General features: G+C 34.5%; 8 protein-coding genes across 14 annotated transcripts; 3 read left to right on the top strand and 5 right to left on the bottom strand.

The window, feature by feature from the left end:
- The first annotated feature begins 23,532 nt into the window (after positions 1-23,532).
- LOC140871275 (agamous-like MADS-box protein MADS4) lies at positions 23,533-28,050 on the top strand. 4 transcript variants are annotated; one of them, XM_073273705.1, is made up of 8 exons: positions 23,533-23,766; positions 25,516-25,597; positions 26,778-26,845; positions 26,986-27,085; positions 27,202-27,243; positions 27,340-27,381; positions 27,538-27,671; positions 27,762-28,050. In XM_073273705.1, exons 1-8 carry the CDS (start codon positions 23,582-23,584, stop codon positions 27,829-27,831), a joined length of 723 nt encoding a protein of 240 aa, XP_073129806.1. In that variant the 5' UTR covers positions 23,533-23,581; the 3' UTR covers positions 27,832-28,050. The 4 variants fall into 4 exon arrangements, with proteins under 4 accessions (XP_073129806.1, XP_073129807.1, XP_073129810.1 ...); XM_073273706.1 differs by having other exon boundaries at positions 23,536-23,766; positions 25,519-25,597; XM_073273709.1 differs by having other exon boundaries at positions 23,563-23,631; positions 25,519-25,597.
- A 4,011-nt stretch (positions 28,051-32,061) lies between these two features.
- Positions 32,062-34,128, top strand: LOC140871865 (uncharacterized). Its single transcript, XM_073274608.1, has 2 exons — positions 32,062-32,773; positions 33,781-34,128. The coding sequence occupies exons 1-2, from the start codon at positions 32,386-32,388 to the stop codon at positions 33,795-33,797; spliced, it is 405 nt and encodes a 134-aa protein (XP_073130709.1). The 5' UTR covers positions 32,062-32,385; the 3' UTR covers positions 33,798-34,128.
- Positions 34,129-35,948: 1,820 nt separating this feature from the next.
- Positions 35,949-36,343, bottom strand: LOC140872270 (uncharacterized). The gene has a single exon (XM_073275089.1). It carries the CDS (start codon positions 36,248-36,250, stop codon positions 36,041-36,043), a length of 210 nt encoding a protein of 69 aa, XP_073131190.1. The 5' UTR covers positions 36,251-36,343; the 3' UTR covers positions 35,949-36,040.
- Positions 36,344-38,185: 1,842 nt separating this feature from the next.
- On the bottom strand, positions 38,186-38,395 carry LOC140871255 (uncharacterized). Its single transcript, XM_073273678.1, has one exon. The coding sequence runs from the start codon at positions 38,393-38,395 to the stop codon at positions 38,186-38,188; it is 210 nt and encodes a 69-aa protein (XP_073129779.1).
- A 10,300-nt stretch (positions 38,396-48,695) lies between these two features.
- Positions 48,696-55,455, top strand: LOC140871382 (calmodulin-binding transcription activator 4). Its single transcript, XM_073273869.1, has 12 exons — positions 48,696-49,024; positions 49,680-49,805; positions 49,919-50,034; positions 50,397-50,485; positions 50,744-50,789; positions 51,136-51,571; positions 51,689-51,820; positions 51,904-52,115; positions 52,784-53,463; positions 53,621-54,203; positions 54,491-54,781; positions 55,085-55,455. The coding sequence occupies exons 1-12, from the start codon at positions 48,994-48,996 to the stop codon at positions 55,178-55,180; spliced, it is 2,838 nt and encodes a 945-aa protein (XP_073129970.1). The 5' UTR covers positions 48,696-48,993; the 3' UTR covers positions 55,181-55,455.
- A 461-nt stretch (positions 55,456-55,916) lies between these two features.
- LOC140871648 (nuclear transport factor 2B-like) lies at positions 55,917-57,494 on the bottom strand. The gene is made up of 2 exons (XM_073274256.1): positions 57,111-57,494; positions 55,917-56,284 (listed from the first exon to the last, which is right to left on the bottom strand). The coding sequence occupies exons 1-2, from the start codon at positions 57,405-57,407 to the stop codon at positions 56,207-56,209; spliced, it is 375 nt and encodes a 124-aa protein (XP_073130357.1). The 5' UTR covers positions 57,408-57,494; the 3' UTR covers positions 55,917-56,206.
- A 4,180-nt stretch (positions 57,495-61,674) lies between these two features.
- LOC140871720 (nuclear transport factor 2B) lies at positions 61,675-63,446 on the bottom strand. Its single transcript, XM_073274386.1, has 2 exons — positions 63,063-63,446; positions 61,675-62,093 (listed from the first exon to the last, which is right to left on the bottom strand). The coding sequence occupies exons 1-2, from the start codon at positions 63,357-63,359 to the stop codon at positions 62,019-62,021; spliced, it is 372 nt and encodes a 123-aa protein (XP_073130487.1). The 5' UTR covers positions 63,360-63,446; the 3' UTR covers positions 61,675-62,018.
- A 1,337-nt stretch (positions 63,447-64,783) lies between these two features.
- Positions 64,784-71,552, bottom strand: LOC140871337 (histidine kinase 3). Of its 4 annotated transcripts, XR_012147677.1 has the most exons (12): positions 70,406-71,550; positions 69,956-70,295; positions 69,212-69,493; positions 68,795-68,964; positions 68,462-68,674; positions 67,946-68,132; positions 67,802-67,853; positions 67,486-67,712; positions 67,283-67,381; positions 66,075-67,198; positions 65,323-65,684; positions 64,784-65,220 (listed from the first exon to the last, which is right to left on the bottom strand). XR_012147677.1 is itself a non-coding variant. In XM_073273804.1 (10 exons), the coding sequence occupies exons 1-10, from the start codon at positions 70,439-70,441 to the stop codon at positions 65,420-65,422; spliced, it is 3,105 nt and encodes a 1,034-aa protein (XP_073129905.1). In that variant the 5' UTR covers positions 70,442-71,552; the 3' UTR covers positions 64,784-65,419. The 4 variants fall into 4 exon arrangements, 1 of the variants encoding a protein (XP_073129905.1); XR_012147676.1 differs by having other exon boundaries at positions 64,784-65,184; positions 69,956-71,552; XR_012147675.1 differs by having other exon boundaries at positions 69,956-71,551.
- Between the last annotated feature and the right edge of the window lie 537 nt (positions 71,553-72,089).

The following is a 72,089-nucleotide window of genomic DNA, read 5'->3' as shown; positions in this document are numbered from 1 at the left end:
TGCATACTTTCCAACATAAAGGAACAACAATAAAATAACTACAAATATTGCAGAAAACATCACACAATAACATTAACAAATCAAATAAATAAGATTAATAGGAACCCGATTCCTCTGTGCGTATTGTTGATTCGGGTTTCAGGGTTGAAATCTCGGGTTTACTCCAGCATTATAATTCATTCCACCTCCTCTGCCACCGCCCATTCCCGGTGGCAGATATCTCGCTCTCGAACTCATCACAAAACACCCGAATAGAAATACAAGACCAAAATTCAAACAAAAAAACAAACAACACCGTTTCTATGTGAACAAGTATAACCTAACTAAGGAAAAGTAACCTCGAAGTCGCAGATCGACTCCGCCAATGATTTTTGAAACCGATATTGTAGGGATAAACGAGAGGAAATAAATTGAAGACCTTTAAATTGGAAAAGTACTCGATGAATTTTGAGATTCTTGACAGAGATTCCAACGCCGTGGGGTTGACGAAGAGGAGATGGAATCATAGCTTACAGAAAACTTCCCAACAAATGTGTTCTCGAAGATTGGTTCCACAAATCTCAAAGTGGAAGTGAACAGATCTCAAAGTGGAATTGATGGCAGCAGGAAGAAGTGAAGATCGAGAATGGAGATCAGAGAAAGCCCTAAGGAGAGAATGAAGATACAGAGAGAATGGGGTTCTCGATTGAGCGAGAGTGAAATCGATTTATTACTTCACCGATTAGAAATTAAATACTTAATTTTGTCCTCTTTTACTTCATTAAATACGTGAACCGAAGTAAAATGTGACTTAAAAATTAAAGTGAAGCCCGTGTTTTTTAATTGATGAAGTCTAAACTTCATTTTACTTCATTAATTTTATTATCGCAGTAAATAGATATGTATTACTTCGGCAATATTGATTGCCGAAGTAAAAACTGGCGAAGTATATTGTAACTTTTCTACTAGTGTGCTGCCTTTTTGGTGGGTGATTCGTGACGTTCTTTTGAGATGAGTTATTGAAGTAACTATCTCGATTATTTTCATATCCACGACCACGACCACGACCGCGATCATTTTTACGTCTACGTCCACGTCCATGCCCACGTCCTCGACCTCGTCCACGACCAAAATTTGGTCTATGCCTTTGATTTTGATTTTTATTTTTCATTACAACATTTGCTTCAGGAAATGTCGTTGATCCAGTGGGTCGGGATTGATGATTTCTTATTAACAATTCGTTGTTCTTTTCCGCCACAAGAAGACATGCAATGAGTTCAAAATATCTCGTAAAACCACGCATTCTATACTGTTGCTGTAGAGTTATATTTGATGCATGAAAAGTGAAAAATGTTTTCTCAAGCATTTCCATCTCTGTGACTTCAAGTCCACATAATTTTAATTGCGAGACTATTCGATACATCGCAGAATTATAATCACTGACTTTTTTAAAGTCTTGGAATCTCAACGTATTCCATTCATCACGGGCGGTCGGGAGTATCACTTCCCTTATATGCTCAAATCTTTCTTTCAACCCTTTCCATAAAATCATTGAGTCTTTTTCTGTGAGATACTCATATTTCAACCCTTCATCAAGATGTCGGCGTAAGAAAATCATTGCCTTTACTTTATCTTGTGAGGTTGATATATTAATTTCTTTGATGGTATCACTTAGACCCAATGACTCAAGATGCATCTCAACATCAAGAGTTCATGGCATATAATTTTTTCCAGTGATATCGAGTGCAACGGATTCAAGCTTTGCCAAGTTTGACATGGTGTTACTAGAAAAATAACAATGCATTTTATTAGTTAATTTCCATTAATATGAAAATACAAAATAATGGAAAAATGAAAATTACAAGTGCGTATACAAATAGATAAAAAGTATGTGGTGGAAAATCGCTGGTGAGTACAAGACTCGTGAGCATGATGATCATAATCGTTATGAAAAATAGCCTTATAAATGCCATCATCTCCATCTTCGAAAAATCGAGTAAAAATATTTTGAGAGAAAGAGTGAATTTTGGTGTGATTGAAAATAAGTTTGAGTGAACATATTTATAGGCCAAAAACTAGCCGTTTGTGACCGTTGAGGGTAAAGAAAAAATCGAGTATATGTTGAATAAAAATTCGTGATAATGATGCAATGCATATAATGATAATCATAATTAAATAATTATGTATATCATATCACATTATTATAAGGTCAGTGTCGTAGACAGCTTTTTATATAATATTATGAAATTATACCAATATAGTTAGTATAAAGTCAGGTATAGTATATCATATCACATTATTATAAGATCGGTGTCATAGACAACCTTTTATATAATAACATGAAATTATACAAATATGATTATATTGTTTACGAACCTTAGAGTCTTTTATACTTGTCGTATCCCTTACCGGAAGTGTGAGATGTCGTCTTAACATTCTCCAAGGATTTATAACAAGTTTTGAAAAAAACTTGTTTTTTTTTATAACATGATATTATATATTAATATGTACACAATAAAAATATATAAACAGTAAAATAAAAATTCTTACTTGTTGAATATTTTTGACTTCTTCTTGTATTTTGGAGCGTTGGAAATTATAGAGAACCTTCGAGCGATCGTGCTGATAACGTGTTGTGAAAAAGTAAAAATTTATGGTAAAAAGTAAAAACTCCAAAACTCAAAATATATCAAACTCTACACTTTATAATATTTTTCTCTCAACTCAATTGTATTTTTCATCACAAATGAAGACCTATTTATAGATCCACATTTGAGATTAGTCTAAAAATTAATACATCATCATCTACATCATCACACACTAATTTTCCATATTTTACAACTCAATATTCAACATTCAATATTCAATATTCAAAATAATAATAATAATAATAATAATAATAATAATAATATATTTTTCAACACAAACGACATTAAATGATTATTGACTGGATATATTATAAATTTGTATAAAGGTCTATTAAAGCATTATTATTTTATCAATTTAGCAAGTTGTACCTAGTGAAGACTGATTAAAAAAAAGATCTTAGAGATGTTATTAATTTCTTGAATATTAAGTTACAAAATTACTTTTAGTGTTATTAGTGTACGTATTAAATCGGTGATTGTTAATTTTACTTGTTAAAATTGAAAAACCTTAAAGAATTAATTTTCGGAAATAATTCAGAGGGCAAGATGATGGATGTATTTACCAAATAGTTCAGTTCATTGGAGACAAGAAGAATATGAGATGGGAGATGTTTTCCTCTATTATTATTCCATGCATTTAATATTAGGGTTTGCACCTCAACTACATCTATCCCAACATTTGGCAGTTGGCACTCCATAAATGATCGTGCCATGTTTCTACTCTAAATAATTGAGAATAAATATCAGATAATTATTTGTTTCTGAGTTCATGAGTACTTATTGGAAAAATAAATATATAACTCCTTCATTCATCTTATTTATTGATCAAAACTTAAGGAAAATATATAATCTGTTTTAAATTTATTTGTTGAGACTCACACCTTGCTTAATCCGAAATTAAATGGTAATAAAAGTTCACATGGTTCACTCAATTAGAGAATTAATGACCTTTTATTTGGCTGAATACGAAAGATATAATTTAGTGGCAGTACTTTTTCTATATATGGGATTTGAAAATTGTAAATGAGAAAATCTAATGGGGAAATAGAAAGCAAAAATTGCTTAATTAGTTTGGTGGATGTATGGTCACAATAATTTCCATGTCTTTTATTTTACTTTAATTTTACAGGACAAAAACATCCTCCTCTTTTTAATTAAGCAGTAATTTGATAGAGACCGATACATTAAGACAGTGGCTTACCATACTATATTCGTCATGGATGATATATATTTATCTACTGCTGTAACTTTGGACCACTCTATTTATTACCCTCGACCTAAGCCTCAATGAATTGTACCTTGCACCACTTTATACCCAAAAAAAAAAAAAGTTAATTATATGCAAGTAATTAATTAAAGTTATTTTCATTATTCGTGATTAATTAAAAATGTAATCACATTAAATTCGTTTCTGAATATTTGACTCGATATTTTAATTTGTGAAGAATCATTCTTTGCTACTTTTATGCCCGAAATATTTTCCGAGTATTAATCATTAATATAAAAGAAAAAGGAATGTTGAGATTATAATCTTTTGGGCATTTTTCCATAAAGCATGCTATGCCTTGTGGTCAGCTCATGCAACTTTTATATGTTATGTTAATAGTTGGTATAGTACTATATATATCTCCTCCGTGGCTACCGTACGTAATAGAAGTTGCATTTTATAAGTATTATTTCCGAGTAGGGCTTCATCAGAGCAAACACTCATGTTACGATCAATCGATCGGAAGATATTATAGAGATCGGTACTTTTCGAGTGGCCGAAATCCTAGAACGTTGTAGAGGTACGTCTAAACCAGCAAATTAATTAACTGATCTAACACATAATGTATCATAATTGAGTTTGTATTTCATTTTTTTTTTTAAGAATTATTGAAATTTTTGTTTATAAAGCTAGCAATTTATGAAGTGACTGATGAATGATGAGGAGTCACTCGGATTCAAAGTGGGAGAAAGAGAGAGGGCTGTAGCTTTTGGGTAATGTGTGTGTGTATGTATGTTTCACTAACCCCACAGATAAATAAATGACATTTCCTTGTGACAACTCAGGCCACTTCCGCGTTTATGACCACTTTAATTTCGAATTGTGCTAGCTAGGCACCCCCCACATAATTAATTAATATGTTATAATTTATTCTATAAAAATAATTTTTAGATTCATCATCTAATTTTTAGTGTATATTATATGGTTTTTTTTTTTTTAAAAAAAGATTTGATATAATTGATGTTTTGGAAATAAGTGAATAAAAAGATAAATCTAGCTACAATATTAATTTTGTTATGATGCATTTGATCAGATAGCAGAGAATGCATGTGGACGAATAGAAAGGAAGACAATTGGATGTGAGTTGAATAAAAAGTTAAATTTCCAGAAATGGAGTAAGGTCCACGTGTCATAATTGTTGAGGTCGAAAGTGTCTGGTTTTTTAAGGTTAATTTTCTGACAGAATTTGTTCCTACCAGTCCCACACATACTATCATTCATCACTTACCCATACCAATTTAAACCTCTGTTCAATTATTTTTTTCTTGGTCCCTCCCATTTTATTTATTGAATATGTACCAACTTTCTATGGACTCCTATATTTAAATACTACAAACACAATTTCACAGCATGAAATATATGTATAGTAGGTGTTTCTTCAAAATAACAAAAGACTAAATCAAGCGATACATTTTTCCTTATGAAAATATTATAAGATGGAGGTTACGATTGCAAATAAGCTCGTCCGTGACGAGTTTTTTGCTTTAGGATTGACGGAAAAAAGAAGAAGAAGAAGTAATAAGAACAAGATTTGTATAGGTGTAAGCTGATGGTATTTTCTTTTTTGGTGACTTTCTAAAATTACTGCAGAGCCAAAGTATAAATCCAAGTGCAGCAATGGACAACAGCAGAGTCTTTGAGCTTTAACTTCAAATGGAGAGGCCCCATGTGCCTTTTCCTTACTGTCCCAATCTATTTATCAATTAATCTCTCATTACACATGAGTTCATTCCATGTATGGTTTATGTAGGTTATCTACATTTTTCCAGTGTACAACATTAGACAATTAAATTAAATTATCCAAATCATCCTACAAAGTTTATATCCATATATATATATGTGTGTTTTGGTTTTTCTTTTTCCTTTTTCCCCACTTTAAATCGTTAAAGTTTTCATGTTAGTGGAATAATTAAATTACCTTTTTTCTAACCTTAAATGTGGCCAATATTGATGTCATAATGCATATATGTAGCCGACGTGATGCCAGAAAGGGCTGAAAATTAAAAAAAAAAAAAAAAACTATATATATTGCATTATGACAAATTTTGACAATTCGTAGGAACAAAAATGAGGAAAAACCAATTTTCTAGCTTTAATCAGTCATGGTTTAGATCCATTTTGAAGTCAACCAACCGAAATAATTGGTTCGGTTCAAAGTTAAGATTTTTTTAAAAAAGAAAATCCAAACCAGATCGATTATTTTGTAAACATATATAAAAATTATAAAACCACTTATGATTAAAACTTAATTTATTATAAATTTCCAATTATAGAAACTCAATTTGAGTATGTGTAGTGACCCTTACCTGGATCACCTACTAAACAGAACTTAGGCATGCAATTAACTTAATTAAACGGATATCAGAATAAAACTGCAGAAACAATAAACAATATACAATCCCAAGGCAAGAAATCTGTAAATACCCAAATAATATACAACCAGATCGAACAGCTGTATCAATCCAAATAACAACAGAATAAAACCTAGGCGAGGCTCCAGCTGGCCAACCACTGCCTAGCCCCTCTTGGATCCACCCGCCTCGTCGCAAACCTGCCCCATGGAATAGGGTGTCCAGAAACACAGAGTACGAGACGTGAGCATAAAATGTTCAATACAAGAGTATGAGTATATATGCATGCAAAGTGAACTCCCTATAACTCGAGGTCAAGGATCAGATACAAAGACAGACCGGGCCCTGATATGTAGCACGCTGTGTCGTCGCTTTAGGAGGTGGCTCCCATACCATAATACCAGTGGATTTACCGGACCCAAAGCCATGGAAGTCCATCCACTAACAGGATAGGGTACAACCCTACTAATAGACATCCCGAAGGAGATAGCTCAGTATGCAAATGAATGCAGCATAAATCAATGACATATAAACCATGCAGTCACATAATACATGCATACTCAGTCAGGATATCTCGAACAGTACTTTCGTACCTCAAATCATGCAAGCTCTACCAATTCTAGGTTCACGCCTATAGTCTGCTCTACACTGCCAAATGATACTACTATCATTAAAGTGCTCTAAAAGCCTTAACTAAGCCATTGCATACTTCTAAATATTTTTAGAAAGCAAAAGTTATACCTTCGTCCGTCGTTAGCCCTTTGATGTCGATGCCTCCAGAACTTGGGCACAACTCCGCTAAGACTCCCGAATGCCTCGCCGACTTCCAGGCCAAGCTTAAGAAGACTCGAACAACTCGAAAATGTCTAAAAGGAGAGGGAATTCTCGGAATTGGCAAATCAAAATGAAGCCTCGGCCTTCTATTTATAGATCACGATCGAAACCTTCGATCCTCGATCGGAATGTTCGATCCTGCCATCGGAGCTTTCGAACATCGTTATCTGTCACGTGTCAAAATATTACTGGTTGACTTAGGATAGGGGTGAACGGAGCATCCGATCCTATCACACATCATGCCTGACGTTTCGATCGGAGCTTCCGATCGCTCATCGGAGCTTCTGATCTTTCCGATACCCAATTTGTTTAATTAGCGTTGATTAATCCCTTAATCACTGATTTCGGGTACGGGCTACTACATTCTCCCCCACTTAAGATGTTTCGTCCTCAAAATCAGATCTTAAGTACCAAATGTAATACAGAAATCAGAAACATTCTTTATTCAAATCAAACGTTTACAGAGTTTGCAACTAAATACAATTTAAGAATGAAATCAAAACAACTCAGGATGGTCTTCACGCATCTTGTCCTCAAGCTCCAAAGTAGCTTCTTCAGTGCCTCGGCGCTGCCACTGAACTAAAACCAAATGAATGATTTTGTTCCGCAAAACCTTATCCTTTTGATCCAGGATACGAATAGGTTTCTCAACATAGGTCAAATCCTTGCTCACCTGAACCTCAGACCACTGCAGAATATGAGACTCATCCACCACATACCGTCGCAACAGAGATACGTGGAACACGTCGTGAATACTGGAAAGATGCGGTGGCAAAGCTAGTCGATAAGCCAAATCGCCAATGCTCTCCAAGATCTCAAACGGACCGATAAACCTGGGAGACAACTTGCCCTTAAGGCCAAATCTGAGAATCCTGCGAAAAGGTGACACTCTCAAAAACACCCTCTCCCCGACATCTAACTGCAAAGGCCTACGCTTAGTGTTAGCATAGCTGGCCTGACGATCCTGTGCAATTTTAATCCATTTCTTGATCTGATCAACAATGTCTGTAGCTTGCTGGATTAACTCTGGCCCCTCAGCCTGTCTCTCCCCCACTTCTTCGCATAAAAGTGGAGTACGACAATGTCGTCCGTACAACGCCTCAAAAGGTGTCATCCCAATGCTAGTATGATAGTTGTTGATGTACGCGAACTCGATCAATGACAAATGATCCTGCCAGGCTGAACCAAAATCCATGACGCACGCTCTAAGCATATCCTCCAAAATACGGATAGTGCGCTCTGACTGACCATCAGTCTCCGGATGATAGGCAGTACTCAAACTAAGAGTAGTACCCATCGCACGCTGAACACTCCCCCAAAATCTAAAAGTAAACCTGGGGTCCCGATTGCTGACAATGCTCACAGGCACTCCATGAAGTCGAACGATCTCCTGAATGTACAACCGAGCCATACGATCCACATTGTACTCCAGGCTATAGGTAATGAAATGCGCTGACTTGGTGAGTCGGTCCACCATAACCCAGTTAGCATCACAGTTCCTCGGGGATACCCGCAAATGGGTCACAAAGTCCATTATGATAAACTCCCATTTCCATTTAGAAATAGGCAGACTGTGAAGCAATCATCCAAGTCGTCGGTGCTCTGCCTTGACCTGTTGACACACCAAACATCTCGAAACAAACTGATAAACACTGCGTTTCATTCCCTTCCACCAGAAACGAGTACGTAGATCCTTGTACATCTTGTTGCTCCCAGGATGAATACTCAACTTAGTGCGATGCGCCTGAGACAAAATCTCCTCTCGCAACTCTACATCCTGCGGAATCACAAGCCTACCAGACAAACACAGAAAAGTCATCTGACTAATAATGAAATCCAGACGAGCTACCCTCGTTAGCTAGACGAGCTAAACGTTGGGTCTTCAAATCAGATATCTGAGCATCTCGAATCCGCGAATACAAAGCTGGCTCAGATAATATCGCAAACATCTGGATACTCTGCATACCTTTCTTATGCTTGAAAGTATATCCTGAAGTACAACAGTCATTGATCGCACTAGACATCGAACAAGTCTGAAGTGCGGATAGTCGCACCTTGCGACTCAATGCATCAGCGTTGAGATTAGCAGCTCTCGGATGGTACTTAATCTCGCAATCATAGTCCTTAAGCAAGTCCATCCAACGTCTCTGCCTCATGTTCAACTCTGCCTGAGTGAACAAATACTTGAGAGTCTTATGGTCGGTGAAGATCTCAAATTTCTCGCCATACAGATAATGACGTCAGATCTTCAAAGCGAACACAATGGCTGCTAATTCCAAATCATGGACTGGGTAGTTGTCCTCGTGAAGCTTCAGCTGTCTAGAAGCGTATGCGATCACATTCCCATTCTGAGTCAGGACACAACCTAACCCCTGAAGAGAAGCATCAGTGTACACCACATACCCTCCAGATCCTGACGGTAATGCCAACACTGGCGCAGAAGTCAACCGCCGTCGAAGCTCACATAAATTCTCCTCATACTCGAAGGACCACTCGAAATCAACACCCTTGCGGGTAAGTTGCGTCAAAGGTCGAGCTAGCTGAGAGAAATTCAAAATGAAGCGACGATAATATCCTGCTAGACCCAGAAAGCTACGGATCTCAGCAACCATCGTCGGTCGCGACCAATTAAGCACCGCCTCAATCTTGCTTGGATCAACAGAAATACCCTCCCGGGATATGATATGGCCAAGAAAGACCACTCGATCCATCCAGAACTCACACTTACTCAGCTTGGCGTATAACTGCTCATCTCGAAGAGTCTGCAGTACCAACCGCAAGTGAGAAACATGCTCTTTCGTATTATGCGAATACACCAAGATGTCGTCAATGAAGACCACGACAAACTTGTCCAAATACTCCCTGAAGACACGGTTCATCAGGTCCATGAATATAGCCGGCGCATTAGTCAAACTAAATGGCATCACTAGAAACTCGTAATGCCCATAGCGAGTACGGAATGCAGTCTTGGCTACGTCTTGATCTCGGACTCTCAACTAATGATACCCAGATCTCAAGTCAATCTTGGAGTAAACTGAAGTGCCCCGCAGCTGATCAAATAAGTCATCAATACTAGGCAAAGGATACTTGTTCTTCACAGTAACTCGGTTCAACTGACGATAGTCAATGCATAGCCGCATAGACCCATCCTTCTTCTTTACAAAAAGAACAGAAGCTCCCTAAGGAGATACACTAGGACGAATGTACCCCTTGTCCAAAAGATTCTGTAGCTGATTCTTCAACTCACGCATCTCTGACGGAGCCAGACGATACGGTGCTCGAGAAATAGGCGAAGTACCCGGCATCAACTCTATGCCAAACTCGACTTCCCTAACAGGAGGAAAACCCGAAATCTCATCAGGAAATATATTTTGAATTCATCCACGATCGAAATGCTCTCTATCCCAACGCTCTCAGCGGACAAATCAACTGCATAGATAAGGTAACCTTTCCCGCCAGACTCTAGAGCTCGATAGGCTCTCAAAGCAGATACCAGTGGCATCGGGGGTCGCGCTCCCTTACCATAGAAAAACCAGCTCTCACTCCCTTCCGGATGAAAGCGTACTAATCTCTGATAGCAGTCCACTGAAGCTCGATAGGTAGTCAGCATGTCTATCCCCAGAATACAATCGAAGTCATCCATCGCAAGAACCATGAGATTCGCTAACAGAATGTTCCCCTCGAACTCTAAAGGGCAACCCATCACTAGACGCTTAGCCAAAGCATATTGGCCCGTCGGAGTAGAAACAGACATCACTACGTTTAGTGCAACGCATGGTAACTTATGCCTCTTAACAAAACGTGCAGAAATAAAGGAATGAGATGCATCAGTGTCAATAAGTACAAGAGCAGGTATACCATAAAGCAGAAATGTACCTGCGATGATTTTCTCATTCTCCTCCACTGCCTGATCATGTCTCAGGGCAAATACCTGGCCAGAATCTCGTGGTCTCAAATGAGAACTCCCAGCAGGCTGTCCCTGCAACCTCTGCTGAACGGTGGCCTGAGAACCAGATCCTGAACCGCCTCCCCCAGATAGTGGACAATCCCTCCAGATATGACTCACCTCACCGCAACGAAAACAAGCTCCAGAAGCTTTACGGCACTTGTATCATGGACTGGTTCTTCCCACAGTGATCACACTTGTCCTTCTTTCCGAAACGGACAACACCAGTAGAGCCAGAGGAAGAAGAAGTAGATCCAGACTTTTTGAAAGATTGGGTACGGGGACCCAAAGAACTAGCAGGTCTTGACTGATAGAAAGACCTGTTCCGTCGAATGCTGTCCTCCGCCTGGTGACAACGGCTCACCAAACCCTCTTAGGACATGTCGTCACCAACCGCCACACGGTCATGAATCTAAGGGTTAAGGCCGTGAAGGAATAGATTATACTTCATCTTGGAGCTGTCGGCAATCTCCGGGCAATAGGCTAACAGATCAAAGAACTTTTGCTGGTACTCATCAATAGACAAAGCTCCCTGCCGCAAGCTCAGAAGCTCACCTGTCTTCGTCTGTCGGAGTGCAGGAAGAAAATATAGCTTGTGGAAAGCTGTGCGGAATTCGGCCCAGGTGGCCACTCCTCTCGCCGCAACAAAAGGTGCAGAAGTAAACCTCTACCACCTACGCGCACGTCCATCCAGAAGATAACTCAGTGTCTCCATCTTCTGGTCCTTGGTGCATTGAAACGTTCGGAAAGTCGTCTCCATGCGGTCTAACCAGTTCTCCGCCTCTTCCGGAGACTCGCCTCCGCCCAAGGTCTTAGGCCCCATCTGCAAGAATCGACGTACACTGAAACAGTCTTATCTCGATGACGATGGCAGCATTCCAGACGAGGCTCCCGGTCGGCATCACCCCAACGCCCACCAATACTGTCATGAGAACTCTGGTCATCACGATCTGCCATCTACAAAATTAACCTAACATAAATGTAGAATAAAAATCCCAAGAATACTTTGCATGCTCTGATACTATAAATGTAGTGACCCTTAACTGGATCACCTATTAAACAGAACTTAGGCATGCAATTAACTTAATTAAACGGATATCAGAATAAAACTGTGGAAACCATAAACAATATACAATCCCAAGGCAAGGAATCTGTAAATACCCAAATAATATACAACCAGATCGAACAACTGTATCAATCCAAATAACAACAGAATAAAACCTAGGCGAGGCTCCAGCTGGCCAACCACTGCCTAGCCCCGCTTGGATCCACCCGCCTCGTCCAATCGCAAACCTGCCCCATGGAATAGGGTGTCCAAAAACACAGAGTACGAGACGTGAGCATAAAACGCTCAGTACGAGAGTATGAGTATACATGCATGCAAAGTTAACTCCCTATAACTCGAGGTCAAGGATCAGATGCAAAGACAGACCGGGCCCTGGTATGTAGCACATTGTGCCGTCGCTTCAGGAGGTGACTCCCATACCATAATACCAGTGGATTTACCGGACCCAAAGCCATGGAAGTTCATCCACTAACAGGATAGGGTACAACCCTACTAATAGACATCTCGAAAGAAATAGCTCAGTATGCAAATAAATGCAGCATAAATCAATGACATATAAACCATGCAGTCACATAATACATGCATACTCAGTCAGGATATCTCGAACAGTACTTTCGTACCTCAAATCAGTGCAAGCTCTACCAATTCTAGGTCCGCGCATATAGTCTTCTCTACACTGCCAAATGATACTACTATTATTAAAGTGCTTTAAAAGCCTTAACTAAGTTATTGCATAATTCTAAATATTTTTAGGAAACAAAAGCTATACCTTCGTCCTTCGTTAGCCCTTTGATGTCGATGCCTCCAGAACTTGGGCACAACTCCGCTAAGACTCCCGAATGCCTCGTCGACCTTCGGGCCAAGCCTAAGAAGACTAGAACAACTCGAAAACGTCTAAAAAGAGAGGAAATTCTCGGAATTGGCAAATCAAAATGAAGCCTCGGCCTTCTATTTATAGACCACGTTCGGAACCTCCGATCCTCGATCGGAACGTCCGATCCTGCCATCAAAGCTTCCGAACATCGTTATCTGTCACGTGTCAAAATATCACTGGTTGACTTCGGATCGGGGTGATTGGAGCTTCCGATCCTGATCGGAGCTTCCGATCCTATCACACGTCATGCCTGACGTAATTCGATCGGAGCTTTCGATCGCTCATCGGAGCTTCCGATCTATCCGATATCCAATTTGTTTAATTAGCGTTGATTAATCCCGTAATCACTGATTTCGGGTACGAGCTACTACAGTATGTGTCTTTTGCAACGAGCTCATAGATATATATTTATAGATCAATGAGAAGGGTGGGCTCGATCCATACCTACAGTGAAACTAATATTTTTTATATAAAAATGATATTTTGAATAATTCGACGTCTAGTACACAATATATATATATATATATATATATATTTGACATTAAAAGCAATATTTTTTTTGCCCATGCAAATTAATCAACATATGTTACACAAAATTTTTTCATAACATAACTAGCGAAAAAAAATGATATTTTTATCGTGAAAATATTACTTTGAACATAAAAAAAAAATAATTTTCACGAGTCGGTCATTTTGGAGATTCGTCTGAACAAAATTGACTAGACGATCTCACATCATGAGTTTTTATGATTTTGTTTTTGGTCACTGATTTTACTTACTTCTTATGTCTTTGATAATTTCATTTACTATTTTTAAAGAGCTATATGTTGTGGACATGATAGGGTTGTAACGGATGATTGTAAGTTTCGTCTGAAACTAAGGTAACTCATTTGAAGATTTATATTTTTCATGTTAAATTATTGTCATATTATTTTTTAATATGTTGATGCTTTCATTATTTCATATATGTACATATTGATACTTCTTTATATCCATAATAGCTAGTTTAAAAACTTTAACCACCAAAATTTAAAATTCATATCAATCAGTTTTAATCGATTTTTAATTATTAATTATTTGATTTGATTTGCAAAGGTACCGTTTAATATAATAGATGAAAATGGGATGAACCAAAGTTTTTCACTCATTCCATGTTTGTCTAATTTTTTGGTTAACTTAATTTCATCTCATGAAACGTGATGTCATTGCATATGGTTTCGATGAGATGTCGCTCTTAACCCATGTGATGAGGGCATGATAGCATATTAGCATTGATATAGATAGGGGTGATATACCGTATTGTACTGAAATTTCAATATTCCGATATATATCAAAATTTTTAAATTTTACATTGTTATCGTGCCGAAAAATTCGATATTTTTACTGTAGTGTACCGAAATCTTCGATATTGTTAACATAAAAAATTCCGGTATATCGAAAATTTGGTAAATTCAGTATTTTTCGTTACGGTAACCTCGCTATACTGAAAATTTGATATTTTTTCATACTCCTAGTCCTAGATATAGGTGAAATTTTACGTATATAGTCTTTTCCCCTCACTTGTTTGCAATTGAAAGGACATTTAAGACAATATATAATAGTAAACATTATAATCATTCAAAATTAAAAATATAATAAACAACACGTCATTCATCCCATGGGCTTGGAGTGATAGTTCATCCAAATATATGCAATGACATCACATGTCATGAGATGAAATTAAATATGAGATGAAATTAAATTAATCAAAAAATGAGACAAACACGAGATGAGTAAAAAATTGTGGTTCATCCAATTTTTATCTACTTTATCAAAGGTATGTTTATCATACTCATACACATCCTTCATTCATCCCATCAATAACATCAAACAATATCTAGTGAAAATGATAAACTTGATTGTTCGATTTTTTTTAATCGAAAGTCAAACCAAACTCGATTTGATCATCTACATGTGTGTGTGCGCGTGTGTGTAATTTGAGTCGTTAAAATGGACGGGCCGGCGTCCCCCGCCAAATAGGAGGATCGAATTGATAATTTCTCAATCTGTCTCATCCCACAAAGTGATGCGTTATGGGTCAACCTGCCCCAGCCGGCTTAATTAATATAACTAAAAAATTATAATGTCCATCGGGTTTCCACGCCTCGCCCTACGAAATAGGTGAGTGGGATAGAAAATTCCCAATCCACCCAAATAGGCCCCCGTCCTGCTAAATAGTTGGTTGCGGGTCGGTCCGTCAGGCCGACCTGTTTTTACCTAATGCAAATAAAATATTTGAAACATCGAACATTTGAAGCACGTAAGCTTTTGCTTTCCAAATTAATTGCAATTTTTTTAAAAAAGTAGCCAATTAATTTCAAACTATTCACAAATTATAAGAACCTTCAACTCGTGTTTTTCAAAAGAATGGTGCATATTACGCACATGACACACCTAGCTAGTCAAATTCCGTCTAAAAAGAACCGTAGATAAGTTGCTTAATTTTTCTGCTATATGTTACATTTATATACGGTTATTTTGGTGAGTTCGATAATATTTAGTCGAAAAGTAAAATGTTGGACCACAAAGTGCTTGCGTGTTCATAAGCAAAATATATACAAAGGAGGAAAGAAAAAAGGGACACCCATGAATAATTTTATGGAGAGCAATACTAGTTTTCAATAATTAGTAACTTAAAACTTGAGTGTCAGTATCTCTATATGTCCCTAATTCAATACCAATGAAAGGAGCTTCTTTGGGGGTCCAGATCCAACAAATTAATAAGTTACAAACTTTATTATGTTATATATATGTAACATTTCAAAAAGAAAGAGTCGATGTCTTATTGTCAATAATAAGATACCAAAGTTCAAAGCTTGAAGTGAGATCTTAAGTTCGAGATTTAATAATAATAATAAAAAGATATAGTTAATTTATAATATCAAGGGCGGGCAGCCTTGCGATTTTGGATCATTAGTCGTGGTTGATTATGTTTAAAGCATTTTTATAAAGACTTGTCTACTTCCAAAACCCTCCAACTACCACATTAAGCCTTGTACAACTTGCCTAATTAGAGAATATATATGAAAACATTAATTGTACTCTATGAGGGAAAATTTTGGTCAAAAAATTGATCTCCTCACCTTTTTCAATATTCATATTGTGCTTAGATTTATAAGTTAGTTAGATTTCATCAAGTTTAAATATTATCTACGCTTGGAATCATGTTTTGATTTTATTATAATTTTTTACAATGTTTAAATAAAAATAATAAAAATCAAACAAGATGAACGATCAAAAAAGATTTGACCAGAATCAAACATTTGTATGACCTCAGTCCCTATTGGAGGTTGAAAACTAGTTAACCAAACGAAAATTTTGTACCATATCTACTTTTTATTAACATTAATAAGGACTCAGAATTTTTGTTCTTTTTTGTAATTTAAAAATCAGTGCTTGATTAAACTCGGTAGCAAAGGTTGAAAATCGACACGTGTCCGAACAGTATTGGCTATTTTGATCAAGTAATCATGAGATGAGAGTAATGTTAATTGGGGAAAATATTTGTGTAAGTTCCATCAAAATTTTTGCTCAATGATGTTTTACCCTTTTAAATAGGAACACAACGTTAAAATATTGACAAGACAATATATATTATGGGTATATATATATATATATATATATATATATATAGTATGTACTACCTGTATAAGTAAAATAAAAGTAAATTTCCGTTAATAAAAATAATAAAAGTTAGTCAATTATATAAATTTCTTGACAACCTCATAAGTAAGGATGACATACCGTACCAAAAAATGTATACCGTATATCGTTTCGAAAATTACGGTACAAAATTTTTTATATCGATACCGTACCGAAAATTTTGGTATACCGAAAAACGGTATACCAAAAATTTCGGTACATAAAACTAGCATATCGATTATACCGAAATTTTACGGTATACCGAGATTTCGGTACGGTATCGGTATATATCGTTTTATACCGAAAAAGGTCTTATATTTTTTTATAATTTATAATTTATTGTTTAAAAATAATTAATATTTTAAATTTTTATATAATATTTCGATATATCGGTATACCAAAATTTTCAAATTTCATACGGTTACCGTACCAAAAAAGTCGGTATCGTTATCATACGGTACCAAAAATTTCGGTAAATTCGATATATTTTTTTTGGTACGATAACCTCGATATACCGAAAATTCGATATTTTTTTCCACTCCTGCTCATAAGTCACAACAATAAACTTGTTGTTCGTAAATGACACTTGGTAACATATTATTCATCTCTTCCAGTCCACCACCAATTCGGGTTACAAATCGATTAAAAAAAATATGTGTATGCATGTGTAAATGCAATAAATAATTCACAAAAAACTCTGATGACGTCTCATAGGAGATCTACCCTAAATAATTTGGGATTTTTTTTTCTTAATAAGGTTCTTCATATTTCCGTGATGTCTCCTTCTCTTTGTAGCATGAGATGACAACTCCAAACATCACTTTTAATTTTTACCATAAAAAAATATTTTAAAAAATTTTAAAAAAATTTGAAATTTATTAAGGGAGAGACAAGAAATGACCTTAACGGATTTCCAAATTAAGTTTGCAAAATACTTCCTTACGCTAACAAAATCATTTTCATTAAACATGGGAAACATTTGGGCATGTGCAATTCCCATAAAATGCTAATTCAGAGGAATTGTCCTTTTGTGCTATTCTTGTTTAGTATGTTTTAAGTAAAGAACATCTTATGATTATCAATGAACTACGCTATATTTTCCAATTTTCAAACTCATGAGTCGGTTTGCTGTCTACTTGATGTGTCCTTTACAAATTATCTTATAACATCTTAACGCTGAATTTATATTTTTAGTCTTATTACTTTGTATTTTTGGTCATTTTTTGTCTAAGTCCGTATATCATGTTTACTGTAAATTGATTGTGTGTTCCGAAAATCCACGTTCACCACATAAGCACAAATTTTCGATACCCGAGATGGATTTTGGTCAAACAAAGGACCAACAGATTTAAAATGCAAATGCAGTGCTAAGAAGACTAAAACTTTTTTTTTTTTTTTTTTAAATCCAAACTAAAGGACCCAAAATATAATTAACCTTTTAACTAATTATGCGACGCACAGCTACCCATATGAAGCCTGCAACCTCTCCGATGATATAGAATTTTTTAAAAAAATAAAAAAATCGAAAATATTAATTTAAAAAAATGAACAGACTGTTTTACACTTTTATTAGCCATTTTATGTCATCGTTGGTATCATTACATTTGAAATATGTTTAGGGAATTTTGTGATTTGTTTTAAATATTAGTAAAATCGAGAACAAAAGATATAAACATGATGCAAATATAAATCACGTAAAATATAGAAATAAAAAATATATTGGATCGATAGGAAGCCAAGTCACATAACATTATCTTAAAGCTATGATTTTGAAAGGGTTGATCCCGAAAAGAACATCTTAAAGCTATGATTGTCTCCATACATGCTGGTTCTAGCGGTTGATCACGGTTCCAAGATAAAACATCATTGCTCGCAGCAACGTTTCTTGATTACCATGTGCACGTACACAGAGAGATTAGGACCTTAGTCACGTTCCCAAAAACAAGTATCTTGGGAATTATTTTAAAGGAAATATAAACTTATCACAAGATATTCATATCAAAATCAACACCCCTATGTGTCGAAAAAATAAAGACCCCTATGGCCCCTGAAATAAGTAGAGAAATTGTCTCATCCCGTAACTGGGCGCGTAGTTGACATCGACGTTATTTAATATTTTCACATTAAATAACAAGCCTCGGAGTACAGATTTCAAAAATTACGGTCTTTTCATTCATAACCTGAAATTACATTGTCCTTTATCAAACTGATCAATTTACATGAATCTTTATAATATGCTTGAACGAATAATAAACTAAACTGAAAATCAAAGTCTACTGCAGCGGCTCCTAATAAAACTGAATAAAAGAAATTTTTGTTCACTCTTCACCAGCCCCAAAAATGGTTTTGCTCGCCATCTTCCACTTCTTCCTCAATTTTATCTATGATGGTTTTGGGTATGTGAGTGATATGAGTGTCACTCAATAAATGAGAGAAAGCTCTAAGCATTTGTTTAAAATCATTTTAACATAGTTTATCACATACATATTTTCATAACAACATAGAACTGAAACAGAGACATGCTTTTCCAGAAAATCAAAAAATTCGGATAATGTACCAAGTTACTTGCAAATTTTGTTGCTAACTGATATCAGTCTCTTATATGAAATTGATATAAAAAGTGAGGCCAAAAATTCAAAATTCAGAGAGTCATAATATATATTAAAGAAAAGGAAATTTTAAAGTTCATCTTTAACAACTCCCCAACAGAATACTTGAAAATTCCGAAATCAAGACGTGAATAAAATAAGGTGGCAACTAATACCAGGCTTCAACCTACAGGCATTGTTTGGTTTGATGTATTATTAATCTATGTATATTTTATCCCAATCAATTTTGCCTTATTTTTGTCATATTATTTATCTATTTATTAATTATTAATTTTATATCAAATAAATTATAATATATCCATCAAATCAAATAATGTATTAACTATTTTTTCTTATTTATTTTTAAATTACATTATATTGCTTATCTATGAATTACTTATTTTATCATTCAAACTAAACGGTGCCACAATAATTAGTGTTGACAATTTCCAATTGACGGAGCTGTGATGGACTTTGCCTTGTACCGGGTACCTTGGCCAAAGTTCATAGGCTTCTTTAGGTTGCACTTGGAATAACTCATTTGAAGAAAGGATTTGAAATGACTCTTCAATCAGGACGAGATTGAAATCCATCCAAATGGCTAAAAAACGTAACTAGCTATAGTTGAGATTTGAAATTCATTGTCATGAATTGGATTTTCTCCAACACTAATTGGCCTGTTGTTTATTTGTTAACTATTGTTGTTATGAATTTGAACTCTCTCCAAATGCAACCTTAACTTATCTAGATTTTCTATTGTGACCAATAGATCCTAAATCTTATAAGATGTCTTAGAATGTTATAAAATTTTAGGTCTTATTTTAAAAATTAATTGTTAAAGTATTTGGATAAACTTGTGTAGTGACCCAACCCGGATCCACTACCTAATCAGAGTTATAGTAAAAGTGCACGCAATAAAAGCTTAAAGCGTAAAGTGCGGATAATTAAAATACAACAAATCCAATCGACAGAATACAATCGACGCTATCACAAGTATATAAATACTGTTATACAACCAAATCGAAGGTTCAGGGTAAACAAATCCCTACCCTCTACAACCTCACACTCTCCAAAGCTCAATCTTGGTGAGAGCCGTCTGGACCGTCCAGCCTCAAACCTGCCCCGCCACAAGGTACACAATACCCAAACACAGGGGCGTGAGCTAGAACGCTCAATACGAAGCAATGATATAAATACAAATATGCGCACACAGATGATTTAAAACTCAAGTGAAAACACTTGCTCATGGCACCGAGAATATACAGTACCGGCTAGAAAGCTACTCCGCGGGGTACTCGTATACTCCATATCAGGGCTGAGCCAACCCCATCCTGACCCGAATCCAAAACAGGATACAAGTCCCATATGGAAACTGTCATACCTGACTCGAGTCCAAAATGAGATCACAATTCCCTATGGAGACTGTCAATGACTCATATCTCTCCGGATGCAGTCACACGTAAAATCATGTATGTGCTAAGACGGTAAAACACGCTAAAACATGATAAAGCATATAGCACATACTCATGCAACATACAAGCAAATATATCATGCCGGCTATCTCGGTCAGTACTTACGTACCTCTAACACTGCTGGTCAAACCTAGCTCCACTGACCTAGACTCCAAGCCTACTAGTCCAGTCTACTGCTACTACAATGCAAATATCCATGCATCAATAATTAAGCTCTAAAAGCCTTAATTAAGTTATTGCATACTCCTAAATATTTTTAGGATTCCAAAGCTATACCTTCGTCCATCGTTAGCCCTTTGCTGTAGATAGCCTCAAAACTAGGCCGTAGCTCCGCGACGATGTCTAGATCACTAATCCACTTTCGGATTTCCCGTAGGATGCCTAGATCTCCCTAGATCTGAGTTAGAAGGCTTAGGAATTGAGAGAAAAGAGAGGAGATGAGCGAGTCACAAATGAACATCGGCTCCTCTATTTATAGACAACGTTCGGGACGTCCGAACTCGGCTTCGGACCCTCCGAACTGATTCGGATCCTCCGATCATGACTTCGGATCGTCCGAACACGATCGGACCGTCCGATCCTTACTTCGGGTCTTCCGAAGTCACATCAGTGATGCCATCCATGACGTCACCTTGCTGACGTAGTTGATGACGTAAGCTCTAACCCTGTTCGGATCCTCCGATCCCACCGACGGAGCCTCCGATCCTCTTCGGATCCTTCGAACTCCAGTTCGGAGCGTCCGAACCTCCCAAGCCATGCCCACCATGTTGGAGTATCCTGGATCTGTTTCTGAAGTCCGTTATCCCAACAGGAACTTACTTAATCATGTTTTACTTAATCTAAACATGATCACGTGATTAATTACTCATTAATCACTAATTAGAAATGCGGGTTACTACAACTTGTTTTAAACAACTTAAAATTTGATGTGTTTGATATTATAAAATCTTTTTATTAACAAAATTACCAAAAATGATATAATACTATTTAATGTAATGTGAATAGTTATATATATATAATTAAAACTATTTTATATTTAAATTTAGAAAAGTTGTAAAAAAATTAAAATTTTAATGATATCATTAATATTTCAAATAAACATTGTAGTCAAATACTAATCAATAATGCGCCGAGAAGGGAAGAAGACAGAGTGGGCTGGGAAAAGAAGTCGGCGTAGAGAGAGACTTGTTAGGTTTGTAAAATTATGTGGAGGATAAAACATGAATTAATGACAATATAGGAGGATATTTTGGAGAAGATAATTATTAAAATAAGATCTTTTTTGATAAAAAAAAAAATAGGATCCCTTTAATTTTTTAAAAACTATTTATTTTGATATATTATAATAAGTTGTTTGAAAAAAAATTTGTCAAACAGATTTGTGGAGCTTATAAGCTCTGTCAAACACATTCTTACTGTTGTAATTAGAAATGTTCCGACAGTTTCTTAATAAAAATAATAATTTATATGTTTTGTTTTTCTATGATTGATTTTTTTCTCCATAAAAACCAATTCATTAGCATGTCATAAGCCATGATCATTAGCTACATCTTTTTCCATAAACACATGAATCACAACCAAAAACATTAAACTTCGACCAATATGATCGAGTTGATCTTACATGGTCGATATGTTGCTTAGAAAATATGGATTTAAAATTCACATACCACATGAAATTTACATGAGATGAACTTCCAAATTTTACTGGTATAATTTTAACAAATGGAGGATGAAAATATCTTAAGAGCCTTAAAATTATCTGTTAAAAACTTAATATATCTATATATCTATATATATATATAATGTTAAAATAAAAGTAGCATATATATAGCTTCCTTAGGGTTTGATGACATCCAAAGAATATTAGCCTCCGGACCACTTAAACGTTGACGCGTGGCACATAGCATTGGTAATAAACCATCAGTTTTAAGGTTGCACTGTCAACCCTCCTCGAAATTGCAATTCAATGCCATTATTTATTTATATTTATTTTTACCGTCATTCTTCAACATCACATCGTGAATGATTTCTGACCCTCGGATCCGATCGGGGCGTATCGAGGCCAAATTCTTTAATAATGTGTTGGCGTAATCAAGTTTGCGTAACGAAATAATTTAATTATTACCTAATTTTATTACCTTGAAATATTTCTTGAATGAAAAGTGTGTGTGGCGATTATGTTTCACGTTCATTTAATTTATTTTATTTTGTATAATAATGTAAACATGCCTATTTTTTTAAGCTGATTACTTTTGAATCGAATCAAATATTATGTCTATTCACGTGAGACCGTGTGATATGAGTTGTTTTTCTGTTTTTCTAGACGAATAACATACATACATACACACGATTTTAACAATAGTTTGCGCATCAACCTAGCTAATTTTTCTCATCATTAATTGTTAACATAATTATGGGTATTCTACTGCATACACGATATACTTTCCTCACATATTAGGCTTATAACACTATGGGCAATCAATTAAATTGATGTGATAATTTTTAGTTTCCTAGAACAGGGAAATAATCAAAAAATAAAAATAAAAACTTGAGCCAATATAAAACCTAATATGAGAAGAGATTGATTTTATAGAAGTGGAGACTGCCCAGCCTTAATGAAAACCATCGGATAATCCCTTTAACCTCAAAATCAAGATTCTCATAGTAAAAAAAGAAAAAAAGAAAAAAATCAACTAATTACAAGTTCGCAAATTAATCTTGAACTCGATGGGAATCAGCCTCATACCACTAATACTACACCACTGTTTTCTTCTGACTTTTACATGGTATGTATACATACGTACATATATACATATATATATGAGAGAGGGTAGAAATTGTTATAATCAGAAAAAAAGAAAAGTGAAAGAAAGAAATGGGAAGAGGGAGAGTTGAGCTGAAGAGAATAGAGAACAAGATCAACAGGCAAGTGACTTTTGCGAAACGAAGGAATGGGCTTTTGAAGAAAGCTTATGAGCTTTCTGTTCTTTGTGATGCTGAGGTTGCACTCATCATCTTCTCCAATAGAGGAAAGCTGTACGAGTTTTGCAGTAGCTCTAGGTATAAATTAAACTAAACAAAACAAACAATAAACCTTACAGTTTCTGCAATTGCAACACCTATATTTATGTATAAATAATATATATGGTATTAGCTGGGGGGTCCTTTTTTTATTTTTTTTATTTTTCACCTTTCTTTCCTTGAACTTGTAAGATTCTTTTCGAATTATTTTGTTGTTTGGGATTGTTTGAGATCTGGGCTTGTCTCAAAGTCCAATCTTTTTTATGTTTTATTTCAAGGGAGTGATTAGGGGAAGAAATGCAATTTTTTTCCTATCTTTTTTGGTGTTGTGAGAGATTGTTTTTCCATTCTTGTGATTGTTTTGAGTCGTATAGGACTCTGTGCTTGCGAGTTTTGTTAGATCTGCCAGAGGAAACCACGAAAAGAAATATGTTTCTATATTTATGTTGAGTTTCTGCAGTCTTAGCTGTGAGATTTAATTTGCTTCAGCCCTGCAAGTCTACTGCGCCTTTTGTGCTATTTTCTTTCTCCTCTTCTTCTTCTTTTTGGTTCAATTTTGAGTTAAATATGCTCCGATCTAGTGTTTTTTTTTCTATTACCCTTTAAAAGGCAACATGGAGCAAAATTCAAGCTTTCTTTAGTATATATTAAAGAAGCATTTTACACTAATATGATACCAATAAATTTTTCTGAATCTGATTTCGGCAACCCTTATCTCCTCTCGGGATTTTTTTTCCTTTTCTTAAACAGATTTCTTGTACATAATTGGATTCTGGATGTAAGGGTTGGAGATGGATACCACAAGATATCTTTGTGTTGTGTTTTTTGCCAAGATCCAAGCTTTTTAGGGTTTTCTGTTAATCCTTTCCTTTTTCTTCATTTCTTCATGGAGAAAAGTGAAAATTTCACTATGAGCTTATCTTAACCTAATTTTCTTTTCATTTCAATATGTTTCGACAGCCCCCCCCCCCCCCCCCCCCCCCCCCCCCCCCCCCCCCCCCCCCCCCCCCCCCCCCCCCCCAAACGGCGAAGACCCAAACCCACCCCCCCCCCCCCCACCCCCCCCCCCCCCCCCCCCCCCGCCCCCCCCCCCCCCCCCCCCCCCCCCCCCAAAAAAAAAAAACAGTTTCTGTTGAATCCAAGGATAAGCCTTGATCTGTTTTCCCCTCTCTAAAAGAGTGGATTCTTTTGGGTGATTTTTCTTAATTATTTTTTTAAAATATATATATCTATTTGAGGTTCAAGGATTTTTCCCTCATCTTGTTAGGGTTTATTTTAGTAACGTTATTACACATAACTTTCTTTTCATTAGTCATCCTCAGATCTCTTGGAATCTCCTAATAATGGCCAAGCCATCCACAATTTCAAAGATTTTAAGTTTTTTCTTGATTTCTTAGATTTTTTGCCTTTTTCTTGGTGAGAGGTTTGATGCAAAGCAGTCTTTTTTCCAGGTAATAAGAAGGTGTTCCGTCTTACGTGGTGATTCACGGGTTTTTCTTGTTAATTATAATTAAACATTATATTCCTTTTAAAATGGTGTGAGTTACCACAACTTTCCCCTGGGCAATTCATAATACATACTGAAATTGAGTTTCATGCTGTTCCTGGGGAATATTGGGACACCTTTTGTACTTCTCGTGTGCATTTTGTTGTACATCTGACCATCGATTTGGCTCATGCTTTGGCTACAATTTACAAATAAAATTAACATTCTTTCTAAAGATGTAATTGTTTATGCTCTATTGTTAAGCTACTAATTACTTGTTTAAAATGGCTTGTGATACCCAGCAGCATGCTCAAAACATTGGAAAGGTATCAAAAGTGCAACTACGGAGCACCGGAGACGAACGTATCCACAAGGGAGGCGCTGGTATTTGCTACTCTCTGATTGTTGGTTTCATATATACCTTAAGTGTTTTTGGTGTAATTTGGATATTTATTACGTTTATTCTGAGCTAAAATGTGTTTATAGTTATATAAATGTATTAATTAAACTGCTCATGTTTAAGATAATATACTTTAGTAACAACAAACTTTAAAACAAGAACAAAATAGTACTTTGTAAACAATTTAGATAAACAACTTTTTTTAAAAAATTGCACAAGTGTTTTAGTTATCATAATTTTAATACAAATGATTTTGTTCCTATAGATAGTACGTATATCTCAACAATTTTCTCAACAAAGATTATGGTTTTGAACAGATTTTACTGTTCATTTTATCTTTATAAAATCCTAAACGGTCATCATGTTTTGTTCTGCTTACTTTGTTTGTTAAGAAATCTTCTTGCAATTTCACGATAGCATTTTTTTAACGAATAATGAAATAAATTCTCTCGTCGAAATCTTGTAGAAATATTGAATTTGCAAGTCCTCAATGGTTTTAAAGGGTTATCTGATAGTCTTACTTTGCTAAATAAGAAATCTTCATATATGATTGCAAGAGTAAGTATCCGCGCAGAATGATGAAATTGATGGATAATATAATTAAGAGTTTGCGAAAATATAAGGCCTGCATGATAGTTTAGAGGACTAGTCATTCTTCATATATGATTACAAGATTGAGTATTTACGGAATAATAAATAGTTATTGTAATTTAGGTTTTGTAGAATTATATGTGGTTTTGAGCTTATTGTGAAAAAACAAGATGTTTCCTTGTCATGAAACTTGGTTCTATAGAATATTTCAAAAACTATGACAATTCTTGAAGGAACTTCAGATTGGTGTTTTCGAATTTTTTGCTCATTTTTTATTATAACATTTGTACTTTTGGGATGCATGAATTGCCAGATTATTAGTTAGTGGGAAGTTGTTTCTCAAACAAAGTAGGATGAAAATGGTGAAAGAAAGAAGAAATTGTAATGTATCCTATTGTGGAGAAGAAATGACTAGTGTATAGAAGTGAATTAGTTTGTAGGAAAATATAATTTCATTTTCTACTTATTATTGCATATTTTTTTGTCACAAGAACAAGTAGCATATACATATGGAGAGGATACATGGTATTTGTAGAACACTTGCTGTTAATTGATATCATTGGCTAATCACAGGAACTGAGCAGTCAGCACGAGTATATGAAGCTTAAAGCGCGCTATGAAGCCCTACAGCGTTCACAAAGGTCTGTCAACTCCAACAGTCATAAAAGAAATCGCCAAAATATATACATGATTATTTGAATGAAAGTTTGAGCCCCAAAAATAAAAAAAGTGAGCTGAATGGTTAATATTTGGTGGTAATTTATTGTGTTGATGATGCTAGGAATCTTCTGGGTGAGGATCTTGGTCCTCTGAGCAGCAAGGAGCTCGAATCACTCGAAAGGCAGCTCGACATGTCGCTGAAGCAGATCAGATCAACACGGGTATTTACTTACTGTCTTTCAATGAATTAATAGAGAATACTGTTCATGGCTAGGTAGATATATAGTTAGATCATATTTATGCAAATAAAAATTTTGAGAAATTATCGAATTCGCAGACTCAAGCAATGCTGGATACCCTCACAGATCTTCAAAGAAAGGTAGTTGAATGAAATCAAACTCCATTTTTTATCCTCCTTATAACCCTTTAGTTACCAATATGTTAATATGTGTTGTTTAATATTATGGCTATGTAGGAGCATGCCCTCAATGAAGCCAACAAGAGTTTGAAACATCGGGTATGCCATCATGCATGCACGCATATTATTCACCACTCATAAATTTCTTGAACTATCCTCTCCATATATGTGAACCAGACGACGAATTTTTGATCAGTCGGCCTAAATTTTGATGAGTTCGGCTTCTTTTTTTTTTTTTTTGGTTGTATGAATTAGCTGATGGAAGGAAGTCAAATAAGTCTGCAATGGAATCCGAATGCACAAGACGTCGCGTATGGAAGGCAAGCGGCTCAGCCTCAGGCCGACGGGTTTTTCCATCCTCTGGATTGTGAACCAACTCTGCAAATCGGGTACTGATCAATGAGAGAAACTAGTGGTTTTGCATGGTAATTAATTTGCATCATGTGCTAATATTACATAAGATAAATTTGAAATCTCAGGTACCAGAATGATGCGATAGCAGCAGCAGGGCCAAGCCTGAATAACTATATATCTGGTTGGCTGCCATGATAGAGATTCAAATGGAAACAAATGCAAACGCGACTCTTTGCTTAATTTGGTTGCATTTCTCCTTCATAACATTGATCATCTTATGTGTCGTAAAACGTGTTTGAATAATAGAACGACTTCTCAAATATTGACTTCGCTATCATGCATTACTGTAATTATATTATTATTGTTATTATATTCCACTTTGTGGAATAAAATTTGTGCAAGACATTATCATCATGTTCTTAGCTTTTATTTCATCTTTATTCGCACACTTTTTGTGTAAAGGAATTTATTTTTTTATGCTATTCTAATTGCAAAGCTATTCATTTTGTATTCGGGCAACCGAACCGAATAAATAAATAAGTATCATGTATGTGATTATTTCAAATTTCTATGTAGTATTGCAAGGACAAAACAAATTAAAAACGAAGACATAACTAGTATAAGTTGCGGAAACTTGTATTATATTTAGAATAAATTATTATTAAGTTTTTGGTAGATTATGTAAATATTGGTAGAATTGATTGAGGTAGACGTGGGGTGGGACAAATAAAAATATTAAAAAAATAAGAGTTTGGACTTTGGCATAAGGATCATGCTTTCCATAATTTAATTTTATAAAACGGTGACTCGTCTCGCTCATTGAATGTTACTAATTCTAACATATCCTAGCCTCGATTAAGTCTCACCTACCGGTCATCAATTCCAATCTTGCGGACGATTTTTTTTTCGTATTTCATATTCATGCTACACAAATTTTCATAAATGGTAGAGATAATAAATTTCTTATTTTTTCGAATATTGTAGTCGATCGAGTCTTTATTTATTTATTTTTTTGTCGATGTTTTAAAATTCCCTATTTCATGCTCTTTTTGTTATTGGATATGTATTCCGAATTCTGAACAACACAGCAACAGCAGCACCAATGAACCAGAGTTAGTCGAGGCGAGAGAATCTCTCTATCCGCAAGACGAAATTGTTCGTTAACAGTGCTCAATGTTGGCGGCAATCGTCTCTAAGATACAACGACTTTGCGAACGAGATATATCAGTACAAAAAATATATTGAACTTCAGCTAACTAAAATAAGTAAAACTTTCTTTGAGAGAGTGGGGAGAATTTTCGCAGAAATCTGATGTATATATTCTATCATATGTTTTTTTTCAGATATCTTTCTTTGCGTTATAACAATCATATATATAACATGAAACTCCAAAGAATATGTCTTATGGCCTAAAAATGCAACTCATGACAGAAGAAGCCCAAAAAGAGATGTGTCTTTTCGGAACACAGACAGTGCGCTCGAGCGATAAGTTTTTACCGCTCGAGCGGCAAACACTCTGTCGCACATTTTTTGACTCTGCGCTCTTACCGCTCGAGCGGCCAAACTTCTGTCCCGTAGGTGGAGTGCTGCGCTCGAGCGGTAATATTTGTCAGCTCGAGCGGCGGCAGGTTTGTACACAATAAAATAGTAATAAATTTTATTTTAACTAAATTTTATCCAAAAATAATAATAAGATCATAAGACCCGAGCCAACTGGCCGCGCGTGTTAGTTGCATCGACTAGCGTCTTGCCCCTTTACAAAACATCCGATACCCTAAGAGCTCAATCTCATAATTCAAAGTTGTATTTTAAGTAAAGAAACATATTGGAAGAATTTCATTGTGGAACAAGCTCATCTTTCTTAACTCATTGTAATATTTCCAATGTGGGACAAACTCATCTCATCTTAGACAAGCTCATCTCATCTTATTTCATTCAATTTTCCAACACTTTTAGCCTGGGTTTGACAATAGAATATTGTAAAATCCTAGCACTGTTATTTCTCTGAAAAGATTAGCGAATCATCCATTCCAGCTCATAAATGAATAAAGGTCTTGTTTTTACAAATGGTCGTGTAAACTAAATCACTCTTTTGCCTACTTTTAAGTTTGATTTAGATTAATAATTTAATTTTCGCGCACTTTGTTTTGAATAAATTTTTCTCGTGTACTTGAAAGAATATATAGTCTTATGTAACATCCGGAGATGGAGTGGCGTATAGCACAAAATATCTTTCCATCTCATACGGAACATGACCAGAGCCCTCCACGAGATTGATAATTAGTTATCATCAGGCCCCAAAAAAAAATTAAAAAAATATAAACATTGTGTGCAATCAAATAATGTAGAGGTCAATTAACCAATTTCATTGTCACATTACAACTTGCCACCATCACAATCAAAATAATCGTGACTTTTATGTCCCCACTGGGAAACTTTTTTTTTCCCTTTTTCATTGAAAAAGATTTTTTTTAAAAAAAAAAACAAACAAAAAGGTTTAATTAATTGATGATAATAAATGTTGATGTCTTATACTCATCAAACACGGAGTATTCAAATTCGAGATTCAATTATATAACAATTTTCGTGCATAACTCAAAAAAATAATAATAAATTGAAATTATTAATACGTATGCTAAGAAGCCCTTGTAAATCCACTGTCGGTTTGCCATGTCACCGTGATGCAATATATTTATATTTTATTATATTATTGAAAAAGGACAAAATAGGAGTAAATTTTGTGGCCGTGGTGCGCCGACTAGAGGAGGGGATAAGGCCAACGTACGCCTTTGAGCCCACTTAGGCTCGGTGAATCGACGGGCGGCGCGTGTCGTTTACTCGTCGATGGACGTGTCAGTCCAATCTTAATTCCTTTTCGCTTTATTCATACATCGACTATCGAATAGGCTACCGATGCTTATTTCATTTTCTTTACGCTACACGCGCGTGGAATTATTATCCCCGTGATCCCATGCGCTCGGTGTTGTACATCAACAAACAATAATTAATTCACAAGTATTTATAATATAAAATTTAAATGAATGTATTTGTGATATCCATGACTCCATGTTCCACATTAGAAAATTGAATTTAAAATAAGTTTATCATAAGTTGTAATTGACTTCTATAGCAACTTATGTTAATGAAAAGTTCGAAACATGACAATATTCGGTTTATAACTTAAATCCAATACCAAATTTTTAAATTTATTTGAAATTTGATCCAATCTAACAACTGTGATCATGAACGAGATGTTATCCACTTATTCTATCATACTAATGCATTCCTATAAAAAAAATTATTAATTCATACGAACTCCATTAATTTTTCAATAATAGATCACATGTTAATGGGTAAGCATCAATCCTGGATCTTCATTAAAGTAGTATTCTTATAGCAAATACATGGAATATGTACAAGTACCAGAGTCGTATCTGAGTTTGACGGGGCCTGAGGTGAAAGATAAAACATGGGCCCTCTTGTTACAATAACTGTAATGTTCGATTCACAAATAACAAATATGATAAACAGTACATAAATACATCATAAACAATATGTTACATCAATAATATGTCAGCAAATATTTGAAACAATTACATAAATACTACTCATATATAGATGTTTTAGATGCGATAATATTTTTTTTCAAATATGTGTAATCTAGTTCTCAAACCATTTAGTTGTCAATATACAACATAACCAACCCTTTCAGTATACCATGTAACATTTTTGATCGAAGATAATTCTTGATACTTCAACTTGAAAAGCTATTTTTTTTGCTGATATAACTATTCCTTATATGATTAACAAAATTTGATAGCTAAAATTAGTATTTAGAAATGAACCATATATTCAGTTTTGTTTAATATTGGAGCATGTCATTTACTCATTTTCATTTTTTTAATAGCATTTTACAACAATCAACTCCAAACACAACTCATCACCATTAATTTCTCGTCCATTGATACTGAAAAATATTTGAAACTTCATACAAGACTCCTTCAATTTTAAAGTTTATTTGTTGATTTACCAAAAAAAAAAATTAAAAAAAACTCAAATTAAAGTTTCTTGATATTGTTTAAATTATTCAAATCGAACTCAAGCTCGAAAAATTATTTTAAAAAATAAATTAAAGTTTTTATTTTTTTATTTAACATTGGTTAGATTTTTTTTAAAATTTTGGTAAACAATACCAATTTAACATATATGTATATAATTTTTTTAAAAAAAATTTTGGCTGCCCCTTCCAAGGCCGGGCCCTGAGGCGGAGGCCTCTTTCTTTGGCCTTATGGAAGGTCCGACCCTGACAAGTACAAGAGTCTCAGGCGGTTACAATGAAGTGCAAAGCATAGGATAGGATCCCAAATTTGCGAAACTCTTTTTCCAAAAGCAAAGGAAAAAGTCAACAAAACTTTAACTTGAAGAAAACGAGCAGTCACCATTGGGAATAACACAAAAATTATTTTCTATAAGAAATCTGCCAAACTTGTTCTTACTTCGGAGATCAATCCACCCTCTGGGTTTTTTTTTTGTTTTTCCTTATTCGTCGTTCGTTGATCTTCCACTTGTAGACGGGAAAGAAAATTTCGAATAAATATCGTTAATCTTATCCGTTTCATAATACCCAAGTTTATCCATTTACCTCGATTTTCGCACTAATTTCCAACCTCAAATTAGCATAAAAAGTTTTTATTTTTTATAATTATAATCTACAAAATCAATCCTTTGGGGAAAAAAACAGCTGCAACTATGAGGAGAGGGAACCCGCAAACTCAAACAGATCAACATTCCAAGATTCTGTACGAGTTATCAGCTTTAGTTATGAATATAATGCGATCCTCGCCGTCGGCGGTGGGTTTTTCGGATCAAACGCCGGCGATCCATCAGAGGAGGAGGGCGGCGACGTCTCTTGAGCAGATAACACCGGCTGGATTTGCCTCTTTGCTTCTTGGAATTTCTTTGGCTTTGATGCTGTGCGGATCGGTCACTTTTTTCATAGGATTCATGTTGATGCCTTGGATAATTGGATTGGTGGTGTTTCTGTACTTCGTTGGGATTGTTTCCAGTATTTCCATGATTGGGAGAGCATTTTTGTGTCACAATTCTGGCCCCTCTTCCCCGTCGAAAGATGTCTCTTGTAAGAATTCTTGTTGATACTTTTGCTTATCTTATATGTTTTGTGATTAACTAATTTTCCATTGGAGATTTCTTGGTGATTACTGATCTTGTTTTGGAATTTTGGGTAATTATATTAAATAGAGTTGAAATTTTCATTCAGGAATCGGGAAAGATGACCTCCAAGGAACTGGCCTCTCGATCATCTGTGTTAAGAATTGAAATTTTGTAACTTGAAAAGCTTACTTTTTGTGGGGTACTTGTTGGGATTTGTTTGGTGTTTTCTTGTTAGTTACTCTTAGTTTCTTTTATTCGAATTGGATTGGGTGATTCTGATGACGAGTAAATCAACAAGATTGGGGTGGTTTGATTGTTTTCGACATTCTTTCTAGGCATATATTTACATGTTTACTAGACTTTTTCGCATGATTTTGGCTTCGCCAAACAAAGTTTTAGGCTTTTAGCTTCGAACTGTATGGTGATCGATGAATGGAAGCTTAGGCCTTTCATTTGCAGATTCCATGTAACTTGTGAACAATTGAATATGAAATAGATGTTTGATGGTTCAAGTGGCACAAACCTCTGCATCTCTTAAAAGAAACATCCTACTGAATGTATTCGAACTAGTTAGACCCCGGATAAGTTGCAGGAATTAGAGCTTCAATAATTCCCATACAGGGGGGAAAAAGTAAACCAATTGAACATTGGATATCACATTTGTTGTTTATCAGCAGCAATCACCGGTATCCATGGTTCTTTACATTAGTTGTTTTTGCATAGCTTGCGAGTTAGAATCGTGCTAACAATCTTTCTTTCTTGATCTTCCCACGTTGCCTCTGTTACAGAAAACTAATCCATACATGCGTCATAACATTACCCGAAGTTGTAGAAAGTATTGGCATTTGGATACGTAGTACTATCATAAGAGCAAACACTGCTAGAGTTGCTCTGAGTTAAATCTGTTTTTTTGTGTTACAATGATATGGTTATTCTTCTGAACACGGCGATTAACTTTACCTTGCGTTGCAGCATGGAAGCTTTTGTGAGGGAATTCATATGGCTGGATAATAACATGCTTGTGGGGTGGGGGCAACGATTTAGCAACGACATTCGCATTGTATGGATTCCGATTTACGGCTCCGGCAGCTAGCAGCAACGGACTTTGTGGATATTCTTCTCTATATATATGATATAAGATTGTTTTGAAGACTGAAGTGATGGTTCGGTTCATCATTTTACTAGAGGGTATTCCATATACTCAGCTCGTGTTCTCTAGAGCTGGGATATCAATGTATCTTGTACTACCTCTTTGGTTTTCCATATCAGCAAAACCGAACTGTATAATTTCTTGTTTCTAAGACCGATGGCTTTCATTAATTTTCCTTGTGTACGATTCTGATGGGAATTGAAAGTTGGTTAAAATGATTCAATAAATCTTAGACAAGTTTGCAGAATGCAGGTTCTTGGGCTTGATTGGCTACTGAGTACTGTCCACATGGGCAAAAAGTTTGGCTAACTTGGCCTCTATGTATGTGACCATCAGTCGAATCGAGTCGAGTCGGATTGAGATATGTATATGACATGTATGCATATGGTCATCTAGCCACCGTCGCAACTCGCAAGACCGTTCGACTAGCTAGAAAGGGGCATTTTCTTGAACAATTTATCTGTTGTCACGTAGGCGTTCAAGAATCAAAATTTTAAGTAATATTTACTAAAACTGAAAACTTATTTACACGTTACAGTAGTTGAATGGTTCAAGGCACTATTCCATGATTGCAAGTTTGCAACATCGAGAAAACTTTGTAGTCATAGGCTGGCTATCTTAGAAGCTTTTTTATTGCTATTTTATTGTGAAACTCCATGCCAAAACGAAATACGGATTCGGTTAATTCGATTTGTTTGAATTTACAGTTTTTTACCGAGCACACGTGAAAGACTATATTTTAAACTAAGAGTTTCTTGTTTTTTTTTTAGTTTTTACGATTTTGATCATTTATAAATTATATATTGTAAAATTCCAAATATAATTTATTTTACAATTTTAATTATATTTTTTTTTCAGATTTAACGTTGACGTGAAATAAGTGCAATGAATATATAACGTCACGACGAGATTACAGTACTAAAATTAAAATTAAAATTTGTTAAAGTACCGAAAACAATAATTATTTATCAGAAATAAAGAAGATTACAATACTAAAATTGATTGAAATTTGTTATACACGGGACCAATCGCCAAGCAATAAAATTATTGAATTAAAAATACTAATTTATATTTAAAATATTCAATTGATCTAATTAATTCTCTTGGTTAAGTTTTGGTTTTTGTTTTTCTTTATTTTATTAGAGTACCATAGCTTCCGATTTTTATTAATAAATATTTCAAATGTCGATCAAAGTAAAGAATATATCGTATTAAATTAAAACAATAATAAAACTTAAGTTTCGGAGTTTTTTTTTTATAAATACAATTATAATTTTAAATCCAGGTAATAACTATATAATGAAACTCTTCGCACAACCGACACGATTTGAACAAAAACTAGAGACTTGCTTATCTCGAACAAAAAAATTACAAATAAACTTATTAAATTTACCTAAATAAATTAAAAAAACTACCCGCAATCAACAAAAATCGAACCTAAAACCGAAGCATACGAATCTATCTTTTCTAATCTAATATAATAATAACTAACCGCATCACACACGTATTACATATGTAATGTTATATACAAATATTATGTTTTGTGTATATATAATATAAATTTTTATTTTTCCAAGCATTTGATTTTATTTATTTATTGCAATTTGATAATTTTTTGGATTTTTTTTAAATAACAAATAAAAAATATGCATACCAAAAAACCACTAAAATTCTCTAGATTTATATTAGTATAGATAAATAAATAAATAAATATATAATGTTTTTTTTAAAAAAAAACAAAGATTTCGAAAGTAATTTAAAAATTCACTCAAGAGTCAAGCCTGAAAGTGAGGTGTGTGGTCTGTGGAATGTGCTAAAGGATATATTAGGTTATTAACAACATTTTTTTAAAAAAAAAATACAGTTCAAAAATCAATCAATCACCATTAAAATTCAAAATTTCACCTCCCCCATTTCTGAAAACCCAGACAAAAAAAAAAAAATAATAAAAAAATTGAAAAATCACTCCACCATCGCCACAAAACATTACTGAAAAAGCACCAGATAATTAATTACCCACAATCACGAATCTTGAAATATAGAATTACATGACAGATCTATCTAATTCGCAGAAGAAAAAAATTAGCCGGTGTAAATGTGGACGCCGATAGCGATGAGGAAGATAGTGATGAGGCCGAAGAAAATGATAGTGTGGACTAAAATGGATAAGCCGCTGGTTTGCATGTTCCCGAACTCCACGACCCGGCCCCGACCCGGCAACTGGAAGAGCAGACCCGGACTCAACAGCACGAACAGCACCACCGCTATTATCACTGGTCCCCAGTCCGCCATCTCTCTCTCTCTTAATTATGCTGTGCTTTTGTTTAGGTTATGTGTGATTTGGGAAGTGTGTATGAGTTTGTATATATAGCAGGGATTGAGTTAACTGAGCTTTAATTTATAACTTAAGCAACAGATTACCGACAAGTAAGGAATATAATAGTCATTAGCGCCCTCGAAATATGGGGTGTCCACGATGATGAAATATGAGAACACTTGACAAGGAGTTCGATTTTTCCGTCAACATCTTCTGTCGCACAACAATTGTCTAATGCGGTTTAACTGATCAAAATAATTTATAGGCTATCATGTTACTCTAAAATTTATCCAATACACACAGAAAAATAATGACTATGAATTTTCACATCATTACAAAATAATAATAAGATCATTAGCATTTAGCTGTCATTCTCACACTTAAAGGCGAATAAAATTTTTATATTAAAATTGTTGTTTTAATTTTTTTTTTTCAAAATATAGAAATAAGGATGATCAGTTAATTAAAGTGAAATTTGAAATTTTGTTTTGGAGTAACATTAAAATATGTTTACTAAATATTTCAAGTAATCGCTTATTTTATGGTGTGTAATAAACAGTTATTCATTGTCTAATAGTTTCCTATGGTATTAAATAAAATTACATGCCGTGAAGGCGTGAACTAATATTAGTAGTAATAATATAAAAATGTTAACCGTAGATTAAGAAAAATATATATTTTTTGTGTCATTTATTTATATTTACCGTGAATTTTCACGCGAATTAAAAAAAATGTTTTGAAATATAATTTTATAAAAGAATTTTTCGTTTTGTTTATTTAATGAAAATTTTAATTGAGTAAAAAGTTGTTAATTATATTAATTTAATAAGAATAATTCGAAAAAAAAAACATTAAATATGAATACTGAAATACAACCTAAATAAGTGCTTGAAAGGAGTATAATACAGCTAATTAAAGAAAATAGGCAGCTAGGAAAGAATAAAAACCTGAAGATTATAGAAAAGCATAAGCATAAGCCATAAAGTTAGGGGGGGGGGTAAGCATAAAAGGACGCGTTATGTTATGGGGACGTGTGGGTAAAGCTGAGCTAGACCACGTGGCAGAATCATGTGAATTAGTGTTGTCTCCTCTTATCTTCAACTTCAACACGACGCTTTAAATATTGTATTAAATAAAAAAAATTGTCAAGATATTATAATGTGGTTTAGATTTACGTGCTGGTGTGGTAATGGTTTAAAATTTAAATGTAATTGGATAAAAACTCGTGACGCTTTTTTATATAATAATATAGAGAATGACACGGGTTAGCTTCACTTGATGCAAACACGTTAAAAGTAGATATAGTGAAGTGGTTAAGGAATCCTTTATTATTTACTATTAATTTTGCCACATAAGCATCAACTAAACAAAATTTGGAACGTATATCCATTTTCTTTTAAAACAAAAAAATTACGAAGAATTGTAATTGATTATGGAATGTAGATTTTATGTAATCGAGCAAATTGCAGTTCAAATGGAGATGGTTTTGTATGTAAAAATTTTACATCCAAATCCAGTTGTATGCAGTATGATCAGTTTAAGTAGCTTGGACTAAGCTTTTCGTGTGCCGGAGCAAATTGATTTTAAATCTTGGGCTGAACCAATTAGGCCCACTTTCATGGATTGCAGCCCCAAATCCACAAGCAAATTCAAGGCCCAAAATGTATATCTCTGCTACAGTCTTTCATTACTCCGACGAATGAAATGTTTTAAAATTATAAGCAAAAAGTGAGAAATATTTAAAATAAAATCTTGCAAACACTCTGGAAACATAACTTAAATACATTGAAGGATAAGCAATCTGATGTTGAAAATATCTATATATATATATATATATATATATATATATATATATATATATAATAAAATGTCCCCCTCTTTCGTAATTATTAATTAATAATTTCATAATTTTAGCCAAGGTACAAATGAAGTTTAAGGACAAGCAGAAAAACAGAGATGGAGGCAAAATAAAGTAAGGCGTGGACCATGATGGCGGCGGCGCTAGTCTGGAAGTTAAAGAACTCCATACATCCGCGGTGGCCTGGAATCTGGAAAAGTAGCCCTGGCGATAGCAAAACGAACAGTATCACGGCCACAATAACAGGTCCCCAGTCCTCCATAATTAATTGTGTTAATTTTGATTTGGAAAGCGATAACGTAGGACTATTTAGTTATATACTAATAACAGGTTATTGTCGTGTAGTATTTTAATAATAAAAATAAAAATAATTACATTATTTGAAAAAATTTCAATTGAATTTTTTTTTGAAAAAATTAGACAAAGCGTTCCGCGAGAGGCGAAAGCCACAAAATTGTCGAAATTCGGAAAAAAGAACAACGTTATATTACAAAGTCGTTTTCATCCGGAACTTTGTCGCAGCTGTTCTCATTTCGGAACGATTGTTTTACCGATCCCATTTTGCAAACCATGATTGTAAAATACAAGAATGATAAATTATCGTATAAATAGTCTCTTATCAGATAGTTAAGACGGTTTTGGGCGGAACTACAACCCAGGTAGCCCAATTTTTTTCCTTTTTATATAATTTTTCAGCATTTTTTAGGCTATTCTCAGATAAGCCTTAGCGACCCTTTTTTAAATAATAATAATAACTTTTGTGTGTTTATTTGGGCCACATTGATATTTAATAATAACTTTTGTGCGTTTATTTGGGCCACATTGATATTAGCCCAAGCTAATAATTTTGTGAGTTCATTTGGGCCACATTGATATTTAATAATAACTTTTGTGCGTTTATTTGGGCCACATTCATATTAGCCCAAGCTAATAAATAAAAACGAAAATATGTATGACTCCCAATCCGTTGGCGGGTTGGCCTCTCGATCGTTTCTCCACGATGTTTTTATCTGCTTCGATGTTGTTGCTGGTTCATGGTCTGAGAAACGTTGTCGTCCATATCTATAATTTGGGTAGATTTCAAATACTGGTTCCGCTACTTTCCTTGAGACACTCGATGTTGTAATATCTAAAATGAAAAATAATATTTTTTTGTATAAAGTAATATTTTTTTACAAATTGAGTCAAATATTATATTTATCTCATAAAATTACATAAACGGTCTCATATGAGTTTTTGCGTATTTATATATATATATATATATATTATAGATATGTATATATGAATGAATAATTTAACGATGTATCATTAGTGCCGGCCTAGGGGGAGGCCACCTAGGCAGCTTCCTAGGATCTCCTCTAAGGTGAGGCCTCAATTTTTTTAAAAAAAAATTTACATTATATATATATATATATATATTTAATATTTTTTCATTCAAAATTTAGATGGGACATGGGCATCTAAATATTTTGTTGAAAATTTGAAAAGCTAATTGTTGTGTTTTTGATCATTTTTTTTCTTTGTGTACAAGTCTTTTTTCGTTAAATTTCTCAATTCAAGTGAGTAAGATTGCTCAAAGTGGGTCAATTATCGTATCGTCTTTTATTGAATGTGATTTATCTTGTATGTTGGTAATTTTGTTTGGTTTTTAATTATTTGATTTTGTAGACTTTGGTCTTTGATTTTGTAGACTTTGGTCTTTGGAATTTTAATTCCTTGCATATTTTAGTATTAAAATTAAAATTAAAATTATAATTCATATTTGTTTTGTTAGCTTTTTTGTAACAAAAATAATTTTTTTATGTTTTCTTAGTATGACGATTCTTACTATGTATGTATTATACATTTTTTTTTAGTTTTAGCTTTTTTTTTATCTTTCGATACAATTATTTATGTCATTATTTTTAGTTGCAAGAATTTTAAATTTTTTATTATTAAAATAAATTATTGTATTGGTTCTTTCTTGTTGGAAAATTCTACAGTAAATAAAAGGAGTTTTTAATCTTTTATTACGATCTAAAATACGTTTTATGTGGTGTTTATATTAAATCTATATCAACAATCAATCTTTGTTATTATTTAAATTATTTTTGTATTTGTTTTGTTAGATTTGCATTGTGAATTATGATGTGTAAAAGAAAATTTGAATCTAGAATTTCAAAGAGAAAAAAAGCAATAGATTTATTAAATTATATATTAGTGATCACTGATCATTATGTTTATTTTATTACCAGTTTGTTTGTAATATTTTTCTATTTAATAAAAAAATTACATATACCTTAAATTAGCCTAGGACCACTAATTTTCTGGAGACGACTTTGTACATCATTTATGACTGATTTCATTTATAAAGTCAAACATTTGATACAACAAACATGAATAATCATCTGATGTTTTCTCGACGTTCTCGTTCGCGTCGAACATAATATTATAAAATTTTAAAAATAAGATAACTATACAAGTGACCTATAAAAAAAAATATTACACACTGGGATTGTATGGTATAAACAGTTTTATCCACATGAAAATCAAACGAGGAATCGAACCATATGTAAATATTATCGAAGTTGAATTAACTTCGAAAATAAAGTGTGAATTAGAATAGATGGTCTAAAAAGAGACGAATGAACGCCCCCATGTGCTGCAGTCTTATTCTTATGCGGTCTACAAAGACCCAAACTTTTACTAAATTAATTATTAATCATTATTTACATCTTGTCAAAAAATTATTAATCATTACATGTGAAACGACCCTAACTCTATAATAAATAAATATGCGGAATTTTTTTTTTTTTTTTTTACTACTAAATAAAACATGTACATATATGCCCATACATATATGCACAGAATAAAATATTTAAAATAAATACATGATTAAATAAATAAATAATCAAATACTTAAGAAAAATGCATTCTTTAAATTAAATAACTATCTGAGTCCACACAATAAATAAAATATACTGCATAAATAAAATAATAAAATGTGTGCATGCACTAAAAATATTTAATAAAATATTCCAATAAACCTCAACCACTAAAAATATTAAAATGTATCATGACAACATGCACGGTGACTCAGAAGCTGTCACGGTCACGGGGCTACTGCAGCGCTGCTCATACGTCCTCACCACCGGTAGGAGTAACCTGCTCCTCTACGTACTCACCTGCACCATATCAGTGTAGTGAGCCTAGAGGCCCAACATGCATACTAACAAGGGTTTAAAATAATTTAAATCAATTTAATACTAATACATACATATACATGAATGAGCATGCTTAAAAATTACATAACATAACTTACATAAATAAATACATAACATACATAATATCATACATACTAGAGTTGTTGAGCACTTATTTTCTTAACATCGAATGGTCCTATCCGTAAGTGTGACTCATACTTATAGTGCGACTGATCAGTCTAAGAAACCATCGTACGAGGCTGGTGGCGAACCACCCATACATAAATGGCAGAAACTGCCCATACATAAATGGCAGAAAACTGCCCATAAATGGCCACACTACTTCAATTTCCACCTAAAATATTTTATTTGCTCAACCATAGAAATTCAATCATAGCATAAAAATTGATTTCATGAATGCATGTACTTAAATAAATTGTGTGTCCTTCATATATATTTAATTTAATTTTTCTTACTAACATATAAATATTAAAATAACTTAAATGCATAAAAATAATTAAATATATAATCAGGACACATGCAATTTTCTCATGGATGGTTCTGGACTGCTGGCCCTACACTCAAGCCCATTAACTTAAATCTGGCCCATTAACATACTTAAGCCCAATATCTTAAACTGGCCCATTAACATACTTAAGCCCAATATCTTAAACTTTAAGCCCAATTAATTAATCTAAGCCCAATTAAATTAATTAAGCCCATTAAATTTACACTAAGCCCAATAACACTTAAACTGGCCCATTGGGCCCAAAAACCCAAAGACTGACCCATTAACTTTTATGGGCCCAAAAGCCCATAAAATTAATGGACTAACTTAATTAAAATTTTAAAAGACCAAATAAAATTATTTGGGAGTCCAAATAATTTTATTTTAATTTAATTGACTCAAAAACCCATAAATTCTTAAAATGTTTTAAAAATAAAAAGACTCGAGCCCGGCCCACCAAACCGGACCCGGACCCACCCGACTTGACCCACTACTTCCTAGACCCGACTCAGGCCCTTGACCCGACCCGGATCATCCCCCCCAAAGCCCAACCCGATCACCCTCTTCCCTGCACTGCTGCGGCCACGAGCAGTTGCAAAGAACGCCGGCGGCCGCCATTCTCCGGCCACCCACCGGCCGGAGAACCACCCCTAGGACCTAGCCCACATCTAGACCTTTCTAACAAGCCAAGAACCAGCCCAATCCGTCGTCCATAGAGGGAGAACGAAGCTTGACAAACCAGCCTACTCGCAGCTCGCGCACAGACAGGAGCAGCGGTGGAGTTTTGCTTCGTTCTCGAGACACGGACCACCTAAAATCGTGAAACCACTTGCAAAACTCAGAAAACTTCAAGGGGGTTCTAACCCAACCGACCTTACCCAAAATAGTGGCCTGAGGAAGAAGATCTCAGCCTTCTTCCCCAGAACCCTAAACCTGCGCGACAGGAGCATCAGAAGTGAAGCACTTCGTTTCCTGCCTTCCTTAGCCTCAAGCCCCGACTTGACTCGATTCTTAGGCACCCTAGGACCTTACCTGACCGAACCCTCAGCCCGAACCAAGCATGGAGAGGAAAAACGTGAGTTATGCATATGAAATCGAAGCACAAGACACAAACAACATCATAAAAATCGATTTTCTGAAAAATACTTAAAGGATTTGGATGTCTACCATAATTTACATGATATATACACTGATATGGCGTAAAAATAAGAAAAAGATCATGCCTTTCACCGTAGATATAGATTTAACGCGTGTAGGAAGGACTTCGGGACGACGGGGCGACGACGAGATGCCTTGGCTTGCTTGGAACCTTGAAACCGACCTCCTATGGAGTTCCTAGGGTTGAAGATCGATGAAGAAGAAGGTGGAATGAAGGTGACGGCTGATGGGGGAGGAAAAGTGATCGGCTAGTTGTGTTTTAGGTAGATTAGGGTTTAATTTTTTTGGTGTTAATTAAATATAGGTTAAATAATAAAGATAAAAAGGTTTTAAATAATTAATATACAACTTAAACTCTTAATTGAACATTTAAAAATCTGATAACATAAAATAAATCTCGAATTATTAATTTAGGGGAATTTTAAAAATACTAAAAAGTCAATATTTTGACTAATTTTGGATAAAAATGACCCCTAAAATTAAATAAAATTAAATACTTAAAATTTTGAGATAATAAAACTCAAAATAATATTTTAAGGCTCCAAAAAGGCTCATAAAATTAATTTGGCTAGAAAGTTGTCATCTCGTCCGTCCACGGTCCCGTCTACGCGATTAAATAATAAAAATACTAAAAATCATAAAAATTACTAATTATGGGTTAAATGCTTAAAATAAATTTAAATCATGCATAAATAATTCACATAATTATTTAATCCATAAATCATAAATTTAAATAATTAAATATCCTAATTATGCAGGTGGATTTATGTAATTAAAAATACCGGGTGTTACAACATGGACATAAGTGTCACCAAACCATAATAATTTTAAAGATACCTACTTCATGCGTTCATGTTTTGAATGAGTCCAATCTAAATATATAAATGATTAAATTAAATTATTGTGTCACTAACCATTTGCTCAAGTGGCATCATCTCTCCCAGGTCATGAGTTTTACACCCACGAAAGATTTTTTTTTTAATTATTATTAAATTATTGCGAGTATGTTTGTGAAAAACGTTTGAAGTTAGAAATATTTTATTTTATTTTAAATGTATGGCTAGAATTTTTTTTTATAAGGAATGTATTTTAAGTAGCCAATTTCTACTCATTTTACCATACACAAAACAATTTTTACTTTTTAAAAAAGCCTATTTAATCAAAAGATTTATGGATATTCAAAATAAAAAATTATATACTTATAATTAAGTTTACACATCACTTTGAATTATAAAAATATAGAACAAAAACATATTTTTTCTAATTTATTTAAATAATTTTATTTAAAAAGTACCATATAATCGTATATTTATGTCTAACTTTATATCTTCACTCTAAAGCTATTTATATGATGGATTGGCAGCGAGATTATTGACCAGGTCAAGTCTACGCACTGAAGTATTTTTTATTCTTTTTCCGATTCACAAGATAGAAGACAGGAGCAATCTTGGGTTCATGATTATTAATTTCCCACTTTATAATATAGAAAATGACACAATAACAAATTGCTCCTTGTTAATTGTTTTTTCGTTTCCGTAATACACCGGCGCCACCCATTTACATATTCTTATACACACGCATTTACTATTCGAATGAAAAACTATGGTTATATGGTCATATTTGTACACACGTGAACTGTGGATTTCACACCTCATACAACTTTTAATAATACTTAGCACTGGAAATTAAATCGCTGCTGGAGGCACCAAGGTTTATATCGATCCGACATATGTATAGATCGACAAATCATGTGACACATCAACTTGCTAGGAATGTAATTTATTCCAATTCTAATTTTAAATGTGGTCGGGATTTCTTTCTTGGTTCACAGATCTTGTATTGTTGGACAATGTGATTTCTTAATATAATTAGTTGTTTTATCTCAAAAATAATAATACATTTTGGGAGAACTTAATTCTAATAAGTATTTTTTATATTTTAGTTGAGTGAAAATATTTGGGATGTTTGAGAATATCAGCTTCCGTTTACTTTTGTCCGGTTCAAACAATTTTTTTTTTTTTTGTTTACATTTGCTTTTTGTTAATGGTTTAAAATGATAATCTGATATTTGAATCTTTACAAAATTTATATTATTCCACAATTGTTTTTAAGAGTTTCGAAGGGAATTTATAAACTCTCAATCACGATTATTATAAGCATTTATTTTTAAAATATATATATATATTGCATTTTTATTATTTTGTTACACATTTTTTTCATTTATATACAAACTTTCTCGTTTTTTATTTTTATTAATTTTGTAATTTTTAAACTTTCATGTTATTAGAAGATATTTTAGTTTGATACAAATACTGAAAATGTAATAATAATTAAATAAATATATTATTGATGGTGAGATTATCAAAATTTATATTATTAAAAGAGATCAAAATTATATAGGTTAATACTATATTTTGTCAATTTTATTAAAATTAAGCTTGGAAACAATTTTTTTCTTGAACACTTAAATTTTAGCTTGTATTATCTTTATACTTTTATTTTCAAATATTTTCTTCTTTTCTTCTCACTCACTTCTTTATAATCTCTAAAATAATCACTTCAAAATTATAAGTAAAAGTTCACCTCTGTAGATATAATTTTAGATACAATATATTAAATATATTTTATCTATAATTATTAATTATACATTAACTAAAATATTTATTAATGGTTCGGTTATTGCACAATATTCATATCATCATTGCTTTTTTTATTTTCACATTTATTTTCGTGTAACTAATAATATATAATACAATCATAAACAAAGAATTCATTTCATCTGTGAGATTTGTGTTCTTCTAAGTGATAAAAATAAAAATGAACTGTATCGTTATATTTTTTAAAAAGAATTAATAAGAATGATTATTGTTAAAATTTAGAGTTTGTTTTTTCATTTGATAAATATACGAGGTAAAAACTAAATTTTGAGGTGGGTGAGTTAAAAAAATATTAGACAGTAACTAAAATGGTCAAACATGTTACAGAGGGGTATTAGCTCATCGAAAATTTCATTGAGACATTTGGCGCATTTCTCTCTCATTGATTACATGATTTACAGTCAAATCTGAAATTTATAATTTTTGTCTTTTTCTTAAACACATTTTAAAAAAAATATTTTTAATGAACCAAAAGTTTAACTCGGATTCAGTCTTGTGAGCAAGTCTTCAACACTTCGGTGTTCGAGCCGCAACAAAGAGTCAGGATGGATCTGCACAGACGAACAATACTTAGGGAGCGTCGAGAGTGTTTCTGACTTAGAACCTCCAATAATTAAATCAGATTTGACGCAATAATATATATATTCACACACACAAAAGTATAAAAAAGAGTAGTGTTGAATGCAAATAATGCGTGAATGATCAAACCATTGTTCGAAAAGGTACTCCAATTATGTAGGTTTAATTAATGAGACGATTTGGTTACCAGATTTGTGAAATTCCTATCAGATCTTCTTGATCTCCCCTATGCGGTAGAGGGAAGAGTCGATGCTGACATCAGAATAGTACCCTTGATGCCAGATCAACGCCCGAATCTTGTTTGCAGGTCAAATCATTTGACCTGCAACAAGATCTGGGCCGTTGCTACCCCACCCGGGCACTACTCGGGTGGGGTAGCATCGACTCTTCCGCGGCAGAGCCAAACGTCCCAAATTTGGAGGCATAAAAAATTTATAGTAACGTATCTAAATAATTGCATTATTTGACCTGCAACAAGATCTGGGCCGTTGCTACCCCACCCGGGCACTACCCGGGTGGGGTAGCATCGACTCTTCCGCGGCAGAGCCAAACGTCCCAAATTTGGAGGCATAAAAAATTTATAGTAACGTATCTAAATAATTGCATTGAGATAAGTGTTTTCATGGTAAAGCCATCATTAAACTTTTAAGCAACCACCTGGAAATTAATGAAGGTGTGGCAAATGGCAATTACAGTGGGAGATGATTATGAACCCGGTCAAGATTGGTGACTGATGAGTGATGAAGGTTCACACACGCATATTATTACATTTATTTATATAATATTAATATTAATTAATATGTACAAAAACACACCATATAAAAACTATTGATTTAATGCTCAGGTACAAAAATGGTGCAAGGTAAATAATTTAATGCTATGTGTGATGAATAATGTATTCGTGAGTAAATTTTATGCGAGACGGTCTCCCTTACGTTTATAGATAGTTTCGATATGGTCTATATTTGAAGTGAAAAGTAATATTTTTTGTGGGTCGGATAGAGTTAAAGAGCCATATTATATCAAAGTCAAAGAGTCATATTATATTATAATTATAAAATATTAAATACGTAAAAATGATATCAAGGCGTTTGTGATATGAATATTAGACCCGACCTAAATAGTGAAAAAGTATTACTAACTATGTCAAAAATATTATTTTTCGTGATAAATATAGATTCGGTCGATACTTCTCATAAATATAGGCTCATTAGACTGTTTTCACGAAAAACTTTATCCATTATGTGACGAGTACATTATATATAATGCATTAATTGTCCTTAATAGTATCTTATGATTTAAAATATAAAAAAAGGTTATGTGAAATTAATTTATTTTAGATCGATCTCCGATCTAAAATGATAAATATCCGCCACGAATTGATGCATGAAAAATATTATTATTATTTTTATTTGTGGATTTTCAATTCGTTTGAGACATATGTCCGTAAAACGGACTCACGACACATATTCTTAAAATATTCAAAAAAAATCTCGTAAAAAGGTATTATGCATCAATTTTATGAGCACAGATCTTGTGAGATGTTCTAACAGGCAGTGTTTTCATAATCGGACTGGTGATCGAATCGATCTAGCTAAAAAAAAGGTCCAATCGATCGAACCATTTTAACCGGACGATCGAACCGAAAAACCGTTTATATAATATAATATAATAAATAATATATTTTGAATTTTAAAAACTACAAAATATATATAAATAGACAAAAAAATATATATTTGTCATAATTTGAAAGCTAAATAAATATGTAAATATATTCAAAATATAAATTATAGTTCTAAATTTAAATAAATAATTATTTATTTTTAAAAAAAACCAATAATTATTAAAATAATTTTTTTAATAAATTACAAATTCCAAAAAATCATGTATATATATATATATATATAAAATATTAAATTTAAATTTTAAAAATAAAAAAATTTAAATTTTTTTTTTAAAAAAAAAAACCGGTTCAACCGGTTGAACCGGTTCAACCGGTTTTTCGGTTATTGACCGGTCCAATCGGTTTTTGACCGATTTTGATCGGTTCTGACCGATTGGACCGGTTTTCCGATTTTTGGTGAAGTTTCGAACCGGTTTTCGGTCGAACCGGCCGATCTGGTCCGGTTCTGAAAACAGTGCTCATAGGTAATTTTGCGAGAAGATTTTCTAATTGAGTCACCCATAATAATGTGCTAATTTTTTATGTTAAAAATATTATATTTTATTGTAAATATGGAAGGGTTGACTCCTCCGTCTCACAAAAAACCTACTTTTTTTATGAAGCAGATGTCAAAAATATTATTTTATACGATAAATATGGACATATTTAACTCATCTAATAAATAAAGATTAGATAACATAAATACGAGAAGATTTGACGCGTCCGCCAAAATTCATAAGACTCTATGAATCTTATATAAGTTCGAAATATTTAGAGTTGACAATCTAAAATTAATATTTGGTCTTATAATTGATATTAGAGCTGATTTTCGTAGGTACTGTACTGGACTTGAGTCTTCGATTTGTTATTTTTAATTAATAATAATAATAATAATTAATTTGTGTTGGGTGCACTGTACATTTCCATTCTCTCACCTCTCTGTCTACTACGTCGGTCGACACTTGATCACTGAAATTACCGCAAGATTTTTCCGCTTTGGCTACGGCCATTTAGCATTCAGCATGCTATATGCGTGTGCTTGGTGAAATTTTTTCAAATGAATACCGCTGAGTTGACTGCCCCACAGTTGTTCAATTTTCCGCTTTTTGTTGAATGAACTCCGGTGGAGATATGGAAACGGGCGGTATGATTTAATCGTTGCCTTCATTTTTCACTCATTTGTATTTATGATTAATTATTGTTGCAATTCAAGTGTTATTTCTTGTTTTGTGTCGAGATGGTGTGTAAAGTTTTCTGTTTTTTTGGTGAATTACGTGAGCTTCTTGCAGTTCACCCATCACTTTATGATTATTATAGTTTAATTAGGTTAATTGGATTAATATAGGTTATGTACTGAGCTGTTATGATTTTATAGTTCTAATGATCTGGAAGCCGCTGAGTATTTTAAGAACTGAGATTGATGAGATTTTACGACCCGCCGATGTTAATCCCCTCCTTAAGCCTGAGATTAAACAAAAGGAATTTATCTGCGATTTTCTTTCATCATATTTTGCTTATTTTTGGGTCTGGTGTAAAGATGAGAAGGAAAACGAATTCAAAAAAAATGCATTTGTACCTTTTTTTCGGGGACGAGATGAAATGAAACGGAATCTATGCCAACTACGACACATCAGCCATAATTGATGAATGCATTTTTTCTATGCCTCAAACATTAATTTTTTGTTCTTTTTTTTTTGGGTTTTTCCCGCACGAAATCCCATGTCCAGCGTGCATTTTCTTTGCCTGGATCCTTTCCAGTGCCCAGGTTTTGATTATTATGCGTTTTTTCTGAATTCCAGGGTATGATATCTATCATCTTGTTCGGGAAGCTCAAGCCCGTTGGCTAAAGCCGGTAGAAGTGTATTTCATACTAAAGAATTTTGAGGAGAACCAACTCACCCACCAAATCCCTCAACAACCAGCTGGTAATTTTTTTTTTTCTGTGTATCACTTTTGCATTTGTGGAAGTCTTTTTTGGAATTAGGGCCTGTTACGATAATAGTTATTTTGTTCATTACTTTATTTTTTGAGTTAACAGGCGGATCACTGTACTTATTCAATAAGCGAGTACTAAAATCTTTCCGAAAGGATGGTCATAGTTGGCGTAGGAGGAGGGATCAGAAAACTATCGCCGAAGCACATGAGCGGCTAAAGGTTGCTGATGATATTCTCATTTGTTGTTGATTATTCCTTTCTGATTATTTATTTCTCATTCTTCTGTTGAATGTCTTCCCATCTCCATGTATTGATAAACCTCCAATACAAATTCTCTTGTAACAATGATCCTACAGTGTAATTAAACTAAGTCCAACTTCTAGTAAGGTTTATCTTGTGTTCGAAGTAATTCTGTTATTGGTCCTTGGGGCATGTCGACACATTATATTAACCGATATCTGAATACCATCATCTTCCCATGTTTCGGTCAATATGATGCCATTAAATAGTTAGCAAATTGAGTTTACTATGTAGGATGTTTGTTGATCTGAAACTGTGCTCGACATTTTCCTTTTTACTAGGTTGGGACTGTTGAAGCCCTAAATTGTTATTATGCTCATGGAGAACACAACCATAAATTTCAAAGACGTAGCTACTGGATTTTGGACCCGTAAGTTCATACGCTAATTCAATCACAGTATTCCTCCATTTGCTCAACCTCAGTACTTGATGGATGTAACTGAGGGTAAGAAAAAATTATCGGAGTTGAAAAACCAATCCAATATGATAAGGTTTTTGTTGTGGGTATACAAGAATATGTTGTGTGTGGACTTTCATAAGATATCATGGACTAAAGATATTTGGCAATTATTTCATCAGCAAATTCTCATTTCTAACATAGATTATTGTGATTTTTTTCATGTAACAGAGAGTTTGAGCACATTGTTCTTGTTCACTACAGAGACACTGAGATGGTGAGTCTTCCAAAGCACGATCAAGGGCAGGCCAGACCCTATTAATTACTGTCCTGTGCTCTACATATTATAAATTTAATCATATAAATTCTACTCATTTTCACTCGTTCCTGTGTTTCCATTGATTCTTCGCTTATCCTTAATCGAAAGCTTCTGCTAGTGATAGAATTTGAAATTTTCAATGCACAAATAAGTGGATTTTTGCCTTGTCGCATCACTGGATCAAATTTAACATGCTTTTATTTTTTTCAGTCTACGAGAGTGGTAATTTATGTGTGTTTTCATGCATCAACTCAAGTTCATGTTGTTGAAAGATAACAAGACATCCAGTTTCTGTTGATTTCAGGGAAGACAGAGTACTTCTTCAACATCTCAAGTGTCGCCATTATCATCTTCTACCTTGAATCCCCAACCTAGCTTGTTTGCATCGCACCAGCCGGACTTGTCTTTTGTCATCAGTGAATCAAATGAACTGCAAGTTAATCAACCAAGTCCTAGTTCTGTGGAGATTAGTTCAAGTGACGTCTACAGGATTCAAGGGCTGAATCAATTGGATATCACAGAGAGTAAAGATGAGGACTACAGTTCATCGGGGCCAGTATTAAGTCAAGCATTGCGAACGATTAAGCACCAGTTAAGTTTAGACGATGATGAGACGCAAAAATTTACGCCTTACCTAGGCGATGAGGATTCTAATTATTTCGAAGATGCTCTGGAAAATTTTGAGTTATCTGCTCAAATATCTACTGACGCAAACAATCTTCTTTTGCAACAATTTGCAGGTGTAAACCTTCAACCAATTCTTGCTTTTGTTCATTTCAATGACTAATTCTTAATCTTCTAATTTAAATTATGTGGGAGTGTGATTAAGATTGATTTTGATGTGGATGACTTTTCAGATGAGGGCATTCAACAGCATCATCCCCTCTCTGAGTCTGAAGTCGACATTTGGGATGCTATGATTGATGGCTCCAAAAGTTTACTTGGTGTGGAATCACAAGCACCTCTTGGTGGTCATGATGCTCAAAATTGTAAGATACCACCAGGGATGGAATTTCAGTTTATAGATTTTTGGAATGGCAAAATGTCCTGTTAAACACTTTTATTCTTCCAGCTTCTATGATGTTTCCTCTTGAAGTGGAATCTATGGACTATCTTGCTCATTCTCCCGTACTTGATGCTTATGGAACCAAATCAACCTTATCTAGCCAAGATAATTTGGGAATTTCTGTTCAAGACTACGTGAGTTTGAGTATTTCCCCTGAGCAGAAATTCACAATCGAAGAGATATCTCCAGATTGGTGCTACACCTCTGAAAGTGCAAAGGTATATATCATCAGACTCAAGTTCAGCAAAGTCTATTCTTCCTCTCTTGATGTGGATTTCTTGTTTTAATATGGCATACAGTTAACTCTCATTTCTCCATAAAATATTGTGGCTAATAATCTTTACCTTTAGTTCACAAATCTAAGGAAGGGTGTTTACACAAAGTAGATGCCTTCTTATGAAAATAGTTCATCACCGACCAATGTGCAAATGATGTCATTAATCCCAGATAAAGACGGGAGCCTTTTATAAGAGGGTTCACCCTGATACCCAAACTAACTAAACTCAAACTAAAGAGGGCTTTGTCTTGCTAGCTATGCAAGAGAAACTTGAATATATTTTGGAGGATAAGATTACTCAACATCAATATTTCAGCAGAATAATGCATGATTGCTGTGTCTATATGCATTAGCTTTTCTCCGTACTCTTTTTTGGTGCATTTTCAAATTTATGCATGTTTCAAGTTCTCTCTCGGAAAAAAAGCAAGCTCCAAAATATCAATATTTGTCGTAGGCATAGTGATATGTGTATAACCAAACTGAAGTTCCCTGAGTTTTAGACTCAGCATAGCTTGTGTAAAACAACGAAATCTTTAAATTCATTTGTAATGTTTCGTTAGATAGCTGCTATTAAAGCTGGCAATTCAGGCATCAGATTCTATCTTGCAGATCATCATTATTGGGTCTTTCCTTTGTGACCCATCTGAGTGCTCTTGGGCTTGTATGTTTGGTGACGTTGAAGTTCCAGTTCAGATAATTCGGGACGGTGTCATCCGCTGCCATGCTCCCTTCCAACCGCAGGCTGGAAAAGTCAATATTTGCATCACCTCTGCAAATAGGGAGTCTTGTAGTGAAGTAAGGGAGTTTATCTATCGAGCTGAGCCCATTATTTGCAAGCACAATAATTCACCTGAAACAGAGGACAGCAAGAGCTCAGAAGAGCTCCTGTTGATGGCCAGATTCGTGCAAATGCTACTGTCCGATCAGTCACCAAAAGGATATATCACTGAAACAGATGTTGATCTGTTGGCCAAATATAAAACGTCTGACGGCATGTGGAGCCAAATTATCCATGCTCTTTCAGTTGGCTCCTCAACATCCTCAAGCACTCTTAATTGGCTTCTGGAAGAACTTCTGAAAGACAAGTTGGGACTGTGGCTTTCATGTAGATCACTGAAGAATAATCAAAAGGGTTGTTCTTTATCAAAGAAAGAACAAGGTATCATTCATATGGCTGCTGGATTGGGCTACGGATGGGCATTATTGCCAATTTTGAATTCTGGAATAAGTGCCAATTTTCGTGATTCGAATGGATGGACTGCTCTTCATTGGGCTGCAAGATTTGGGAGGTATATCTGGCATATTTGATGATATAGAAATGTGTTCGTTCCACTAATTAGTTGTTAAAACTTAAAAATTTATCTGTTTGTCAAATGAAGTCCAATTTAATTCATTTGCGCATCCAGCTATGATATGATCGGAAAATAAGTGTTCTAGTTGCAACAGGGAAAAGGTGGTTGCTACTCTCATAGCATCCGGTGCGTCGGCTGGAGCCATTACGGATCCTACTTCACAGGACCCAACTGGTAAAACACCGGCATCGATTGCTGCTGAGTGCGGATACACGGGGCTTGCTGGTTATCTTTCAGAAATGGCACTAAAAGATCATCTTTCATCCCTCGTATTGAAAGACACTGAGCTTTCTAAGGGGTCTGCTGCCTTGGAAGCAGAAACTATGGTACATAATTTATCCAACACAAGTCCCTCTTTGAATGAAGATCAGGGTGCTCTGAAGGACACCTTAGCTGCAGTTCGGAGTGCTACTCAGGCTGCTGCACGTATACAATCCGCATTTCGTGCCCATTCATTCCGGAAGCGGCAGCAAAACGCAGTTGCCATCTCCAGAGCTTATGGTGATGAATACAGTATATTAGAGAATGATATTCAGGGACTTTCTGCTGCATCAAAGCTGGCATTCTGCAATGCTCGCGATTACAGCTCAGCTGCTTTATCTATTCAGAAGAAATATCGAGGCTGGAAAGGTCGGAAGGACTATCTTTCATTCCGTCAGAAAGTAGTCAAGATACAGGTCAGTCATTCTTCTCAAGTAAAAGGAGGTTTATACTTAGTTACCATCCCATAAAAGGCGGTTATCGTGATATGTACCACCAAAGTAGCATCTTTTGCTGAACTTCAATTGTATTTCTCTCATTATTAATGCCTTTCAGTATATGAATGATAGAGTGGAGGTTGAAATTCTGTTGACGTAAAGAAACTTGAAAATCATAGATCGCCAACTTCACTTGTAACACATAGTTTATGATTGCATCAGTCTAGGTTATATAAAGGACTGACATCTGGTTCTTATGATTGTAGGCTCATGTGAGAGGTCACCAAGCTAGGAAAAAATACAATGTTTCCTGGGCAGTTGGTGTTCTAGAGAAGGTTATTCTACGATGGCGCCGACGAGGAGTTGGTTTCCGAGGATTTCGAATTGACCCTGAAACACTTCATGAATGCCATGACGACGACATCCTTAAAGTGTTTCGCAAGAAGAATGTGGAAGCAGCTATTGATGAAGCTGTCTCCAGAGTGCTGTCCATGGTTGAATCTCCAACAGCACGCCAGCAATATCGTCGCCTCCTTGAAAAGTATCGCCAAGCTAAGGTAACCTGGGATTTCAACATCTTTCTTGTTATGGTTTATTTTTCCCGGTTTCTTTAGTACCCTATTATTATCATTATGTAGAGGAGAAACCGCGGTTTTATATCAACAGGAGCGATTTAGTATCTCTGAAAAAGCTTATACGTTTGCTCAAAAAAAAAAAAAAAAAAAAGAAACTTATACGTTAAAAATTTATATGTGAAATATTATTTCATTAATTAGGATATCAACTACCCATTGTCGCACCTTTTAGTTCATGCATTACAGTACGTGAACATGCTTGCATTGATTCTTACATTATGGCAGGCTGAGCTTCAAAATGGAGAATTCCAGACATCTTCTGGTCACGGCTTATCTTCTCACCTTGACCTTCCCAACGAGGAGAGTTCTGAGATTTACTAGTTGACATTCTGTGTTTACTGTTAATTTGATTCGTGTTTCAGCTTTAAGGCCGTGTAGTATATGGTTTGCTTTTGGCATAAAAACATCTATGAAGCATGTATATCATCACTCACATCACTCGGGAAGATGGTTTTTAGTTTGTAAATGGTATGTAGAATCGTACTACAGCAGGAGGAGATTCTTACTCCATCGTATTTTATTTGCATTAATGTAAAGTGGGTACATGTACAAACACTACCCTAAAGAATATCTAAAAGTGAAGATTTATCGAAACATGTGGGAGATTCACTTACCTTTGGGGAGATGGGATTTCAGTTATGGCTTTGCTTATTACACATTAGTAGTGTAACTTAAAATGGATTTCATATTACACTATTTATTTAAAAAAAAAACCTATCTAAATGAAATACTATATTTCACGATGTAAAATTGAAATTTATGGTCCTCTTTCTTTGAACAATAAAAATAAATTTAAATATTTTTAAAGTCATAGATTTGAAATTTTTCGTCCCTACACCTAAATCATTCCATTCCGGAGAGGAGTCGTGAATTGAAACCAGTAATCGACATTCGACATCTGACATGTCACATTCCACTGTCTAAAATCTTATTTTAAAGAGATGTTTAAACAAACTACCTCGCTGAATTAACTCACAAGCATTAACTTCTGAGAAAACGAAAAATGATTACAGCACATGGGCATTGTAAAAAAAAAATTTGGAGTAAACTGGTCACATACTAGACAACCATCTTTATGCAAATATGAATGTCGTTTGTCAAAAGAATCACAACGATCAAATGCAATGAACACTTTTGGACAGTTGATTTTAACCATAATATTAAAATCTCAATCATGCTACAAACCAAATGCACAAAATAAATCATGATAAAAAAGAAGTCGCATCCATAAAACCAATTAGGGGTTCGTTTCAACGAGCCTTGACCACCAACAAACATATCCTTATATGCTATGAAGAGCACTTGAAACAACATTCGTTATCAGCAGTTCTCCGATGAATGGCTATGCTAGGCATAGTTAAGCCGGAAAATGTCATTCAAGACGAAGAAGCTGCTGCCTTGAGCTGTTGGCATCAAATGGAACATCTGTGAAACAAAGAACAAGAAGGTGCCATTAATAAATTTGCTTTGAAAATTTTCGCTTACAAAAAGGCTTTGATAGAACCACAAGAGATGTATGATTTTTGGATTAATCAACCCCCAGACCGTATTCAGCATTGTAAAAAGGTGACCAAGAAAAACAAAGTGCATCCTAAAAATGGTCATAGAATATCAACCACAGAGTATAAGGTTGTATCTTTAAAAAAAAAAAATCTTCCAATACTTCTGCACACCAACATATTTCTCACCCCATTTCTGTATTCCTTAACTAGATATGTACAATAGAAAAACAGATAAAAGAAACTTCAGCTGTGATGCTACATCAGAGCAACATTGCCTTCCACTTGCTTGTTCTTTCACATTTTTGTGCTCACATAAAAACCAGAAGCCATTTTAAAAGCTTTGTTCTTTGTATGGATTCAGAATCCTGCTTTAATGTAATAAGGCTACAAACATAAATATCTTAAGAAAATTTCATTCCATCTTTTCTGTACTTCACAAACAATTGAATTATCCGAGTGTTTCACATCAAATTCACCATCCATATTTAGATTAAAGCCATGCTAAAATGTGTAATGAGCATGTAGTAAATACAATCCACCCCAAACAAGAAATCTAGCCAATTAAATTTGACACAAACTTAGCACCAAAAGAACCTTTCCCATTAAAATAAATCAAACCAACAAAAAACAAAAACGCTCCACGCTCCAATCAATTAAATCCATGAAACCCCAATTCGATACCACAGGTACGGTACATATGTCCAATCCAACACCCACGTTTAAGTCCAAAAAGATACGAAAACACTTGCCTGGCTAAACTTGAGCGCGTGCTGCTCCCCAGCGAGCTGAAGGTTACCGGAAACAAAAACAAGCATCCCGCCGGCGGGTCCGGAAGGCTGGAAATCAACGGTGGTGATCTGATGCTGGCACTGCTGGAAGGGCAAACTGGTAAGCTTGGCAACGATGTTCTGGGCACCCTGGAATTTCTGGCCCTCGAAAGTCAGCATCGATGTATCTTGGTAGAGGCCCGCGAGCCCTGCCCTATTGGCGTCGAATGCAGTGTAGTAGTGCTCGACAAACGCCTTCGACAAGGTTTCCGGATCCATGGTTGATTTCAAGAACACGGCCCTCCGGCGATCGGGGTTCCCACAGCGCCGCCGATCAAGTTATCCTGAATTCTTGATTGGACACAGAGAAAATATTAAAGGGTTTTTAAAGGAAATGGTTGAGGGTAAAATCGTAAATAAAGTTGTAGCGTGTCTTAAACGCTAATCACTGCTTACCATGGTTTTGGACTCATCTTTTTTCGTGTTCTAAATTCTAAATATATGATTTCAATTGGTTTCATACTGATATTTTTGTGCACGCCATATCTGTAATAAGGCAAACACTTGTATGCAACCGTTGCACGGGTCATATTCGTGTGACGGGTCTCTTATATGGGTTATCCATTAAAAAGTATTACATTTTATGTCAAAAGTATTACTTATTATTATAAATATGGATAGGGTTGACCCGTCCCACGAATGAGACCGTTGCACAGGAGTGTTACTCCTGTAATAATTATCATTAATGTTTATATACTTTATATAATAATATCTAAGAATTTAATGTCATAGATAGATAATATAAATAAACAATTTTATAAATTTAAAATACTTTCGATTTTAATTTTGTTATGAGTAAAAATTTAATGATAGAGATAAATTAAATAAGATAAATAAATATTTTTATAAATTTAAAAGTTTTTTGAGGATGGATAAGATTACGGTGTAGAAGAGTATATATAAATATTATGTCTTTTTTTAGAGAGTATCATGAATTCATTATATTTACCCGTGATATTGGTTAATTTTACCCATTTTTACAATAAAAAAAAATACACAATACAGACAATATTGTGGATCAATATTGTGAGATAAATATTTTATTTGAGTTATCCATTAAAAAATATTACTTTTATATCAAATATATTATTTTTTATGGTAATTATGGGTAAAATTGACCTGTCTCATGAATAAAGATTCGCGAGATCGTCTCACGAAAAACTTACTCAATAAACAATACTTTTTGTCTTTTTGAGTCACCCAAATAGGAGTTACATCTCACAAAATTGGTTTGTCAGATCATCTCATAAGAGTTTTTGTGATATATAAATTATGAGTAACACTCTTGTGAGACAGTCTCATTCGTGAGACGGGTCAACCCTACCCATATTTATAATAATAAGTAATATTTTTGGAATAAAATGTAGGGAAAATTAGCATTTTAGTCCTGTATGTTGGCTTCATTTTGGTTTTGGTCCTGTATATTGGCTTGTTTTGGAAAAGATCCTGTAACATTGTTTTTATTTTGGATTAAGTCCTACATGTTGATTGTTTTGGTTTTGGTCCTATAAGTTGACTTAAATTTTGATTTTGGTCTCATACAAAGTTATGTTTTGAAAAAAAGTACAGGAATTTGGATTTTTTTTTGGATTTGGTCCTATTAGTTGACTTGTTTTTTTATTTTGGTCATGAAAAAGATACGGTTTTGACCAAATTAAGCTCGGTTAAGTTAGAATAAGCGCCTATGTTTTTTATTTTAAAATAATAACTTAAATTTAAAATCTAGAAGTTGACTTTCCAACTTTACCGCTTAAGTTTTTATAATAAATATTTTTTTATTATTTTATAATTAAATAAATTAGGTTTAAAATTTAGATGTTGACCTTCTAATTATTTTTTAAAATAATAATTATGTTTTAAAAGGTACAATTACTTGGTTTTTTTTTTTTTTTTGTATTTTTCCTCCGTCGCCGAAACTGAAGGGAGCAGCAAAATTTTGTTTATTTGCAGTGTTCTAAAAAACACGCTTAAGCGGCGATTAAGCGTGATAAAAGTGAAACATACCTAAAAAGATCTGCTTTCAAGAAAAGTGGAACAAAAAAAGTCAACCATATTTGAGAAAGATAAAAAAATATATTAGAGTGTTACTTTTTAAAAGAACAAAAATATGTTTTAAATATATTTTTAGTTTTTTAGCTAATTTTGTTAATTTAGGTTGAAACTTATTTATATGATCATTAATATGTGCTAAGTGGGCGAACACTTAGTGCCAAATAAATAAAAAAATCAAAGTTACGGTTGAGAACGATATAAATGAATGTTTGTTTGTTATTTTTTAAAAAAACAAAAGTATGTTACATTTAATACATTAAATTAACATATTTTAGATTTTATTAAATTATTTAGATTAAAAAAAGTTTAAGCGTAAAAAAATATTTTTTTTATTAGTTAGTTGTAATTATCTCAAACCAATAAGCAGATAAAACATGAAATAATAAAAAATATTTATTACAAAAATAATTACAGATCAACTTCTAAATTCCAAAACATGATAACATACAGGACGAAAACCAAAAAACAAACCAACTTATAGGACCAAAACCAAAATAAGCCAACATATAGGACTAAATCCAAAAACAAAATCGAGTTACATGATCTTTTTCAAAACAAGCCAACATACAAGACCAAAACCAAACTGAAGCCAACATACATGACCAAAATGCTAATTTTTTCTAAAATGTAATACTTTTTAATGGATAACTCATACAAGAGACCCGTCTCAAAGAAATGACCCTTGAGACCGTCTCGTAGGAGTGTTTGTCATAAATTATTTCTTTTTTCAAAAAAAAAATTTTGATTCTTGTTTGGAATGTTTTTTTTTTTTAACTCCAAAAGAATATTGAGAATTCCCAAAAACTATTGAATTTTTTGCCATAATGAATACTCAAAGGCCAAAGCATTCAAGTTTAGTTTTTTCATCAAAGCAATTCATAAAGTGAAAATAAATTTGTATTAAATTGAAATAGAGCAAAGGGACCCATACGTTGTCACTTGTCAGCATATTCTCTCTTATTGGACTTGTATTGGAGCCCATATTTGAGCAAATATGATTACCCGATTGGCCCAGAAGCACTGTAACGTATGAATATTATTATTTATATTTTATTATTATTATTATTACTATTTTTTAAAGAAGAAGTATGAATGAATATTATATTTGAAGGAACTTCACCTACGGTATTTTCTCCGCAAAAGCGACAGAAATTATTCAATCTTTAGATTTAAAAATGTTTTCATGACTTTGGTAATATTTGAGAGAGCTTTTAAAAAAAAAAATCAGAAATTTTGTGAAAAAAATTGAGAAATATTTTCCAGAAGCTCTCTCAAATACTATATTTATATATTGTTAGTTCATTAGTTGCACGTGATGCATAAATGCAAATAATGGTGAATACGATAGTCCTATTCCTTTTGACAGTGGATCAATCATCGTATTTGATAACAATCCTTATAAACTTCCATCCATGTCACATTACATATTTCTCATATTGACGTTTTTGGCGATGAAAACCATGAGATGTGCTAGATTGTATGTTTTTTGTTTCTTTATTTGATCGTGTGTTTCAGCTTTATCGTCTTGTATTATATATAATTTGGTTTTGGCCAAGAGAACATATGAAGCATATATCTCGAAGTCTTGATTGTGTTATTTCGAGAAGAAATATATGAAAGAGTTATTTTTTGAAATATCGCGGGGAAGTTAAAACGTCTTATAGCAAAACTTGGACTTTACAATTGTATGCCACGAAAAGAGGTTTTTACAGCTCGCAATGCACGCCGCGAAAAATTATGAACAATGTGCAAGCGCACGATGTGAAAACGTGCATTCGCAGCGTTTAATGTACGCTGCTAATAGATTATTGACAACCTACAATGCGTGTTGCGAACATATTTTTGACAGCAACGCTGCAAAAATAAATATGATATATGCTAGTTTGAATTAAGAAAACATATATTTGCCACTTTTGAACCTAAATATGGATTAAGATGTCCATTTGGTCCATAAATATCTACCATGTCACATTCCAATGTCTAAAATCTTGTGTTTTTGAGTTGATAAGTTCTATGACAGTGTCTGTAGAGATAACATCTCACTTACCCTCAGTCCAGACTAAAAACACAAGTATACATAATACTATAGTTTGCTTCCAAAGCTGAAGTTTCTTCAAAAAAATAATATGAAATATTCAAAGTTCCCGTTGTAAATAATCTAAAAACAATCTCACAGATCTAAGTTGATCCGACTTATATCTATAATGAAAACTAATATTTTTTACTTAAATAATAATTTTTTCTTGATTCTTATAGAACTAGAGACCAATTTTATAAAATTGAACCAGAGACTTTCTCGAAATATTTTTTTTTTTGTATTTCTATTATATATAAATATTGGTTGACAGTTATTCAAGTGGATGCGTGTGTAATTTTTTTAAATTTTAATTTCAGACGTGAACTCCAGTTTCCAGCATATATGTGAGAGGCCACGTCTTAAAACAGAAATTCACATTGAATCAACACTAAAAGCTCGAACACTTGCAGAAAGAGGCGTCAACAATGGTACGAGAAAATTTTTGGAGTAAACAGATGACTGACTAAACAACCAACTTAAGCAAATATGGACGCCATTTGTCACAAAAATCACAACGATGAAATGCAATGGACAGTTCTGGATAGTTGAGTTAACCATCATAGTAAAATCTCGATCATGCTACAAACCAAACGCACAAAATAAATCATGACAGAAAACAAGACGCATCCATAAGATCTCTAGGGGTTCGTTTCAACGATCCTTGACCAACAAACGCCATTAACTTTCAGCAGTATATGTTGTTACGCATAGTTAAGCCGGAAGATGTCATTAAACACATAATAGCTGCCCTGAGATGTTGGCATCAAATGGAACATCTGCAAAACAAGCAAAGAAGGTGCCATTAATACAACTTGTGACATAAAATTTGTAGCATAACTGGTGTATAAGTAGAAAATACTGCATTCGAAAAACGTTTGGAGAACATCACCCTAAATAGAGTGATACAGGATAAAAATTTCTCTCTTTAAATAACACTTTTAACACCCAATTCGGCACATGAACATTCTCACCCCACTGTATAAACTATTCTATGATATAAGTATTAGGAAATATGGTGGACAAAAGCTCGACTCCGATGTTCACATTAGCAAATCAGTACCTTCCATTGCTCTGTTTTCTCAGAGTAGTCAATCAAAATCCTTCTCTGTTTTGATAATACAGAAAAGACTTTCAACACACCATCTACCATTCAAATGATTAAATTTGTCCCAAGATATCAACCAAACATCAACACGATGCTTATAACTAGAGGCATGCTAAATTTCATCAGCATAGTAAGTTACATGAGTTTCTTAAAGCTTGAGCAACACACACCTTATCAAACAAAGAAGCACCAATAATAATACATCCAAACTATACATCAGAAGAGAGTTTCATTACATTCATACGATTTGTACTTCACAACCTTGAATCATCAAAAAATTCACCATCAATACATGTTTGAGCATGCTAAAAAGTTGTGATGAGCATTCAATAACACAATTGAATATAATCCATCCCAGCACAATTGCTGAGAGCTTTCGTTCAATCTACCAAACCAGAAATCTATGGAAAAATAATGCACCATTCGACAAAAAAATTGGCACCCAACAGAACATATCCCATTAATAAACCAAAGTAAGGCAAAATCATGTTCCACGCTCCAATTAATTCCATCCATCAAAACCCAAAATCAATACCAAGACATGTGTACATCGAGAGGGAAACATCCGATACAAAACCAACATTCAATCAAAACCGAATAAGTCAAAAAGATTTTTTTTTTATAAATAAAAAAAACTTGCCTGGCTAAACTTGAGTTTATGCTGCTCCCCAGCGAGCTGCAGGTTACCGGAGACGAAAACAAGCATCCCGCCGGAGGGACCGGAAGGCTGACAATCGACGGTGGTGATCTGATGCTGGCACTGCTGGAAGGGCAAACTGGTAAGCTTGCTAACAATGTTTTGGGCACCCTGGAATTTCTGGCCCTCGAAAGTCAGCATCGACGCGTCTTGGTAAAGGCCCGCCAGCCCGGCCCTATTCGCGTCGAATGTAGTGTAGTAGTGTTCGACAAACGCCTTTGACAAGGTTTCCGGATCCATCGATTCACTTTACGAATACTCTCTTCCGGCGATCGGTTTTTGCTGCTGCTGCTGACGCCGCCGATAATCTCTGGCGAAGATATATATCCTGATTCGACGAGGGGTTTTTAAGCTAATCGTTGAGGGTAAAAGTGTCAATATATATTTTTTTTACCGTGTGCCGCGTTAATCTGCAACCCACGGTCCAATATGATTTTCAAATTGGGCCCGAAAGGCCCATAGGCAATAAGGAATATACTATATCGAGGAAATTGTTGCAAGAGAATTCACAAGATTCAACAATCATATGTAATTTTTATTCAACTCAATTTTGGGAAAAAATAGTATAAACACATATTTACAGATATTACCAATATATGATTATCCTTGTCAAAAAATATATATATACATATATATGATTATCAAATTGGGCCCAAAAAATCAACTAGGCGCAAAGATGCATGAATATACTATATCGAGGAAATATTTATATTCCTTGCAATATTTTATAGTTATTAACATTTGCTTTTATGCAATTCTCCAATCTATAAAATCGTTGTGTGAAAATAATAGAGAAGATCCATAATTCATCATATCTTAGTCCGGATTTTTTCCATACGTTAAAATGTAATACCTAAAAGCAATAAATAAGGTGTACCTTTAACGAAAATAAGATATATGTTTGCTTGTTGTTGGACCTCTAACTCGTCTCGATGTTGACTATTTGTGTGTATTATGTCGTGTATATTGTATCTGCCAATTGAAAACTACCTGTATTTATAAGATTTCTATCCTAAGTTAACCAGGATTCTAGTTCACCTCAGATTATAGATGCACTATGATATATCAAATATTAACCTATCAGATGATAACATATTCCGAAATATTATTACTGATATATCTAATCTTTTAATTGGTATATATTTACTATAAAATACATTAGAAAAAACACCACGATAATATCCAATAATACCAATATTCCAAGTGTGATATTATTTTTAAACAAGTGCGGATATATATAATTTCGATTAAACATATTTCGAAATATTATCACCGATAAATATAATCTTTTAATTGATATATATTTACTCTAAAATACATTAAAAAAAACACCACGATAATATCCAATAATACAAATATTCCAAGTGTGATATTATTTTTAAAAAAGTGTGGATATATACAACTTCGATTATTGTATGTCTACATAGATAACACGCAGTAAAACAATTTCAGATACTCAGTAATATAGAAAGTTTATTAGCCAAATATCTTACTATCTTATAAATATCTCCACCCTCTAGAATAACTACTTTTGGTCATAAATGTATGTAGACACAAATACCTTTGATATTTTAAAATAGTATACATTTTGAATTAAAAAATATAAACTTTACACATGCAACGTGAGTGCTCCAGTGACTAGTATATATAAAAAATAAAACACAAAATAACACGAGAATTTCATTCCTCCATATATTGCTCCCTCGCTCACCGTGCGGCGTTTAGTTTTGTACAAGCTAAATACAAAAAAAGATCTCAAATATCAAACTCCTTTATTCAACCCCAAAAAGCATGCATAATACACTTTGTACAAGCTATCTCTCTAATTTTGTTACATCGTGTTCACCTAAACTAATCAGTATAAAACAAAATCAAACTCCAAACCTGCAGACTTCACTGATAAAGAATGATTGTTGATCCATCTTTTGCAGGTAATAAAACTTTTCTTGACTGCAAAGAGGATAATAAATCATCACAGCTTTCATCTTACTATACACCGATCGACCCCGTCAAAGTCTTCCTCGGACCATATCTCGCTAAGAATCTTGATCTTTATATACATTCTCTAATAACCAAAGACAACAAATAAACAAAAGTTTTCCTGGAAAAAGAATAGACCAATGCTTGTGGTCAACACCGGATCAAAATTTTCCTTACTGACAACATAACATCATCATCTGGTTAAATGATAATTAATACTCACAATTGGGAAAAATGTACAGCCGAATCCACGATCAATGGTGCCTCAAAGAGCAGCTCTGATGCTTGTGTGTTATCGCAAGCATCAACGTGAACGTTTTTTAGGGATTCTCATCTGTCACCGTGTGAAAGAATCTTGAAACTTCTCGATACAGTTGCTCCGCCTCAAACGGTTTTGAGACGTAACCATCCATTCCACACTTCACACATTCTTCACTTGTAGCGTGGATGACATCTGCGGTCATGGCCAAGATGGGAACATGCCAGTTTGTGACATTTTGAGAAGCTTCAACCACAAGTTCTCCACTTTGGATTCTGTTGTTGAAGCTGGACTCAATGTCCCTAATTCTCTTGGTAGCTTCAAACCTGTGGGTCATCATAAAGATCTAAAAATTACTCCACCTAGCTCATTTTTAAGGCGCCATTTACTGTTGGCACTAGATTACGCTTTAACATAACTCAAAAGAATCGAGCGACTGGTGCCAAAAGCTATGACAAGTAAAAACAATAGATTTCAAAAATTTTCAATTATACAACAGTATAAACAGCAACACAGGACAGATTTAGGGTTAATTGCTACTATGAATGTCCTTAAAAAGTAGTGAATGTGAGTTATATGTGTCTGTATTGCAACTTTAAAATGACATCCTACAAAGGAAATGGATACTAAACAAGGAGCAGATAGAAACCATGAATGCAATAACAAATATGGTAAGCAACGATCTATTACACATTAATGGAGTGAAGATTACTTACCCATCCATTTCCGGCATTTGAATGTCCATGAAACATGCATCGATTTGATGGGGTGGAGTTAACAAGGAGATCGCCTCTTTCCCCCTTTCAGCATTAACTACATCAGCCCCATACTTCTTGAGAGCACCAGCTGCCACTCTTAGGTTCACCGGATTATCATCCACAACCAATATTTTTCGACCATGAAGGAGATTTCTAAGAGACAACATGTGAAGTTCTCCGTTGCGATGATTTCCTCGGTTCCCAACACCCATTGCCCGTTGTAAGGATGCAGCCAGCATACTTGCTCTCAAAGGTTTTGTGACAACAAATGGAGTTGGAACACCTGTAGTTGAAGAATTGGATCGGGAGGAACTCACAGAATTGGACAAAAGCAACATTCTAGGAATAACCGTCAAGTTCATCGTTCTCACACTGTTGGAAAATAGAGCCGACATGCCTGAATCGTCATCCCAGATTTCCTCTTCGATCAAAATCATGTTTAAGGTTTTCTTTCTTGAACTTAAGCTGGATAAACCAAGATTCAGATTTGGTATTATTTCAACTTGGATTCCGAGTCGCTCGACGTGATATTTGGAGACTTGAGCTCGCACAGGATTGGGATCCACTAGCAGAGCTCTCATCCCCTGGAATTCCGAGGAAATAGAGGCTGTTTCATTGTTCACTTGCTGGTTCATCTGGTCATTGAAACCGGAGCAGCCATTAGTAAAAACAGCTGTGAAAGTAAAGGTTGACCCTATCCGTGGCGAGCTAGCCAACCCAATTTCACCTTTCATTAGGTGGACCAAGCACTTGCTAATGCTTAAACCAATGCCAGTGCCACCATGTGTCCGAGTGATAGAAGGGCCAACTTGCATAAAGGGGTTAAATACTCGGGACTGAGCTTCCACAGGGATCCCATGACCCGTGTCCTCAACTGACACAATTATATGTACTTGGTCGGCAGAAGGTGATGATGCAGAAGAGGCGGGTGGTCCTTCTTGATTGAATATTTTAAAGTCAGACCAGCTTTGTCTTCTATCGACTACAGGCAACCCACTCAAAGTGCTGTCTGTCTCCACCTCCAATTCGGCCACTTCTTCAACAAGATGCACCGTCACAAATATGTGTCCTTTATCGGTGAACTGCAATTGGAGAAAGCATAGGTTGAAATGCACATTTATAAGGTGGGAAATTTCGAGTGACATGAACATGTATAAAACGCTTACTTTGATAGAGTTGCCAACCAAGTTTGTCACAATCTGACGAAATCTTCCAGGATCGCCTACAAGTGTGGCAGGGACCTTACTAGAGACATAAACTGCCAACTGTTTTGCAATTGTATAAAGAAAATGGATTAGAAAATAATGGGATTTAAACAGGTGCACCACAATAAAGGACGAAACATAGGAACAGGAAACCAAATGCATACCTCGACCTTTTTATCTTGAGATTTTCCAGAGAGCGATAAAACGCCGTCCAGAATACCCCTTAAATCAAAGCAAACTGCTTCAAGCTCGAGTTTACCAGATTCGATCTTTGCCTGGTCCAAGACCTCATTTATGAGTGAAACTAAAGCTTTTCCACTCTCTCGAGCAGTTCTAACATAATCTTGTTGAGTTTCATCTAACTCTGTATCCATAAGCATATGCAGCATTCCTGGGAAAGCAGGTTACACAATCACAATCAGAATACTTCAGATATGATTCAATGAATTGACCAAACAAAGAAAGAATAAGTGCACTCACCAAGAACACCGTTCATTGGGGTTCTGATTTCATGGGATACAGTAGCAAGAAACTGCATAAGAATAGAAATCATTCATATGCATGTGGACCACATTTAGACATGAGATATAAAGGGTTGTAAGAAACAAAGTTAAAAATCAGTACCTGTGACTTTGCAACATCAGCTGCCTCAGCCCGTTTTTTAAGCTCCATCATCTTATGATAATCATCCTCCACTTTTGCTATCCGATTCATAGTAGCATGGAATATGTGCCCCACAAGCGAAAAAATTATAAGTATGCCAACGGATGTACTTATTGCAACCCAGGGCCAAGGTGGCTTTTGTTTGAATCTGCATCGATTGATATCCTTTTAACTGATTTGCACTAAGAATGACCATAACCAAAAATAAATGCAATTCAGGGGCAGATAACTGGGTGGGGGGGTTGGTCACGGGGGAACCCTCCTCGGGATATTTTTTAATAAAACATTACGAGGAACTTTTCTAAAACTGCTAGCTTTGCCCCAGAAACCCATTCAGTTGCTACCCACATCCCAGTTACAATCCCACTTTCCTGAATTTCTGAATCGACCCATTGGCTTGTGAATTCTACAAAGAAACAAAGTAAAAAACTTGGGAAATCAGAGAAAAGTTACAAAGACACGAGGAGCTGTAATCACCTGCAATGCATCTCATGCTTTCTAAATGGATCTCCAAAGTTAAGACCACTGACATGATGCATCCCATCAGACGAGGCATTCGAACCATACATGCTGATAGGGTGTGAGAAATTAGTAGTATCGTACACATTTACTAGGGTAGTTTGCTTACTAGCAAGCTGCTGGAGCAGTTTTTCCACCAGCGATTCAATATCAAAGATACCACCGAGATACCTGATAGAAAAGGGAAAACATCAAGACGGGCTTCCCATTCAACATAATCTCTTTCAAGTAAAAAATAACCTGAACCAAAAGCTACTTCAAGACAATACAATCTGAAGTCAGATGGCATACCCAGCAATTGCTTGAATCCTTTCAGCAGAAGTTACACTTGGGGGGAGATCTCTTTTGTAGACAGCGAAAGTTAGTATTACTCCAAGGCGGTTTGTTTTGAGTAATCTAAATGGAGCAGTGAGAACACCTTTTCCAGATTCTCTTGCTCGTAACACGTTCTCACGATCTTCCTGTTAGCATATAAATATTAGTTGCAAGGTATTATTTCTTGTTAGTCTAACATCTCGATTGAGGCAGATAACATCATAAAAACTATAGGTGACATTTGATAACGTTACAGAGGGGGATAACGTCACAAAAAATAATTCCCACCATCTAATTCATGTCATGTCCATGGAATACTTCAACTTCCTTATAATAATATAGAACAGAGAAACCTTTCCCAGAAAAATAATGGTTCACTACAAATAATTTTACCTCTCCTGACAGCATATCAACAGAGATTACATGAGCAACAGTATCTTGTGCGAAGATCACAGGGACATATTCCTCCTGCACAGGTGACGGCTCAAGGTCCGCCGGATCATACTCATCTTCATGTACCGGGGTCTGTACCACTTTATCCATCCTCTTAATAGTCCAACCTTGTAGTTTCTCAAATTCTTCTCTTTCAGAGTGGAGCACCCTCACAGCATATGCAACTCCACTGGTAAGAGGTCTCTCAAACGCTGTTCTTTCAGTGTACCTCTCGAATGTTCTCTGCAAGGTTTTGGAGTCAACAATGTGCTTTAAGGCAACAGAGATTTAAAAATTAAGTACACGAATCTTGCTCTACATGCAAAACATGTCAAACAAAGAAATTTTACGTAGTATCCTTCTCACAATCTTACTAACCATTTCCTTTGACAGAATAGAATACATGAACATGAGAAAACTCGTGAATCTTATGGAATTTAACAGAATAATAATTCCACATTTGATAACAGTGTACAAGATATGCGGATCCAAACCTCCATAAATTTTGCAAACATTTTTCTTGATCAGCCACTAAATTAATCCACACAAGAGAACAAGGTCAGACAACTCATTTTATTAACATCTATTTCTGACTCTTTCTGGAATGTTTATAAATATCACAGAAGATCATCACACGGGCCTTAGTCCCCGACCACTTGGTCAAGCTTTTAGAAACACTAATATATAAGAAAATTCAAGGTTTACCTGATCGATGGCAGACGGGTTTTTGTCATGATGAAAAATCGAAATCATAACAGACATTGCCTGTATATGATTCATGCTAACATTAAACTGATCTTGCAACATCCTAGCCCTCTCATCACACATACTGGCAAGAGTCTCTTTCCTTTTCTCCGCAGCTTGGAAGTTCATATACCAAAACACCGAAAAAGATGTCATAATCCCAGCTACTATCCATGCTACCAAAAGCCGCCTCCACCAATTCTTCCTCACTTTCCGGGACCCAATAAACTGTGAATAATGATGGTGGATCTTACACCCACAGTCTGAAATAAGCCCCCATAATTTCATCCATATTTGCCCCCTATCACCAAGAAAACCAGCCTTTGTGGTCATAATTCCTCCATTACTAAACCAATTTAGAGAAATTAGAGATAGAAACCAACAGCATAGCAACAAAAGAAGATGGCCCACCTTCAAGCCAAATCCAATAACATGGAATAAATTCATCTAACACTGTGAATAAGTAGCTTCCTCAAACAGTGCCAAATTGAGTCACCATCTTAATTTCTTTAAATCTTTGTTAAACCTCGCTTCTAATCCCTCATCGAATCTGCAGAAGATGTCTCGGTAGAACTCCAACATAAAAAACTTCCACTCTTCAATTCAAAACATCCAACCTCCTCCAAAATCAGTGAAACAGAATGACTGATAAGAAGTTCCGCGGATGATGCTATCTTATCCACCAAAATTGCGTTAAACTAGCAGCTCAAAGACCAGGTCTTGAGGAAGATAAGAAAATTCCCAAACACCCCACCAGACAAAGAATCAAGGAATACCCAAGATTCCAACTTTCCGAAGTACAAAACAGAATTTTAATTTCTATCCCTTCAGCTACCAACCCAAAACCTCACCCTGTGAGATGCTCCAAAACAAACCAAGCAAAGATTCTCTAGAAATAGCAGTTATATCATGAACACGCATGGAAGTATATCTTAGCAAGGACAACAAAACCCCCCCTCCAACAAAGAATCTGACAGCAAAAAATCTTGTTTCTAAGATGGTCTCCTTAAAATCTTGAAAAAAAATATAACTAATCGAACAAGTAGGATTACGGAGGGTTTTTTTAGTTTTGACTCTCAAATGAACCAACTTTTGGAGTTCTAGACAACAGCTGAGGCAAATAATTTGTTTGAGAGATTAATGATTGCTGCAGTAAATAATGTTCCCACTACGAGAAAAGAAAGAGTAGAAAAGGCAGCTAATGAGAAAAAAAAAATGATTCATATGGTCACTGTGCTACAAGAATCTTGAAAGCAAGATGAGGGTGGTGGTAGAAATGTCCGCTAGCAAAGGTCCATTATCTCTATCGGCATTTCATCCCATCCATCCAACCCAGAGAAAATAAATCCAAGAAAGATCATTTTTTTAATACTTTATTATAATATTGAATCGAATGCAAGAATAAACTAGTACAAAGAACGGGGTAACAATGAAATTTTTTTTAAAAACAAAATGAAAGAGGGCAGAAAAGGTATATTTCCACTCACCTAGAATAAAAAAGAAAAATCAGTGCTTTTGCCAACTTTATTTTGTGTTCACATCCACTAGACAAGCCCTACACGCCAAGAAGTTAACTCAATTGTCCTTTGTATGCATCTGCCATCAAAATGTTCAATGTCATCACTAGCCTTCTCATACATACACACACACACAATAATCAATATCAATATATCATATCATAGGTGGCCATAGTTATTTTTATTTATTGCTCCATATTTTTTTAATCCAAATAAAAACTTATTCTCTGTGTTCTTTCTCATTTAATTTTGGAGTGCAACTGGAGTGCCTATCTGCAAGCTGGAAATGGGAGGATAAAGAAATAAAGCATGAAAAGAAAAGTTGGATGGAAACTGAGGAGGCCCCATGATGGGTACCTTCAAGGTGTTATTATGTTTTGCTTTGCGCCCCTTATTTGGAATCTTAAGTGCTGTTTAGCTAGAGGATTCCAGCACTTAATTAATTTAATTTAATTAATCATTTTTAATCCACTTAATCGATAATATTCTTTCTTGTATGTAAAAATAATAAGCATCCAAATATCTTTGTTAGAAAAATTGTTACTTTTCCAATTTTTTTTTTTTTTTTACATTTTACA

This window comes from Henckelia pumila, unplaced genomic scaffold (assembly GCF_033568475.1).
Source record: "Henckelia pumila isolate YLH828 unplaced genomic scaffold, ASM3356847v2 CTG_461:::fragment_3, whole genome shotgun sequence".
In the NCBI taxonomy this organism is placed as follows: Eukaryota; Viridiplantae; Streptophyta; class Magnoliopsida; order Lamiales; family Gesneriaceae; genus Henckelia; species Henckelia pumila.
The sequence above is the reverse complement of the archived record's forward strand: the minus strand, read 5'-3'. Positions and strand labels throughout refer to the sequence as shown.

Coding starts and splice junctions, on each gene's coding strand:
- LOC140871275 (XM_073273705.1), top strand. CDS start 23,582: ATGGGAAGAGGGAGAGTTGAGCTGAAGAGAATAGAGAACAAGATCAAC. Junction 26,846..26,985: donor GCCCTACAGCGTTCACAAAG/GTCTGTCAACTC, acceptor TGATGATGCTAG/GAATCTTCTGGGTGAGGATC. Junction 27,086..27,201: donor AGCAGATCAGATCAACACGG/GTATTTACTTAC, acceptor TCGAATTCGCAG/ACTCAAGCAATGCTGGATAC.
- LOC140871865 (XM_073274608.1), top strand. CDS start 32,386: ATGAGGAGAGGGAACCCGCAAACTCAAACAGATCAACATTCCAAGATT.
- LOC140872270 (XM_073275089.1), bottom strand. CDS start 36,250: ATGGCGGACTGGGGACCAGTGATAATAGCGGTGGTGCTGTTCGTGCTG.
- LOC140871255 (XM_073273678.1), bottom strand. CDS start 38,395: ATGGAGGACTGGGGACCTGTTATTGTGGCCGTGATACTGTTCGTTTTG.
- LOC140871382 (XM_073273869.1), top strand. CDS start 48,994: ATGAACTCCGGTGGAGATATGGAAACGGGCG. Junction 50,486..50,743: donor AGCTACTGGATTTTGGACCC/GTAAGTTCATAC, acceptor TTCATGTAACAG/AGAGTTTGAGCACATTGTTC. Junction 51,821..51,903: donor TGGTCATGATGCTCAAAATT/GTAAGATACCAC, acceptor TTATTCTTCCAG/CTTCTATGATGTTTCCTCTT.
- LOC140871648 (XM_073274256.1), bottom strand. CDS start 57,407: ATGGATCCGGAAACCTTGTCGAAGGCGTTTGTCGAGCACTACTACACT. Junction 56,285..57,110: donor ACGCGCTCAAGTTTAGCCAG/GCAAGTGTTTTC, acceptor TTTGTTTCACAG/ATGTTCCATTTGATGCCAAC.
- LOC140871720 (XM_073274386.1), bottom strand. CDS start 63,359: ATGGATCCGGAAACCTTGTCAAAGGCGTTTGTCGAACACTACTACACT. Junction 62,094..63,062: donor ATAAACTCAAGTTTAGCCAG/GCAAGTTTTTTT, acceptor CTTGTTTTGCAG/ATGTTCCATTTGATGCCAAC.
- LOC140871337 (XM_073273804.1), bottom strand. CDS start 70,441: ATGAATTTATTCCATGTTATTGGATTTGGCTTGAAGGTGGGCCATCTT. Junction 68,133..68,461: donor AAGCATGAGATGCATTGCAG/GTGATTACAGCT, acceptor CAATCGATGCAG/ATTCAAACAAAAGCCACCTT. Junction 67,199..67,282: donor TGGTTGGCAACTCTATCAAA/GTAAGCGTTTTA, acceptor CTCCAATTGCAG/TTCACCGATAAAGGACACAT.